The sequence below is a fragment of the Salvelinus alpinus genome, chromosome 4 (assembly GCF_045679555.1).
Source record: "Salvelinus alpinus chromosome 4, SLU_Salpinus.1, whole genome shotgun sequence".
Lineage (NCBI taxonomy): Eukaryota > Metazoa > Chordata > Actinopteri > Salmoniformes > Salmonidae > Salvelinus > Salvelinus alpinus.
The window spans coordinates 63,457,332-63,529,420 of record NC_092089.1 but is presented as its reverse complement, the minus strand read 5'-3'; the positions used below and the strand labels follow the sequence as shown (position 1 = coordinate 63,529,420).

The 72,089-nt window shown below is 42.1% G+C and overlaps 1 protein-coding gene across 1 annotated transcript; it reads left to right on the top strand.

Annotated features, from left to right (window-relative positions):
• Positions 1-18,160: 18,160 nt before the first annotated feature.
• On the top strand, positions 18,161-62,071 carry LOC139574109 (glutamine--fructose-6-phosphate aminotransferase [isomerizing] 2-like). Its single transcript, XM_071398293.1, has 18 exons — positions 18,161-18,314; positions 20,238-20,345; positions 27,873-27,983; positions 28,423-28,548; positions 30,477-30,535; positions 35,393-35,527; positions 37,325-37,386; positions 43,309-43,388; positions 47,228-47,345; positions 47,461-47,624; positions 48,056-48,151; positions 55,233-55,330; positions 55,429-55,549; positions 55,774-56,046; positions 56,267-56,394; positions 56,632-56,799; positions 58,663-58,824; positions 59,076-62,071. Exons 1-18 carry the CDS (start codon positions 18,308-18,310, stop codon positions 59,118-59,120), a joined length of 2,061 nt encoding a protein of 686 aa, XP_071254394.1. The 5' UTR covers positions 18,161-18,307; the 3' UTR covers positions 59,121-62,071.
• Positions 62,072-72,089: the final 10,018 nt, after the last annotated feature.

Below are 72,089 nucleotides of genomic sequence, written 5' to 3'. Positions count from 1 at the left end.
ATTAATTCTCCAATCAATAACCGGTGAAGTGTGCATGTTTTCCTGTGTTCCCATTTAATTAGCTAGTAAATAAATAATTAAACCAATTTGTGTAGTACTGAATCATAAGTAAGGCTTGGGTTTTTGCAGATGCAAGGAGGTTACAACTGTTCAGAATGATGATATGATACGAGGTTACGATTAATAAGTTGGCTGTTTATAGATGTGATAGGTAAAGAACTTTTACAGTTTTCTTCAGGAGATGGTAACTCTTTAAAGAACTGCTCTCGTGGTGCCCCAGATCCTAATGAGTTAATTGTTACATAATTAATTTAATCGGGTAACAATTAAACATAGTTTGTTAATAATTAGATACATAAGTCTTCAAATTAATGTTAAAGTCAAGTCACGACAATTACATTTATTTCAATATGATTGAAATAGCTATACGAGGCGGTGTCAGAGAAAGGCCCAGAGGAATGCCTTAAAATTGTCAAAGACTCCAGCCATCCAAGTTGTAGACTGTCCTAACTGCTACCTTATGGCAAGCGATACCGGAGTGCCACGTCTGGGTCCAAAAGGTTACTTAAAAGCTTCTACCCCCAAGCCATAAGTCTGCTAAAAAGTCACTCAAATGGCTACCCGGACTATTTGCATTTACTCCCTTTTTTACGCCGCTGCTACTCATTGTTTATTATCGACAGTGCATTCAGAAAATATTCAAACCCCTTGACTTTTTTCACATTTTGATACGTTACAGCCTTGTTCTAAAATGTATTAAATTGTTTTTTTCCTCATCAATCTATACACAATACCCCATAATGACAAAGCATAAAAAAGGTTTTTACTAATTTTAGCAAATTATTAAAAATAAAAAACGTAAATATCACATTTATATGAGCATTCAGACCTTTTACTCAGTCCTTTGTTGAAGCACCTTTGAGTCTTCCTGGGTATAACGCTACAAGCTTGGCACACCTGTATTTCCCATTCTTGTATGCAGATCCTCTAAAGCTCTGTCAGGTTGGATGGGGAGCGTCGCTGCACAGCTATTTTAATTTCTCTCCAGAGATGTACGATCGGGTTCAAGTCCAGGCTCAGGCTGGCCCACTCAAGGACATTCAGAGACTTGTCCCGAAGCTACCCCTGCGTTGTCTTGGCTGGTTGCTTAGGGTCATTGTCCTGTTGGAAGGTGAACTTTTGCCCCAGTCTGAGGTTCTGAGCGCTCTGGAGCAGGTTTTCATCAAGGTTCTCTCTGTACTTTCCTTTGTTAATCTTTCCCTAGATCCTAACTAGTCTTCCAGTCCTTGCCACTGAAAAACATCCCCACAGATGCTGCCACCACAATGCTTCACCGTAGGGATGGTGCCAGGTTTCCTCCAGGCGTGACGCTTGGAATTAAGGCCAAAGAGTTCAATCTTGGTTTCATCAGACCAAAGCATCTTGTTCCTCATGGTCAGAGAGTCGTTTAGGTGCCTTTTGGCAAACTCCAAATGGGCTGTCATGTGCCTTTTACTGTGGAGTGGTTTCCATCTGGCCACTCTACCATAAAGGCCTGATTGGTGGAGTGCTGCAGAGATGGTTGTCTTTCTGGAAGGTTCTCCCATCTCCACAAAGGAACTCTGGAGCTCTGTTAGAGTGTCCATTGGGTTCTTGGTCACCTCCCTGACCAAGGCCCTTCTCCCCCGATTTCTCAGTTTGGCCGGGCGGCCAGCTCTAGGAAGAGTCTTGGTGGTTCCAAACATCTTCCATTTAAGAATAATGGAGGCCACTGTGTTCTTGGGGACCTTCAATGCTGTAGACATTTTTTGGTAACCTTCCCCAGGTCTGTGCCTCGACACAGTCCTGTCTCAGAGCTCTACAATTCCTTCGACCTTGTGGCTTGGTTTTTGCTCTGACATGCACTGTCATTTGTGGAACCTGATATAGACAGGTGTGCTCCTTTCCAAATCATGTCCAATCAATTTAATGTATCATAGGTGGACTCCAATCAAATTATATAAACATCTCAAGGATGATCAATGGAAACAGGATGCACCTTTGCTCAATTTCGGGGTCTCACAGCAAAGGGTCTGAATACTTATGTAAATAAGGTATTTCAGTTTTTTTTTATACATTTGCAAAACTGTCTAAAAACCTGTTTTCGCTTTGTTATTATGGGGTACTGTGTGTAGATTGATGAGAAAAATTCAAGGGGTCTGAATAGTTTCCGATTGCACTGTATCAGTGGAGGCTGCAAAAGGGAGAACGGCTCATAATAATGGCTGGAACGGAGCAAATGGAATGGCATCAAACCATGTGTTTGATGTATTTGATGCCATTCCTCTATTCTGCTCCAGCCATTACCACTAGCCTGTCCTCCACAATTAAGGTGCCACCAACCTCATGTGCACTGTATGAATAGTCACTTTACCCCTACCTACATGTACATATTACCTCAATTACCTTGACTCACCTGTACCCTCACACATTGACTCGGTACTGGTACCCCCTGTATAATGCCTCGTTATTGTTATTTTACTGTGTTACTTAAACAAACAAAAAAAAGTTAATTATTACTATAAAAAATATACAATAATATTTTCTTACTAACATAGGCTAATGTGATTAGCATGAGGTTGTAAGTAACAAGAACATTTCCCAGGACATAGACATATCTGATATGGGCAGAAAGCTACAATTCTTGTTAATTTAACTGCACTGTCCAATTTACAGTAGATATTACAGTGAAAGAATACCATGCTAGAGTGTACAGTTATGAATTTGAAAAGGTTATGCTACATTGAGGGGAGCGCTGAGTAAGTTGTCCTCTTTAACTGTGAAATTAAAACCTTTTTGACACCAGAGACTCCAGTTCTTAAATCTGTTAAATATTTCAAGCGTGCATGTTTGTGAATGTGGGTTCACACATCTTACCTATCCACAAGTGTCTGGCTCAGGGCTCTAAATTAATGTTTTTGATTGGTAGCACTGGTGCTCCCAATTTTAAAAAGTTAGGAGCGCAACCTAAAATCTAGGAGCACCAGAAGATGTACAGTACCAGTCAAAAGTTTGGACACACCTACTCATTCAAGGGTTTTTCTTTATTTTTACTATTTCCTACATTGTAGAATAATAGTGAAGACATCAAAACTATGAAATAACACACATGGAATCATGTATTAACCAAAAAAGTGTTAAACAAATGAAAATATATTTTATATTTAAGATTTTTCAAAGTAGCCACCCTTTGCCTTGATGACAGCTTTGCACACTCTTGGCATTCTCTCAACCACCTTCAACTGGAATGCTTTTCCAACAGTCTGGTCAGATGTGGTCAGATGAAGCAGATGCTAAACTACAGGACTGTTTTTCTAGCACAGACTGGAATATGTTCAGGGATTCTTCCGATGGCATTGAGGAGTACACCACATCAGTCACTGGCTTCATCAATAAGTGCATCGATGATGTCGTCCCCACAGTGACTGTACGTACATACCCCAACCAGAAGCCATGGATTACCGGCAATATCCACACTGAGCTAAAGGGTAGAGCTGCCGCTTTCAAGGACGGCACTCTAACCCGGAAGCTAAAAATAAATCCCGCTATGCCCTCCGACAAACCATCAAACAGGCAAAGTGTCAATACAGGACTAAGATCGAGTCGTACTACACCGGCTCCAACGTTCGTCGGACATGGCAGGGCTTGCAAACTATTATAGACTACAAAGGGAAGCACAGCCGCGAGCTGCCCAGTGACACGAGCGTACCAGACGAGCTAAATTACTCCTATGCTTGCTTCGAGGCAAGTAACACTGAAACATGCATGAGAGCATCAGCTGTTCCGGACGACTGTGTGATCATGCTCTTCGTAGACAATGTGAGTAAGACCTTTAAACAGGTCAACCGACCAACTGGCAAGTGTCTTCACTGACATGTTCAACCTCTCCCTGTCTGAGTCTGTAATACCAACATGTTTCAAGCAGACCACCATAGTTCCTGTGCCCAAGAACACTAAGGTAACCTGCCTAAATGACTACCGACCCATAGCACTCACCTCTGTAACCATGAAGTGCAATGAAAGGCTGTCATGGCTCACATCACCACCATTATCCCAGAAACCCTAGACTCAATCCAATTTGCATTCCACCCCAACAGATCCACAGATGATGCAATCTCTATTGCACTCCACACTGCCCTTTCACACCTAGACAAAAGAAACACCTATGTGAGAATGCTATTCATTGATTACACCTCCCTCTGCAACTGGATCCTGGACTACCTGACGGGCCGCCTCCAGGTGGTAAGGGTAGTTTACAACATATCCGCCAGGCTGATCCTCAACACGGGGGCCCCTCATGGGTGCCTGCTCACTCCCCTCCTGTACTCCCTGTTCACTCATCACTGCATGGCCAGGCACGACTCCAACACCATCCTTAAGTTTACCGATGACACAACAGTGGTAGGCCTGGTCACCGAAAATGACGAGACAGCCTATAGGGAGGGGATCAGAGACCTAGCCGTGTGGTGCCAGGACAACAACCTCTCCCTCAATGTGATCAAGACAAAGGAGATGATTGTGGACTACAGGAAAAGGAGGACCGAGCACGCCCCCATTCTCATAGACGGTGCTGTAGTTGAGCAGGTTGAGAGTTTCAAGATCCTTGGTGTCCACATCATCAACATACTAACATGGTCCAAACACACCAAGACAGTCGTAAAAACGACAAAACCTATACCCCGCAGGAGACTGAAAAGATTTTGCATGGGTCCTCAGATTCTCAAAAGGTTCTACAGCTGCACCATCAAGAGCATCCTGACTGTTTGCATCACTGCCTGGTATGGCAACTGCTCGACCTGCGACCGCAAGGCATCCAGGCCCTCTATACCAGCCGGTGTCAGAGGAAGGCCCTAACAATTGTCAAAGACTCCAGCCACCCTAGTCATAGACTTTTCTCTCTGCTACCGCACGGCAAGCGGTACCGGAGCGCCAAGTCTAGGTCCAAGAGGCTTCTAAACAGCTTCTACCCCCAAGCCATAAGACTCCTGAACATCTCATCAAATGGCTACCCTGACTATTTGCATTGCCCCTCCCCCCTTTTATGCTGTTGCTCCTCTCTGTTTATTATCTATGCATAGTCACTTTAATAACTCTACCTACATGTACATATTACCTCAATTACCTCGACTAACCGGTACCCCCTGTATATTGCCTCGCTAATATTATTTTACTGCTGCTCTTTAATTATTTGTTACTTTTATTTCATTTTTTTGTAGGTATTTTTCTTAAAATTGCATTGTTGCTTAAGGGCTTGTAAGTATGCATTTCACTGTAAGGTCTACACTTGTTGTATTCGGCGCATGTGACAAATACAATTTGATTTGAACAACTGCAATTGGACAAAAGAACAAATAGGGCTGAGCTTGCTTTATGCAGGGTGCATTGTCTAGTATGCACCTGTAATTCAAAAGTTATTCACACAGTGTATGTCATCAATTTTTTGATAGGTTAATTTCAGTCAATAATTTAGAATGAAAATGTCTAGGTAGCCTAGCCAGGCAGGTTATTTGAGGCACACCTCGTATGTCAGTGGCGGACCGCTGGCTTGGTTCTCTGAGCTTTTCCTTTGTCTGTTTTCATCCACAATACCCTCTTGCAGGTACTACCTTCTTCATCTTCTTTTCGTCTCCCTCTCTCTCTCTCTCTGGCACTAAGAAGGTATCCTTTATCAACAGTATAATTTGTTGGCATTGAGAAATGATACAAAATGGCGATGGCCCCTGGTAAAGGATGCAGTCGACATGGGCTATAATCTATAGTGTAAGTGATGCCTTCCGGGTATGGCTCCTCGTGTTTAACTCTCTCTGTCACTCAAATAATGTTGTCTGATACTACTTTTGAACATCATATGCTCATATATAGTTATCTCATCTTCTTTCACCAAAGAACGCAGTTCTCCAAGCTTTAAAAAAAAAGTTCTCATTTGCAACTGCGACCTGGCCAAGATAAAGCAAAGCAGTGTGACACAGACAACAACACAGAGTTACACATGGAGTAAACAATAAACAAGCCAATAACACACTAAACAAGTCAATGACACAGTAGAAAAAAGAAAGTCTATATACAGTGTGTGCAAAAGGCATGAGGAGGTAGGCAATAAATAGGCAATAAATGTTGCTTTCTGAAACTCTCCCGAAAGGCAGGTTTTCATTTTGAGCTCTGACCCCTACAGATAGATACTGTTGTTGAGTGCTGACTGTGAAAAAAAGTAGGCTATAGATTCTCAATTCACACCCTCATTCAGAATAAATGTATAATTGGTAACAATATAAAGATATTGTAGCACATTTGATTACTATGCTAATGAATGAATGAATGACATTTTATTTTCGTGTCAAATCGCAAGTTGGCAACCCGTCCCTTACGGGATTAATTGACACATAAACAAACATTACAATAATTCACTGTGATAATTCAGTGATAATTCTTCTTCCGGTGTTCTCTGCAGTGCACATCGCATAAAGAGTGAAGAATATATACAAAACCAACAACAAAATAAAAAAATCTATACATAATAGTAAATAAGGTTATCCACAATAATTATATCCCTAGAGCAGTAAAAAATATACATACATACAGTCGTGGCCAAACGTTTTGAGAATGACACAAATATTAATTTACACAAAGTCTGCTGCTTCAGTGTCTTTAGATATTTTTGTCAGATGTTACTATGGAATACTGAAGTATAATTACAAGCATTTCATAAGTGTCAAAGGCTTTTATTGACTATTACATGAAGTTGATGCAAAGAGTCAATATTTGCAGTGTTGACCCTTCTTTTTCAAGACCTCTGCAATCCGCCCTAGCATGCTGTCAATTAACTTCTGGGCCACATCCTGACTCTTGCATAATCAATGCTTGGAGTTTGTCAGAATTTGTGGGGTTTTGTTTGTCCACCCGCCACTTGAGGATTGACCACAAGTTCTCAATGGGATTAAGATCTGGGGAGTTTCCTGGCCATGGACCCAAAATATCGATGTTTTGTTCCCCGAGCCACTTAGTTATCACTTTGCCTCATGGCAAGGTGCTCCATTATGCTGGAAAAGGCATTGCCCGTCACCAAACTGTTCCTGGATGGTTGGAAGAAGTTGCTCTCGGAGGATGTGTTGGTACCATTCTTTATTCATGGCTGTGTTCTTAGGCAAAATTGTGAGTGAGCCCACTCCCTTGGCTGAGAAGCAACCCCACACATGAATGGTCTCAGGATGCTTTACTGTTGGCATGACACATGGAAGCGCTGACCTTGTCTTCTCCAGACAAGCTTTTTTCCGGATGGCCCAAACAATCGGAAAGGGGATTCATCAGAGAAAATGACTTTACCACAGTCCTCAGCATTCCAATCCCTGTACCTTTTGCAGAATATCAGTCTGTCCCTGATGTTTTTCCTGGAGAGAAGTGGCTTCTTTGCTGCCCTTCTTGACACCAGGCCATCCTCCAAAAGTCTTCGCCTCACTGTGCGTGCAGATGCACTCACACCTGCCTGCTGCCATTCCTGAGCAAGCTCTGTACTGGTGGTGCCCCGATCGAAAGAATGAATCAACTTTAGGCGGCGGTCCTGGCGCTTGCTGGACTTTCTTGGGCGCCCTGAAGTCTTCTTCACAACAATTGAACCGCTCTCCTTGAAGTTCTTGATGATCCGTTAAATGGTTGATTTAGATGCAATCTTACTGGCAGCAATATCCTTGCCTGTGAAGCCCTTTTTGTGCAAAGCAATGATGACGGCACATTATTTCCTTGCAGGTAACCATGATTGACAGAGGAAGAACAATGATTCCAAGCACCACCTTTCTTTTGAAGCTTCCAGTCTGTTATTTGAACTCAATCAGCATGACAGAGTGATCTCCAGGATTGTCCTCGTCAACACTCACACCTGTGTTAACGAGAGAATCACTGACATGATGTCAGCTGGTCCTTTTGTGGCAGGGCTGAAATGCAGTGGAAATGTTTTGGGGGGATTCAGTTCCTTTGCATGGCAAAGAGGGACTTTGCAATTAATTGCAATTCATCTGATCACTCTTCATAACATTCTGGAGTATATGCAAATTGCCATCATACAAATTGAGGCAGCAGATTTGTGAAAATTAATATTTGTGTCATTCTCAAAACTTTTGGCCACAACTGTACATACATGTACAGACAAATAAATACAGAAATATGTAACAGAAGGCATTTGAACCCAGTCTGGCACAAAGAGAAGATTCAAGAAGGAGACAGGCCTACACACAATCTATATACATACGTGCCATTTGCTATATAGAAGCTAAATATTTGTATAATTTAATTATATTTAATTATAGGTATATTTTATTTTATTCCAGGCTTTATCGAAATATTCCATAAACGGAAATACGCAATGGACAGAAAAACATTTCAGTTTCTCCTCATCGCTAGTAGTTCTTACATAAGAAAATGTTATGTGGGGGGTTCATACAGTTTAATCCAATAAAAGTACTTTCTGTAGTACCTCATTCATTATGCTGCATTTCAATCACTTTAATTAGACTATTCCATGGCTAAAAGGCCTATCATGCAAACATTTCAGGCAAACAAACACTTCTTACTCATTACGTTTGTACAAATACAAAACTTTCAATCAATCATTCACTGGTGTTTCATCACTATCATTTCCATTCTGACATTACATGTATCCATCTCAGTGCCATTCTATACCATCTAAGTACAGTTGTAAGTCATTGTACATACTGTACCATTTGTAGGTCATGTGGACTTAATCAACAACAATTCTGACAATTTTGGAGGTGTATAGGACTGAGGCCAACACATCTCTCATGGTCTTCCCAAACCAGCTCTCCGGACTTCCGAAGACAAGGTTGCATGCACCCGCCCATATAGTGTTCTTGTCTTCCTCCACAACCATCACTCTGAGACCCAGGGCTGTTGCCTTGTGGATTTGGTCGTCCGTCCACCACAGCCTTTAGCGGGGACACGACTGTCAGAATTTGAGGCTGTTTTCCTAGCTTCTTAGAACTAGCTAGCTAACAGGTATATTAGGTTTTTCTCCAAAGCCCATTGGCAAGACCGCCAATACCCTCACACAAAGGCTTGAAAAGCTTCAAGTTGCTACTATTTAAATTTTATCCCTAAGTTGGTCGTTACTATGTGGCAGTGTTGTTGCTTTATCTCCTTTTCAGAGTTTTTCTCCCCACAGTTTTAGGCAGCTAACCTAACTTTAGCTTGGTTTGATGAGGAAGCGAGTGGGGCGTTGCGCATGCAAATAGCATGCATATAACAACGAATCAAAAAGTCGCTCAAAGTCGCTCAGAATTTACAAGCCGGAGTTTCCAGACCAGTGAGTCACAGCTTGCTGTGTAGTCATGTGGGTCGCGCATCATCCAGGCTAATTATACCCTCCCACCTATCTGTTTCATATTTCAGGTAGCCCGCAAAAGCCAGCATGGATAGAATGCAAGAATTGACAGATTTTGCCTACATTCTAATCATTATCATGTGCCAACGTATGGCCACGGTCCATGCCATGGTGAGACTTGCACTCCTGTAGATCTGAAATAATTGGATGGTGAAATTTGCATCCAGCCAACCAGAAAAGCGAGGCGAAGCAATTCAGGCATTCTTTAAATTCAAGACAATCCTTGTACTGCAATTAAACATTATTTTTATTTTTATTATTTTTTACCCCTTTTTCTCCCCAATTCGTGGTACCCAATTGGTAGTTACAGCCTTGTCCGATCGCTGCAAATCCCGTATGGACTCGGGAGAGGCGAAGGTCGAGAGCCGTGCGTCCTCCGAAACACAACCCAGCCAATCCGCACTGCTTCTTGACACACTGCTCGCTTAACCTGGAAGCCAGCCGCACCAATGTGTTGGAGAAAACACCGTACGCCTGGCGACCGTGTCAGCATGCATTGTGCCCGACCTGCCACAGGAGTCGCTAGTGCACGATGGGACAAGAACATCTCTGCCGGCTAAACTCTCCCCTAACCAGGACGACGCTGGGCCAATTGAGCGCCGCCCCATGGGTCTCCCGGTCGCAGCCGGCTGCGACAGAGACTGGACTAGAACCAGGATCTCTATGAAACACTTTCATAGTTGAAAAATATATTTAGTAAGCAGAAGGAATTTAGAATTAAATGTGGAGTGGTGCTATATAGTTATGTGATGACATCTCGTGCCCTGCGTAAATTATTCAGCAATCATTATTTATTGTAAAAAACTGTGTTTCCATTCTCATTTGTCACAATAAAGTTCGACAAAAGAAAAATCCACCAATGTCGAACGGATAAAAACATTGTCAATCTTTAGAAAATGTATCCTATTCAGTGGCTTGCGAAAGTATTCACCCCCCTTGGAATTTTTCCTATTTTGTTGCCTTAAAACATGGAATTAAAATGAATTTTTTGGGGGCTTGTATCATTTAATTTACACAATTTATTTTTGTGAAACGAACAAGAAATAAGACAAAAAACCGGAAAACTTGAGCGTGCATAACTATTCACCCCCCCAAAGTCAAAACTTTGTAGAGACACCTTTTGCCGTAATTACAGCTGCAAGTCTCTTGAGGTATGTCTCTATAAGCTTGGCACATCTAGCCACTGCGATTTTTGCCCATTCTTCAAGGCAAAACTGCTCCAGCTTCTTCAAGTTGGATTGTTTCCGCTGATATACAGCAATCTTTAAGTCATACCACAGATTCTCAATTGGATTGAGGTGTGGGCTTTGACTAGGCCATTCTAATACATTTAAATGATTCCCCTTAAACCACTCAAGTGTTGCTTTAGCAGTATACTTAGGGTCATTGTCCTGCTGGAAGGTGAACCTCCGTCCCAGTCTCAAATCTCTGGAAGACTGAAACAGGTTTCCCTAAAAAATGTCCCTGTATTTGGCGCCATCCATCGTTCCTTCAATTCTGACCAGTTTCCCAGTCCCTGCCGATTAAAAACATCCCCACAGCATGATGCTGCCTCCACCATGCTTCACTGTAGGGATGGTGTTCTCGGGGTGATGAGAGGTGTTGGGTTTGCGCCAGACATAGGGTTTTTCCTTGATGGCCAAAAAGCACAGTTTTAGTCTCATCTGACCAGAGTACCTTCTTCCATATGTTTGGGGAGTCTCCCACATGCCTTTTGGCGAACACCAAACATGTTTGCTTAACTTTTCTGGACACTCTTCTGTAAAGTCCAGCTCTGTGGAGTGTACGGCTTAAAGTGGTCCTATGGACAGATACTCCAATCTCCGCTGTGGAGCTTTGCATCCCCTTCAGGGTTATCTTTGGTCTCTGTGTTGCCTCTCTGATTAATGCCCTCCTTTCCTGGTCTGTGAGTTTTGGTGGGCGGCCCTCTCTTGGCAGGTTTGTTGTGGTGCCGTATTCTTTCCATTTTTCAATAATGGATTTAATGGTGCTCCGTGGGATGTTCAAAGTTTCTGATATTTTTTTTTATAACCCAAACCTGATCTGTACTTCTCTACAACTTTGTCCCTGACCTGTTTGGAGTGATCCTTCGTTTTTATAGTGCCGCTTGCTTGGTGGTGCCCATTGCTTAGTGGTGTTGCAGACTCTGGGGCCTTTCAGAACAGGTGTATATATACTGAGATCATGTGACAGATCATGTGACACTTAGATTGCACACAGGTAGACTTTTTTAAACTAATTATGTAACTTCTGAAGGTAATTGGTTGCACCAGATCTTATTTAGGGTCTTCATAGCAAAGGGGGTGAATACATATGCACGCACCGCTTTTCCGTTTTTTTCCTTCTTTTTTTTAACAAGTTATTTTTTTCATTTCACTTCACCAATTTGGACAATTTTGTGTATGTCCAATACATGAAATCCAAATAAAAATCTATTTTAATTACAGGTTGTAATGCAACAAAATAGGAAAAACGCCAAGGTGGGTGAATACTTTTCCAAGGCACTGTAGCTGCCGTTTCCATTACACATGACGCAATGTTTTTTTTGTTTTGTGTATTCTACTTTTCTAAGTCTCAACAATAAGTTTGCGAACCCGACTGAGTTCCTGGGGGTGTCAGGGGCCCTCTAGCGGCCGAGGGCCCTAAGCTACTGATTTTGTCACTTATGCCTGGAGCCGGCCCTGGTTTTATGGAAAGTCTTTAAAAATGACTGTTTCGCATCGCTAACTGGCTACACAAAGTGGTAGACTCATGAATTACCATGCAGTTACATCTTCAGAAAGTTGAAAGAAATACAAATCGCTGATGCATTCACTAATATTCTTTACATGTAGGCTTTGGATTGAACGAATCTGCGCTCACTTTTTTCACAAGGTCATTCGGAAACAACTGCACACTGAAGCCTATCAATACAATTATTTCTTTCCCTGGTCACACTGGTGCTCCCAAAATAAAATATCAGGTCCCACAGCAAAATATCTAGGAGCATATGTGACCAAAATTGTCACACTTTAGAGCCTTGGTCAGACTGCCCTGCCTGGACCTCTAATTATGTGGTCTGTCTTTAGGGGAGGAGTGCAGTTGAGTAGCTCTCCCACTGAGAAGCAGAGTCCACCAGGCCAGGTCCTCCAGCCCCCAGCCTCTAGGCCTAACACGAAGCAGATGGTGAGGGGAGATCTCCAGCAGTAAAGGACGGGCTGAGGCCTCTGCTGGAGGTACAACAAGAACTAGAACCTCATTTGGAAGTGGAATCATAACATAGGCACAATGGACCTGGAGCTATTGAAGTGTAGAGCTGTAGAAGTGGAGTTAAGATATGTCACTATCTATGGGACCTATGAGATAAGAGAGAGAGAGAGTTAGAAGAGGATGAGAGGAAAAGAACGATGGAAGAGTGAGGAACAAATTATGGTCAGAAAGACAAACCTACTTTGTCGAGGCGAGTTGAGTTTTGATTATAACTGACAATCTCATCCTGATTAATAATTTGTTCATCCATATTTACAATGCTAACATAGAGTTATCAATGTTTGAGGAACTACAAAATAGGTTCAGAGTTCAATTAATGGCTCATCCATGCACACACAAACAAACAAACAAACAAACAAACACACACACACAGACACACACCATCCTTAATAGAAAAGCTAAATATGTTCTCGACAAAAGGCTTCAAAATTAAGATGAAGAAGAATGTTTAAGCGAACCCTCCCAGTCTCATTGATATGGGTGAGTGCACAACGGACACCCATTATTTCATATCACCATAGCGATTAGGAAACCTTTGATCTTTGTGGTGAATGTGATAGGATGATGAGGTAACAAGCTCTCACAGTCTCAATGCAGAATTAGACGTTCATCCACGTTCTCCAAAGGTAACATTTCTAAGTTGCTCCAAATGTCAAATTTCGAAGTGATTTTGTTGCTCCTGCTGCTCTGTATCGTCCCATTTCTCCAAACATCACATTTCAAAGTTAAGGGTTAAGTTTAGGCACTCATTCCGAATAGTTCAGGTAAGGGTTAAGGTTTACGCTTAGGCACTCAGTCCAAATGGTTAAAGTTTGGGATAGTGTTAAAACCAAAAATAAAAAAACTGTGTCCACGAATGGAATTGAACACACAACCTCCAGAGTCATAGGATTACTTTAGAGCCCTGCCATGGACCTCTGATTCTGTGGTCTGTCTTTAGAGGAGGGTTGCAGTTGAGAGGCTCTCCCACTGAGAAGCAGAGTCCATCAGGTCTGGTCCTCCAGCCCCCAGCCTCCAGGCCTAACATGAAGCAGATGGTGAGGGGAGATCCCCAGCAGTAAAGGACGGGCTGAGGCCTCTGCTGGATGTACAACAAGAACTAGAACCTCATTTGGAAGTGGAATCATAACATAGGAACAATGGAACTGCACATTGATATGCATAAAATGTTTGTGTGAATTTCCGGCAGACTAGACGCTGTGCTGCGTATTGCTGCCTTTCGCAAGGTCAATTGCAAATTTGTCACAAAAAAAAGTGAAAATGAGAAGGTCATTTTTTAGATTGCACAACCATCTATAACCCTGCACCTTAAACACTATCCCCAAAATCCACCACCCTATCCCACAACTTTGTCCCTAAACAATCCTACACCATGCCGTCTGCCAACTTTCGTCTTCATCTTCCAACAACGATAACCCCTCTAAACTGGAGTGGGAGGGACCAGAGTCCAAATGCCCATTTGGGCACACTTATTGGCTGACAGGAAGGACCTTTTGTTACAGTCTCTCTCATTCTTACACTCTCTGCCCACTTTCTCTGTCTCTCTTTGTCTCTCTAAATCAGCGGTCCTCAAACTTTTCTGAGTCGAGATCACTTTCTGAGTCAAATTGAAGGCAGATACCACTCAGAGCTTTTTATAAACATGACTTAAAAGACGTAAGCCTATGCAACATTAACCTATTAAAAACATGTAGCAATGATGTTTGTAGTAGGCTATACGCCCAAAACATTATCACTGCATATTGGCTATGCTTGAATTGACCTGCCAATGTTATTCTTCTCAGGCCATTTTAAAATTATATTTAAAAACTTAAGGTATATGATCACACTGGTAATAGATCATCATTTGTTGTATTACTTGTGAGGCACAGCTGAGTGAGCATAAATTCAAATAATGTGCTTTCTTTATTTTACTGGACTGATTATGCTTGCAATCTGATGATCAGTCTCAGTGGAGGGAGAGAATCAGAGGGTATGCCTCTCACCATAGTACCATCTCTCAGCTATCCCCCCTCTGCCAAGACTGACCAAAAATATATATTACAACCTATGTGTTGTGATAATTACGTTGTTTGCTCTATAACCTTTTAGTTCATATCCCTTGAAACCGTGATATATAGACCGAAGGCAGAGACATTAAGAAGACAGAGTAGCAGAAATACATTTAACCACACCTTAGTATCATCACATAACCAGAGAGCAACAGCTGCCTCCACTAACCCAGCAACATTTCAACTTCAACGTTTCAACATCATCTAATCACCTATGCTTAGTCTAGTACAGTGACAACTAAAAGATACCAAAAACAATTTAGTCCAATCAACGTAAACTAAATATGATGTGGCTGTCCATGGTACTGATTTGTGTGTGTGTGTGTGTGTGTGTGTGTGTGTGTGTGTGTGTGTGTTTTGTTTTTATTTTATTTTATTTTTATTTTACCGTTATTTTACCAGGTAAGTTGACTGAGAACACGTTCTCATTTGCAGCAACGACCTGGGGAATAGTTACAGGGGAGAGGAGGGGGATGAATGAGCCAATTGTAAACTGGGGATTATTAGGTGACCGTGATGGTTGAGGGCCAGATTGGGAATTTAGCCAGGACACCGGGGTTAACACCCCTACTCTTACGATAAGTGCCATGGGATCTTTAATGAGGGACTGACCAGGACCAACCCTGCTTAGCTTCAGAAGCATGCATGTTAGCATGTTAGCATGTAGCATGTTGTCCTATGCTACCTGGTAAAATGCTTTCTCGCTAGCCTAACTACCTTTCATGGGCAACGATGCGCCAGGCCAGCTAGTTAACATTAGCATACTACTTATAGGTACATGTTTAACTTCCATCCTCTCAGGCCAGGGGCACAATGTATGAATTTATGGTTAGATCCATTATAATCATTGGCCAGTACTGAGAATTAAGTAAAACTACAAGTCCTAATCCCTATCTCCATCCATGGCTAATTTAGGACAGGGCTGATTTTAGCTAGCTATCTAGCCACCGGAGGACAACAACAACGAGATGCAACAATTCAAGTTTTTTTGTTGTCAATAATGACGTTTGTGATGCGATTGTTCGGAAGCCAAATCCAAACTGTCTTCCCTTGACACTTTTTTGGGGTGCGTCAGGACTGAGCTCAGTTTAGCACAATGCTAATTGGCAATTTTTATTTTTATGATCAAGGGAGGCCAAATGCTCGCTGGCTTCCCTTGCATTCACTGCTACAGGCGACAACAATGTCATACTCTTTCTGACCATCAGATAGATACACTACACATGCTGAGACAGAGGGGGCTGTTCGTTCGCTCAGATGCTTTCTCCGGTGAGATACATTCAGCCTCTTGGAAATTTATGAAACACATAGAGACAAAAGATAAATTATTTTGTATCTTTTTTTTCTTGGGCAATTTTTTGGGGGAAACCATGAATACATGCCACTGCCAAAAAAAGGCCTCCGTCTTCAAGCTGATGGCAAAACTCAAGCCAGACTGCATTATTTCTGCCCCATGCAAAATTCATGTTGTTACTCCTATGACCAGTGCTGGTTGCAGTGTGAGTGGAGAAGTGCATTTCATGGCTTATAAAAGTGTTGAATAAAAAGGTGTTGACAGTAATGAATAAAACTTAAATATGAACTCACTCGTAAAAACAGCAGCTCTTTGCTGTATTCGTTGACAGTCTCTCTTTAGTCATGGTTTTAGATGTTTTGAAATTACAGTATCGTCTTACTTTGCTGTGCGCTCAAGGAAGCTGCAGTCAGACACGGGGATCTGAGGCTGTGTCTATTCTTGAGAGTTCATGCAGCTTTAGTATTCTGATCATAGAGTTGTAATCATGGAATTCAGAGCGCACCATCCATCTACACCTACATTTAAATGTGTCTACCATGTCCACAGTGTTTCCCGGATTCCCATTTCCCACACTATATTCAAATGCCAGTATGCATTCCACAAACGATGTAATAGGCAAAATATGATAATAACACAACAACAACTGATGGCAGTAGCTAACTACTGTAGCTAACTAGCCAGCTAACCTCTGTAGCTAGCCAGCAAGCTAGCAAGCAACGCTAGAGGAATTGCAAATGGGTTAGCAGAACTCCAACCAAACAACTTATTCTTCTCCTAAATATTGCTAGCGGGCTAGCATTTTATGAGGCCAGTAAACACTTCCTCCAACATTATAATGAAAAGGTGCTTTTCAGTCCCAAAACACACGTTTTCTGGAGACTTGTGGGAGGAGTGTTGATGACGTCGCCCACTGTATGCGCTTTCGGTAGCCTGATTGCGTCCAGACTGAGGAAGAATCCGCACACAATGCATCCCTGACCACAGCCTGAAGTGGTCTGCCAGATCTGAACACAATTAGACCACAAAGCGACTTTTGTGAGTTTCAATGCAATCTTCATATTTTGATAGCAGAAGTCACAGGTAGGTGTCAAGTGTAGACACAACCTTGGAGATCAACCAGTCGATCACAATCGACCATTTGGTGACCATCAATGGTTTTGTGAGCATCAACTGTTTGGTGATCCACTATCATAGAATTAAGGTGGGTCTTGCCTAGGCAAACTCTACAAAGTTATATGCTGGCCATGTCAAGATTGTAAACTTACAGGAAATGGACGACATCAGTGCCCCATTGACAGTAATTTACAGTACTTGGATGATTTCAGTGCCCCATTGATACGGACTGAACTCTACTACAAACACGAGTCGCTAATGTTCATGTGATGAGGTAGCCTAGTCTGCAAACTTCAAGATTGGTGTCTGCCCTCACCCAACATAACATTTCCTCTTGGTCTAATGGTCTAAGATGTTGGTTTCTCCAGTGGGAGACTCGGGTTCATATCCTACGTGTTACATATAGACTCCATTGGCTAGGCAGATTGACATGCTTGGGCTAGTTGCTCATGCTATCTGTATCTCTGTGTACAAGTGGTTCAGTAAACTATGCTTGCATGGTGAGTGATCTGACCTGAGACCCGAGCCTTTAGCTCCATGGACTAACATGGTCTTGAGGTGTATTGACAACCCAGGTTTGACTCCCAGGTGGTCATCCAGACTGCTAGGGTTGCCAAGTAAAACAGGCAGTTGAGCTAAACCAGTCTATATGCAAGGACATTGAATAATGATAATGTTGCTGATGAAGATGAGGGTGATAAGGATGTTTAAAGACTTTCCATATAAAAGTCAGTTCATCACAGTTCATCACAAGTTACATTTCCTGATTCTTCATAACCATCACTGATGATGGAAAATATGCTTCCTGGAAACATGCCTTTGATAATTATTATTAGTTCCATACAATGCACATTAATGTCCTAATTATGGTGATGGAAGTCTCTGGAATATGTAAGGACAGGTTAACAGTAAAACTAGAGTTCAAGGAAGTAGCTTCACATCAACAATAGGCTATAAAGTTGGTGTAGGTTAAAGACAGTGAAGGGGTGGTTTCTTTAGTTGCCTTGGAGACGGGGGTGGGGCCGCCGCTCGCGGAAACTGCCTTTAAATATGTCGTTGGAGTGAGAGGTTTTACACAGTCTCATTTGGATTTTACACTGAACTAGGCTACATAGTATAGTACCAGGGAAAACAACCAGGTACCGACCGTCGCCCTGAACACTATCCAGTTAGGACAAGACAATCAGAACCATGTGTGGTAAGAACGGATAACCTAAATTACATCTATTCTAGGTAATCGGGAGACAAATTACGCATTACGCATAACAAGCAATAGCCTACAGTAGGCTCGTCTAGTAGAGACTATTGGAATAGTACAATAGTATTAGCTATGTTGTTATTGTAATTTAAAACCAGTCCGTTGGGAGCCGTACCAAGGCAAACAGTTTTTGTGTGTGTGTGTCTCTGACACTGTATCAATCAGTTTTTGTGTGTGTGTGTCTCTGACACTGTATCAATGAGGTGCCATCCTTGTAGGCAATTTACATGTCAGCTTAGGCCAGTTACTAAAATATAAACCTAGATTATATATAAATATAACTTGTATTACTTCTATTAATAACAAAATAGGTTATCAGTGTTCTGCAGCGGTCCATATCTTGGTTGGACGACAAACCTTCCGCTTTAGACAATTAACATGCCAGTTTCATGGCATGTTCTGAGCTGCTACGTGTCAATGTAGCTCCTTGTGGTTTTAATGACAGGTCTGGCAACGTTGTAGGCTATGACAGGTCGGGCAACATTGTATTATGATCAGATTATGATGATAGGCTACATCAATAGGATACCATCAGCCCTGTAACGTCATTCTCAAATATTCAATTTAACGAAACTTAGGCTATGCTTAAAGATATGTACTCTCATCCGAGTCGTTGGACTCTAGGCCTATGCACTATGCACATTTATGTTGCTTAAATATGATTTTGCATTATCAAAAAATATATGATTGTATGCTATTTAAATGCTTTAGGGTTTTAATAGTAACTATTTGCCCCGAAGTGAAGCAATCCAAGCAAAGTTTTACAGCCAACTGTAAATGTAAGTCGGCCAGTTTCTTCCTGGCATCTCCGACTGTAAATCTAGGTCTGTTCGTTTCCTCCCGGGATCTCCCCCGGGCCCCGGCCTAAAGTTAGCCTACCTGGTCGAGGCGAACACTGCGCGCAATGTGCTCCTCTCAATGGCCACCTGTGTTGCTCTGAATCCAAACGCCCTCCAGCGTCGTGCACATACTGGGACCTTTAATTGCAGACGTCACGACCATTTGAGGCGCTCTCCAGAGCATTATGTGTCATTAGCTTTTGATCAGAAACCTATGTAGGCTACACTGTAATGGATATTGAATTAACTCGTCGGTAAGGTTGCTCCTTGAGACAGGTCCTTTATATCCCAGTCAGACAGCCCCAAATGTTCTGTAAACAACAGGGGGAGATGCTGGTAGGAAATCAAAACAAAAAGGCAGTGACTTTGTCAGCTGCTACAGAGTCAGTGTTCACAGAATGTCCTTCATACAATACAACAGTGAATAATCAGTTTGTCCTTTGACTGGCATCAATCACTATCAATTGATGTGAGAATAATTAATTACAAGTTTATTGACCATCAACCCACACCTTGAGTGCCACAAAAACTTAAATATGCTAAACATTGTGTCGAACACACTAAATCTATTTTCAGCATTACACTCATGCATCGTCAACACTGATGATTAATTGCATCACTATGAGTCTCCCATGAAGTGGCTTTTTTATTTCCAAAGCTGTGATTATATGATTCCATTATTTCTCTAGTCCTCCATGTTCACACCACATTATAGAGGATCATATTCCCAAACACAGGAATAGAGAATTATGAACAACAAAAAACTGTTGGGATACTGACTGCAGTACAGTACTTGCCTCTTCAACTGTTTTCTATACCATAGTCTAGTACTGGATGGATAGTCTACATTACAACTACACACTGCCCAAGTCTTTCAGTGAAAGTACTCATAAAACAGCTTAAGTTGACTGTAAAGATAGACCGAAAGAGAGGGTGAAATAAGTAAATAGTCTTTCTCTCGTTCTCTCTCCCCTCCCTCCCCCTCCCTCACCCCTTTCCCTCCTCTTTTTTGACCTCATTGCAGGGATCTTTGCCTACCTCAATTACTGTGTGCCTCGCACCAGAAAGGAAATATTTGAGACATTGGTGAAGGGACTGCAGAGGTTGGAGTACAGAGGCTACGATTCAGCAGGTAAGGCCCTGGGTATCACCCTGAACACACACACAACAGATCTTTCACACTAAAGCCCACAGAGCACCACTCCCGCAACTGCATCTCACTATGTTTTATCCTGTCTTACTTTGGTACTGCACAGGCAGTATACGGCTTCAAGCACAGTTATGACAAACATTAGTAAAACCACTGTCATTACACTGTAAAACCCCCAAAACGAGTTATTCCTTCACTATGTGCTTCAGGGCGGTTAAGCAGTGAGAATATTGATACAGAGACCCTGTGTGGTGGTACTGAAGGTATGATATCTAATCACTTACAGTTGAGTGCTGCCGGTTACTGTCAGTTATCATGCCGATGAGTGCATTGCCCTGCTATGTTGACATGCAGGGTACTGTTGAAGCAGGTGTACACGTGTTATCACATGGTCCATTTGAAACTGGGTGTGGACATGTCATCTAGCTGGCGTACCAGTGGGTAAAAGGTAGCTTTAATACCTTATTACTTCCACCCATCTGATCCATTGGGTAGTAGGATCTCGGCTATAGCTACAGTGGTTCCTCCTTTAAAAGTTGCGAGCTTACACCGCGGGTCTCAGAGGTACCCAGCGTCATGGCTTCATTGCTCCGGACCAGCGCAAGGGGGAGTTACAGCACTCATTATGCATTTGGGTCCCAAGGTTTTTATATGACCAATCATATTGCGTGGTTCCAATGACGAATTTGACACGAGCCACCTGTCTCTGGTGACTTTCTTCAGCTGACAAAACATTACGGTGGAAGCCAATTTAAGTAATTATAACGTTATAACGAGTTAAGTAAAAACATGTACAATTGAGAGGAATATGTTAGTGAATGTAGAGACAAATGATTGTGCATATTCTTTTGTCATAAAGTTAATTTACGAAAATTGCTATTTAGCAAGTTTTTTTTCAGTCATATCCAATACCAGGTGTATCAAACTCCATTCTTTGAATGATGCTGTGTCTGCATGTGTGTATTACAATTATACACTTCAACAGTGTTTACCACTCCTGGGGTTAGGAGTGGTAAACTAGTGGTCAGTTAGGATCACCACTTTATTTTAAGAATGTGAAATGTCAGAATAATAGTAGAGAGAATTATTTTTTTCAGCTTTTATTTCTTTCATCACATTCCCAGTGGGTCAGAAGTTTACATACACTCAATTAGTATTTGGTAGTATTGCCTTTAAATTGTTTAACTTGGGTCAAAAGTTTTGGGTAGCCTTCCACAAGCTTCCCACAATAAGTTGGGTGAATTTTGGCCCATTCCTCCTGACAGAGCTGGTGTAACCGAGTCAGGTTTGTAAGCCTCCTTGCTCGCACACTCTTTTTCAGTTCTGCCCACACATTTTCTATAGGATTGAGTTCAGGGTTTGTGATGGCCACTCCAATACCTTGACTTTGTTGTCCTTAAGCCAGTTTGCCACAACTTTGGAAGTATGCTTGGGGTCATTGTCCATTTGGAAAACCCATTTGCGACGAAGCTTTAACTTCCTGACTGATGTCTTGAGATGTTGCTTCAATATATCCACATAATTTCCTTCCTCATGATGCCATCTATTTTGTGAAGTGCACCAGTCCCTCCTGCAGCAAAGCACCCCCACAACATGATGCTGCCATCCCCGTGCTTCACAGTTGGGATGGTGGTCTTTGGCTTGCAAGCCTCCCTCTTTTTCCTCCAAACATATTGATGGTCATTATGGTCAAACAGTTCTATTTTTGTTTCATCAGACCAGAGGACATTTCTCCAAAATTACGATCTTTGTTCCCATGTGCAGTTGCCAACCGTAGTCTGGCTTTTTTATGGCGGTTTTGGAGCAGTGGCTTCTTCCTTGCTGAGCGGCCTTTCAGGTTATGTCGATGTAGGACTCGTTTTACTGTGGATATAGATATTTTGTGTCCTCCAGCATCTTCACAAGGTCCTTTGCTGTTGTTCTGGTATTGATTTGCACTTTTCTCACTGAAATACATTAATCTCTAGGAGACAGAACGCGTCTCCTTCCTGAGCGGTATGACGGCTGCATGGTCCCATGGTGTTTATACTTGCGTACTATTGTTTGTACAGATGAACGTGGTACCTTCAGGCCTTTGGAAATTGCTCCCAAGGATGAACCAGACTTGTGGAGGTCTACAATTTTTTTCTGAGGTCTTGGCTGATTTATTTTGATTTTCACATGATGTCAAGCAAAGAGGCACTGAGTTTGAAGGTAGGCCTTGAAATACATCCACAGGTGCACCTCCAATTGACACAAATGATGTCAATTAGCCTATCAGAAGCTTCTAAAGCCAAGACATAATTTTCTGGAATTTTCCAAGCTGTTTAAAGGCACAGTCAACTTAGTGTATGTAAACTTCTGGCCCAATGGAATTGTGATACAGTGAATTGTAAGTGAAATAATCTGTCTGTAAACAATTGTTGGAAAATGACCTGGGTCATGCACAAAGTAGATGTCCTAACTGACTTGCAAAAACTATAGTTTGTTAACAAGAAATTTGTGGAGTGGTTGAAAAACGAGTTTGAATGATTCCAACCTAAGTCTGTGTATATATACAGTTGTGATATTTCAGTTTTTTATTTTGAATCATTTCCAAAAATGTCTAAAAATCTGTTTTTGCTTTTTCATTCTGGGGTATTGTGTGTCGATTGATGAGGGAAAAAAAGCAATTTAATCAATTTTAGAATAAGGCCACAACATGTGGAAACACTAAAGAGGTCTGAATACTTTCAGAATGAACTGTATACAGTTGAAGTCGGAAGTTTACATACACTTATGTTGGAGTCATTAAAACACGCACGTTTCTTCAACTGTCTTCTGACTGTAATTAGAGCGATGTTGATGTCGTGCAGTGATGCCAGCAGATTACAGATTGCCTCTGCCGATTGCTCATCATCTTCATGAATATAAGCAAGTTTCACCAGAAATAAATAATTCGAAATAACACACAGGCTTTGTTTACAAATTGGTGATAATGTCTCACCCCATGTTCAAGAATTGGCTTTTTCTCGCTCACTCTAGGTTATATGAAAATGAAATCTCCAAAATATTGTTACTTTTTAAACAAAGCGATTATTATTCTTATTCTTATCAATTCATTTAGAAGTATATATAGCCCCTTAGATATTCTCAGATATTCTCACAGATCCTAACGGAAAATTTAGAGTCCTCCAATCCTCTAAATGTAATTATTGGTGGAGAGTCACGTCATTGCAAAAAAATATGTTTTGATATACTGTAGGCCTGCCATAGGCGAAATGAGTCTCACTAGCGTTGAGTAATGTGTTGTTAAAAATGGTGTAGGTCTTATTTATTTAAAGAGCATATTGAAGTTAGAAGCAAAAGCCTACAACTATTTTAGCATCGTTTCTCGCTATTCTGAGGCAAGCATGGGGACTGGTCTTGATAAATCAATGATATTATTATTTTCACTGCATCTCCGTTTGGGTATTGGTTAGACAAGATTTAGAAAATTAGTGTGCTGAAATGTTATGATCTTAGTGTAACCTTTAAGTCAGTTAAGAACAAATTCTTATTCACAATGACAGCCTACTCCTTCCTCCCGTTGTACAGCGCCATATTTTCCATTCCATCCTAACGGAAACCCTGAGGGTTTCGTTTTTCTCTGAATAGAAACACCATAATATTAATCAAATTAATTAAGCCAAATTTCTTAAAATCAATCCATACACTATGTTATTACAAAAAGGGTTTAGATTCTCTGTTAATGCCAATACGGAAGACTATCAAATGCTTCTCAAAGATGCCCTCTGGTGGTCAAACTAGCAATAACTTGCACTAACAGAAAAAGTGGCTGACAAATAAACTCAGCAAAAAAAGAAACGTCCTCTCACTTTCAACTGTGTTTATTTTCAGCAAACTTAACAGACATGTGACTAACAAAAATGGAATAATGTGTCCCTGAACAAAGGGGGCAGCCAAAATTAAAAGTAACAGTCATTATCTGGTGTGGCCACCAGCTGCATTAAGTACTGCAGTGCATCTCCTCCTCATGGACTGCACCAGATTTGCCAGTTCTTGCTGTGAGATGTTACCCCACTCTTCCACCAAGGCACCTGCAAGTTCCCAGACATTTCTGGGGGGAATGACCCTAGCCCTCACCCTCCGATCCAACAGGTCCCAGACGTGCTCAATGGGATTGAGATCCGGGCTCTTCGCTGGCCATGGCAGAACACTGACATTCTTTTCTTGCAGGAAATCACACACAAAACGAGCAGTATGGCTGGTGGCATTGTCATGCTGTAGGGTCATGTCAGGATGAGCCTGCAGGAAGGGTACCACATGAGGGAGGAGTAGGTCTTCCCTGTAACGCACAGCGTTGAGATTGCCTGCAATGACAACAAACTCAGTCCGATGATGCTGTGACACACTGCCCCAGACCATGACGGACCATCCACCTCCAAATTGATCCTCGCTCCAGAGTACAGGCCTTGGTTTAACGCTCATTCCTTCGACGATAAACGTGAATCCGACCATCACCCCTGGTCAGACAAAACCGTGACTCGTCAGTGAAGAGCACTTTTTGCCAGTCCTGTCTGGTCCAGCGACGGTGGGTTTGTGCCCATAGGCGACGTTGTTGCCGGTGATGTTTGGTGAGGATCTGCCTTACAACAGGCCTACAAGCCCTCAGTCCAGCCTCTCTCAGCCTATTGCAGACAGTCTGAGCACTGATGAAGGGATTGTACGTTCCTGGTGTAACTTGGGCAGTTGCTGTTGCCATCCTGTACCTGTCCATACTGTGATGTTCGGATGTACCGATCCTGTGCAGGTGTTGTTTCACATGGTCTGCCACTGCGAGGATGATCAGCTGTCCATACCGTCTCCCTGTAGTGCTGTCTTAGGCGTCTCACAGTACAGACATTGCAATTTATTGCCCTGGCCACATCTGCAGTCCTCATGCCTCCTTGCAGCATAACTAAGGCATGTTCACGCAGATGAGCAGGGACCGTGGGCATCTTTCTTTTGGTGTTCTTCAGAGTCAGTAGAAAGGCCTCTTTAGTGTCCTAAGTTTTCAGAACTGTGACCTTAATTGCCTACCGTCTATAAGCTGTTAGTGTCTTAACGACTGTGCCACAGGTGTATGTTCATGAATTATTTATGGTTCATTGAACAAGCATGGGAAACAGTGTTTAAACCCTTTACAATGAAGATCTGTGAAGTTATTTGGATTTTTATGAAATATCTTTGAAAGACAGGGTCCTGAAAAAGGGAAGTTTTTTGTTGTTGCTGAGTTTAGATAACGTGCCACAGAATGCTGCAGCAGCCCGCAAGGTGTGCCGCAGTATGACGCAACTTTTAAAGCAGGAACCACTGTAGGGGTTGATTTTGGAACAGGGCATCGGTTCAGATGTTCAGATAAATGAGATGAGGTGAACCCAGAAAGCAAAGAATGCAGTGGTAGACAGTGGCGGTTCTAGACCGTTTCAACTGGGGGGGGCCAAGCTGGGGCTAGTTGTACTGTTAGAGGGGCCAGTTACATCAACAATTACATTATTGTTGTCATATCGTTTTCACCACTGCATTGCAGGCATTAGCAGGCAAAAGACCATGTTCATAATCATTAGTGTTCCGCGTTGCCACTGTCTAATAACGGATGTAAAAAAAAAAGAACGATAGCAAAAATGAGTTATGTAAAAATTATTTAATACTCCACATTTAGGGGGGCCACAAGGGGGTTCAAAATTGTTGTCACAGGGGCACTGGCCCCCCCTGCCCCCCCTCCCCCAGAACCGCTCCTGGTGGTAGAGAGTCCTGAACATGTGAGGAGAGAATCTGTTGCCCCTATTCCTGTTCTGAGCCTCACCATACACCAATGATATCTGCCTCACTGATATTTACTATTGCTTTGGCACATGTTTAACATTATTTTTAAATGACTACCGCATCTCTGTACCCCACACAAACAATTTTCTGTAAGGTCCCTAAGTCGAGCATTGAATTTCAAGCACAGATCCAACCACAAAGACCAGGGAGGTTTTCTTATGTTAATGGAACCTATTGGTAGAAGGGTAACAAAAAAAAGCTGACATTTAATATCCTTTGAGCATTGTGCAGTTATACATTTTACACTGTGGATGGTGTATCAATACACCCAGTCATGACAAAGGTACAGGTGCCCTTCCTGAATCAGTTGCCGGCGAGGAAGGAAACCGCACAGGGATTTCAGCATGAGGCCAATGGGGATTTTAAAACAGTTACAGAGTTTAAAGGCTGTGATACGAGATAACTGAGAATGGTTCAACAACATTGTAGCTCCTCCACAATACTAACATAAATTACAGAATGAAAAGAAGGAAGCCTCAACATAATAAAAATAAGGTACTAAAGGAATATTTGGCAAAGAAAGTCACTTTTTGTCCTGAATACAAAGCTTTATGTTTGGTGCAAATCCAACACAACACATCACTGAGTACCAGTCTTCATATCTTCATAGTTTGTCATCTGCAAGGACTAGGGACTTTTCTTTAGGATAAAAAGAAACGGACTAGAGCTAAGCACAGGCAAAATCCTAGAGGATAACCCGGTTCTGTCTGCTTTCCAACACTGGGAGACAAATTCACCTTTCAGCAGGACAATAACCTAAAACACAAGGTCATATATACACTGGAGTTGCTTACCAGTACGACATTGAATGTTCCTCGTTACAGTTGTCCTAGTTACAGTTTTGACTTAAATCGGCTTGGAAAATGTATGGCAAAACTTGTAAATGGCTGTCTAGCAATGATCAACAACCAACTTGACAGAGCTTGACATTTTTTTAAAGAATGGGCAAATATTGTACAGCCCAGGTGTGCAAAGCTCTTAGAGACTTACCGAGAAAGACTCACAACTGTAATCGCTGCCAAAGGTGATTCTAACATGTGTTGACTCAGGGGATTGAATACTTATCTAATCAAGATACACTACTGTTTTTTTTCCATTAATAAAAAATTAAAATAAATATAGATCGTTGACACACACACACACACACACACACACACACACACACACACACACACACACACACACACACACACACACACACACACACACGTGACCTATGTGAGCTGGTTGATATTCACAAGAGATTCCACAGTAATCAGCTCTTTCCTCAGAAAGGTCCGTTAAGGTTCTGTATTATTTCAGGCAGTAGTTTTGAAAGTAGTGCTAACGAGCCACAACAGGTCCCCGGAAATGGTGTACTATGACATCCATTTTGTATGATATGTGACGTCCTGCAAAAAAAAAATATATATATATATATTTGTACAATATGTTATGAATTTGTTGTTCTTCAGATCTTGTTCAATCTCTTTAATTGAGTGTTTCATATGAAGTAGGATGGATTTGGAGTCTTTCAAACAAGTTCTCAAATTGGACATTAACACTGCCTCAGTTGACGTTGAACTGATTCATTGACTAGCCTTGCAGCCTGCTAGCCAGCAAGTTTAGCCTTCATTGACCATGATTGGTTTAGGGTTGGTATTGCTATACATTTGCCTCAGTAGTTTTTCTCCCTGGTCTCAGGCATCGCTGTGGATGGTGACAAAAACACGACGACAGGTGGCGTCAACAACAACAACATCGTTCTCATTAAGAAGAAAGGCAAAGTCAAGGCCCTGGATGAAGAGCTCTACAGTAGGTCTTATGGACACATTTCTCTCGTTCCCTCCATCACATTCCTCTCCTCCAGCGTCCGATATATGATTCCAAAGACTCCTATGGCCTGTACTTCTTTCTTCTTGGTAACTCCTTTTTTTTCTGCCTCAAGACCCTTCTAGTGCACTTCTCTCCCTCTTCTATCTCTCCTCAAGCTTTCTCTTTCTGCTCTGTCCTAACCAAATACCTCTTTAATGAAAGAGGGTACAGTGTAGGGTTATGGTACGGGTGTAAGGGTTACGGTAAGACATTGACCTCGGCTGAGTTACCAGACTAATGTAGTCAGTCCTCTGTCAACTTTACCCTATCACTGTAGGCATTATTGAATGATGTTAAGTCGTATCATGGTACTGTTCAATCATTGATAGAATACCTTTGTTCGTATTGTTGATCAGTGCTTGATGTGGTTTGTGATCAGAGAAAGACTGCATGGATCTGGAGGTGGAGTTGGACACACACTTTGGCATGGCTCACACACGCTGGGCCACACACGGAGAACCCAGCGCCCTCAACAGCCATCCCCACCGCTCCGACAAGAACAATGGTAACACACTCACCTGTGTACACACTCACTCACACGCACACACACACACTCACCTGTGTACACACACACACACACACACACACACACACACACACACACAGTTCATACCTACACACAACATACAGTGCAGACATACACACCAACCAACTGCTCTGTCATGGCTTTGACAAAGTTCTCTGGAATGGCGGTGTCAGTCAGTCAGGTGAGCTAATTTTGTTCTGGTTACTGATTGGCCAGAGATATCAATGTGTAAAACACACCTAACATTCAGCCCTTGCCTCCCCGCAGCTCTCTCTTATAGGGAGAGTTCCAGGGGAGTGTGGGAGGCCTCAGTGAAAGGAGTATTTACACACGTCCAAACGTAGAACATGAGATGGACAGAGAGAATCAGCCTTTCACAGAGGCCAGCCAGACAGACAGACCCGGGTCTTGTTCAGTTGACTTTAAAACATAGCCATGTCCTTCCTCAGGCACACCTTTTCATATGTGTTCTTTGTGCTAAATATAACTATGTTCAGAGTCATTTTCACATGCATAAATTCCTAGTTCTGACCGCCACATGCAAAGGTGTGTGCATGTCTCAGCACTCAGGATACACCCCTTAACTATGCAGTCAGGCAGGACTTACAGGAATTGCTGTTATGATACACTACATGACCAAAGGTATGTGGACACCTGCTCGTCGAACATCTCATTCCAAAATCATGGGCATTAATATGGAGTTGGTCCCCCATTTGCTTCTATAACAGCTTCCACTCTTCTGGGAAGGCTTTCCACTAGATGTTGGTACATTGCTGCGGGGACTTGCTTCCATTCAGCCACAAGAGCATTAGTGATGTCAGGCGCTGATGTTGGGCGATTTGGCCTGGCTTTCAGTCGGCGTTCCAATTCATCCCAAAGGTGTCCGATGGGGTTGAGGTCAGGGCTCTGTGCAGGCCAGTCAAGTCCTTCCTCGCCGATCTCGTCAAACCATTTGTGTACGGACCTCTCTTTGTGCACAGGAGCATTGTCATGCTGAAACAGGAAAGGGCCTTCCCCAAACTGTTGCCACAAAGTTGGAACCACAGAATCATCTAGAATGTCATTGTATGCTGTAGCGTTAATATTCCCCTTTACTGGAAATAAGGGGCCTAGCCCGAACCATGAAAAACATGCCCAGAACATTATTCCTCCTTCACCAAACTTTACAGTTGACACTATGCATTTGGGCAGGTAGGGTACTCCTAGGATCCGCCAAACCCGGATTCATCTGTTGGACTGCCAGATAGTGAGGCATGATTCATCACTCCAGAGAAGGCATTTCCACTGCTGCAGAGTCCAATGGCGGCGAGCTTTACACCACTCCAGCCGACGCCTGGCATTGTGCATGGTGATCTTAGGCTTGTGTGCGGCTGCTCGGCCATGAAAACCCATTTCATGAAGCTCCCGACTAACAGTTCTTGTGCTGACGTTGCTTCCAGAGGCAGTTTGGAAATCGGTAGTGAGTGTTTCAACCGTGGACAGGCGATTTTTACACGCTAAGTGCTTCAGCTGGGCCGTTGTTGCTCTTAAACATTTTGCTTTTAAACATTTCCACTTCACAATATCAGCACTTACAGTTGACCGGGGCAGCTCTAGCAGGGCAGAAATTTGACTAACTGACTTGTTGTAAAGGTGGCATCCTATGACGGTCCCACTTTGAAAGTCACTGAGCTCTTCAGTAAGGCCATTCTACTGCCAATGTTCCTATGGAGATTGCATGGCTGTGTGCTCGGTTTTATACACCTATCAGCAATGGGTGTGGCTGAAATCGCTGATTCCACTAATTTGAAGGGGTGTCCACATGCATACATGCACATGTCCATGTAGTGTATGTTAAGAGGTCCCTAACCGATTTCTCACTGTCTCTATTTCCTGACTGATTTCTTGCTGTCTCTATTTTCCCTCAGAGTTTGTTGTCGTCCACAATGGCATCATTACCAACTACAAAGAGTTAAAGAAGTACCTGGTAAGAACAAGTCCTACTCTACCCCTCCACTCCACTGTCTGTATTTCTATAGTTCTACTCTATTTCAGTATAGATTACTCCACCGTAAAGTTAATCTTGTTTTGGGTCACACCCTTGGTAATGGACCGAGATATGATCAGAAGGGTTATAGGATTTCAAGTCCTCTGTCATCCATTGCCTTTGACGATCTTAGTCCTGGGTCCTTTGTTTTGGACTTTTTGACCGATGACTCTTGCACTGCTCTACACAAATGCAAGTGAATTGAAATGGCATTGACAAAGTAGCAATGGGCAATGTTTGCTTAGGCCAACGTGGAAACCATACAGCGTATCTTTTATCTTCTGAGTCAGCTTGCCTTTTGTCTGTCTTGGTTTGTCAGTCCAGTTTTGCTGGTTCTGCCCAGCTAGCACATATTGAATAATGTTCTGAGAACCATATGTTTCTTAGAGCTTGGTGAGAGCGTGGTTGTCCTATGGTTATTTTGCATACAACCTTCCCACAACTTTCTGTGAATGGTGCATGATAGTTGCTTGGCTTTGGAACATTCTATTTTCTTGGTATTTCATTACTTTAATAGAAGATTCTCTAAAAGTTCAAACATGGTTGCATTTAATTTCAATTTCGGTAATGTTTTAGGAATGTTCACCAACTGGTTTGACAGTAGGAATGATCTCAAATATTTCAGAGAATGTTAAGAAACAACATTATTCTGTGGGAATTTCAGTACTTCAGCATGTTTCCTACATTTCCTCATGTGCTATTTAAAATCATGTTCTCAAATTCTCCGAGAACGTTAAGAAACAACGTTTACAGCAAGATGGCGCCGACAGACATGGCAGCTCTGCTTCAAGCTCCTAAGCAACTTTGCATTATTTTGTTTTTTTGTGTGTTATTTCTAACACTATTAGCCCAGAACGTTTTTTAGTGTTATTGCATTCAGCCATAAATAACTTTTGGATATCAGAGCAGCGTTAACTCACCAGCACTATGACCAGGAATACGACTTTCCCGAATTGGATCCTTTGTTCGCACCCCCCAAGGCAATTGAACTTATCCCAGAGGCTGCTTCAAGATGCCGCCGACGGAGAAAAGGTATTCGGAGTGGATTTCTAGTCCGACTCAGGAGGCGGGCACACCATCCACCACTTCCGAGTATATTACTCGCTAATGTTCAGTCTCTGGACAATAAAGTAGACGAGCTCAAGGCGAGGATCTCCTTCCAGAGAGAAATCGGGGGCTGTAACATACTCTGTTTCACGGAATCATGGCTCTCTCCGGATATACTGTCCCCATCCATACAGCCAGTTGGGTTCCCAGTACATCGCGCAGACAGGAATAAAGAACTCTCCGTGAAGAAGAAGGGCAGTGGGGTTGGTTTCATGGTTAACCACTCATGGTGTGATTGTGATAACGTACAGAAACTCAAGTCCTTTTGTTCACCTGACCTAGAATACCTCACAATCAAATGCCGACCATATTACCTCCCAAGAGAATTCTCTTCAGATATAGTCACAGCCGTGTATATTCCCCCTCAAGCCAATACCACGACGGCCCTCAAGGAACTACCCCAGCCTTTATGCAAACTAGAAACATATCCTGAGGCCGCATTTATTGTAGCTGGGGATTTTAACAAAGCAAATTTGAGGAAAATGCTACCGAAGTTTGATCAACACAGTGATGACTGTAGTACTCGTGCAGGGAAAACACTCGACTACTGCTATTCTCTCTTCCGTGATACCTATAAGGCCCTCCCCCGCCATCCCTTTGGCAAATCAGATCACGACTGCATTTTGCTCCTCCCTTTCTACAGGCAGAAACTCAAACAGGAAGTAACCATGCTAAGGTCTATTAAACGCTGGTCTGACCAATCGGAATCCATGCTTCAAGATTGTTTTGATCATGCGGACTGGGATATGTTCCAGGTAGTCTCGCATAATAGCATTGATGTATACACGGACACGGTGACTGAGTTCATCAGGAAGTGTATAGGGGATGTTGTTCCCAAGGTGAATACTAAAATCTACCCAAACCAGAAACCATGGATAGATGGCAGCATTCGTGCTAAGCTGAAATCGCGAACCACCGCATTTAACCATGGAAAGGTGACTGGAAATATGGTTGAATACAAACAGTGAAAACGTCAGTACAGAGACAAAGTGGAGTCCCAGGCAGGGTCTACAGACAATCACGGATTACAAAGGGAAAACCAGCATTGTCGCGGACACCTACGTCTTGCACCCAGACAAGCTGAACACCTTCTTCGCCCGCTTTGAGGATAACACAGTGCCATCGACACGGCCCGCTCCCAAGGACTGTGGGCTCTTCTTCTCTGTGGCTGATGTGAGTAAGACATTTAAGCGTGTTAACACTCGCAAGGCTGCCGGCCCAGACGGCATCCCTAGCCACGTCCACAGAACATGCGCACACCAGCTGGCTGGTATGTTTACGGACATATTCAATCTCTCCCTATCCCACTCTGCCTCCACATACTTCAAGATGGCCACCATTGTTCCTGTACCCAAGAAAGCAAAGGTAAGTGAACTAAATGACTATCGCCCCGTAGCACTCACTTCTGTCATCATGAAGTGCTTTGAGACGCTCGTTAAGGATCATATCACCTCTCCCTTACCTGACACTCTAGACCCATTTAAATTTGCTTACCGCCCCAATAGATCCACAGACGATGCAATCGCCATTGCACTGCACACTGCCCTATCCCACCTGGACAAGAGGAATACCTACAGTTGAACTCAGAAGTTTACATACACCTTAGCCAAATACTTTTAAACTCAGTTGTTCACAATTCCTGACATTTAATCCAAGTAAAAATTCCCTGTCTTAGGGCAGTTAGGATCACCACTTTATTTTAAGAATGTGAAATGTCAGATTTATAGTTGAGAGAAGTATTTATTTCAGCTTTTATTTCTTTCATCACATTCCCAGTGGGTCAGAAGTTTACATACACTCAATTAGTATTTGGTAGCATTGCCTTTAAATTGTTTAACTTGGGTCAAACGTTTTGGGTAGCCTTCCACAAGCTTCCCACAATAATTTGGGTGAATTTTGGCCCATTCCTCCTGACAGAGCTGGTGTAACTGAGTCAGGTTTGTAGGCCTCCTTGCTCGCACACACTTTTTCAGTTCTGCCCACATATTTTCTATAGGCTTGAGGTCAGGGCTTTGTGATGGCCACTCCAATACCTATACCTTTGTTGTCCTTAAACCACTTTGTTTCTGGCATTTTGAGCCTGTAATCGAACCCACAAATGCTGATGCTCCAGATACTCAACTAGTCTAAAGAAGGCCAGTTTTATTGCTTCTTTAATCAGAACAACAGTTCAGCTGTGCTAACATAATTGCAAAAGGGTTTTCTAATAATCAATTAGCCTTTTAAAATGATAAACTAGGATAATCTAACATTTTGTGCCATTGGAACACAGGAGTGATGGTTGCTGATAATGGGCCTCTGTATGCCTATGCAGATATTCCATAAAAAAATCTGCCGTTTCCAGCTACAATAGTCATTTACAACATTAACAATGTCTTCACTGTATTTCTGATCAATTTGATGTTATTTTACTGGACAATAAAATAGCTTTTCTTTCAAAAACAAGGACATTTCTAAGTGACCCAAAACTTTTGAATGGTAGTGTATATACTGTATTCTATTCTACTGTATTTTAGTCAATGCTATTCTGACATTGCTCATCCTAATATTTATATATTTCTTAATTAATTCAATTTTTTTACTTTTAGATTTGTGTGTATTGTTGTGAATTGTTAGATATTACTGCACTGTTGGAGCTAGGAACACAAGCTTTTAACTGCACCCGCAATAACATCTGCTAAATGTGTGTATGTGACCAATACAATTTGATTTGATTTGATTTCTGTGTGAATTTCAGTACTTTCACAGAACATTTCACACAAGTTCCCGTGTGGTTCTATTTCATGTCATATTTTACTATATTTACTATAAAAATGGTGTGACTTTAGCGATGTTCTTAGAACGTTCAGATAACGTATGGTTCTCTTTTGGCAATATTCTGGGAATGTAAAACAAAAAGAAGGAAATTGTACACATTAACATCAATAAACTCTGCATTATTTTCTCAGAACATTAAGAAGACTTTCCATAAAAAACACAAGAAAAATGTTGTAACATTCAGAGAACGTTCTAAAAATGTTATTTAAAAACATATACATTTGGTTCTCAGCATCAAACAAAATCTCTCTATCCTCAATCATCTTAAGTGTGTTTAGGTGTGTCGGCGCACCAACTATTTGGTCACATCTGATCTTAATGAGTTCTTGTTTCCTTTGAAAAGGGGTCTGTTTGAGTAGACAAAAATAAACAGCTTCCTATGCGTAAAAGAACATGGCATGCTATCTCTATCCTTGTGGTGCAGTGGACTTCCATGGGTAGAGAACAGAAGATCATAGGTTTGAATCTTACTGATGCCGTGTCACAATAAAAAATAAATGTGTTCACATGATTAATGCCTAAGGAAATGAATGTATCCTATCTGTGCTTGGTACAAAAAGTTTACCCCAAATAAGCTAGCAGTGTTAGTAAAAGACTTAAGTTTTTCAAAACCTTCCAAATAACCTATAATTTCCATTCTCAAAGCTGCCTGCAACTTGCAACTTAAAAACTTAAAAATAAACTTTCCCAGAACCGGCAAAATGTTCACTTCTGTTCTTAGAACGTTTAAAAAACGTTCTGTTTTACTGGTCAGGAAACTTATGGCTTCGATCCCACAACCAATGTGAAACCAAAAACATTAGTTCGCACAACTTCCAAGGAACCAAATGTGCTAAGCTTGTGACATTCATTCTGATCCCCACCCTCTTTCAGAACTCCAAGGGCTATGAGTTTGAGTCAGAGACGGATACAGAGGTCATCCCTAAACTGATCAAATACATTTACGACAACCGAGAGAGAGAAGACCTGTCCTTCTCTACCCTGGTGGAGAGGGTCATTCAACAGCTGGTGAGTACCGGGACACCTCAATCAGTCAATACAATTTATTTATAAAGCCCTTTTTACATCAGCAGATGTCACAAAGTGATTATTCAGAAACCAAGCCTAAAACTCCAAACAGCAAGCAATGCAGGTCAGGATTCCATTGCCACAGGCAAAACAGCAAAAACTGGATCAGCAGCACGACCAGGTGGACTAGGGACGGGGAGAGCGTGAGTCATCAGGCCAGGTAGTCCTGAGGCATTGTCCTAGGGCTCAGGTTCTCCGGGAGTAGAGAGATAGAGAAAGAGATACGAGAATTAGAGGGAGCATACTTAAGTTCACAAAGGACACCAGATAAGACACGAGAAATACACCAGATAGGACAGTCTGACCCTAGCCCCCCGGCACATAGACTATTGCAGCATAGATACTGGAAGCTGAGACGGGGGGGTAGAGGCTCACTGCGGCCCCGCCCAATGATACCCCTGGACAGGGCCAACCAGGCAGGATATAACCCCACCCACTTTGCCAACACCTACTGTTGTACTATGTTATTACTATAGTACTACTGCTGCTACTACTACTTGATTTTAGTTATTTAGCAGAAACTCTTATCCAGAGCGACTTACAATTAGTGCATTAATCTTAAGATAGCTGGGCGAGACAACATATCACAATCGTTTCAAGTACATTTTCCCTCAACAAGGTATTTATCAGCAAAGTCAGTGCTTGTGGGAAAATAAGTGTTTATGTTTTTTATTTTATGTTTGGGGGAGGGGTGTCGGAGGCGCCGTGAGATTTATTTAAAGTACTCTTCAAGAACTACTATGACGACGGCGACTACTACTGCGGCTGCTTCTGCTACTACTACGAAACAAGAAGGAATTGCTTCACAAAAATGACAAAACATCCCCTCAGATCCCATCTGGCCCTATGATGAATTCCATCTCTGAAACAGCATTGTAAGGGAGTGTTTTCAACAACAGAGCAACAATCTCCCCCAGTTCCCCTTGATGATGTCATCATCGCACTGTCCAGTCTGGCCTCAAATTTGGCCATCCCATTAATAGTGTTACGTCATCACCGAAACTGTCACCATGGCAACCACCCCAACACCATCTTTAGTGACATCGCAATTTTTATCTGGTGAACAGGAGCGAGACACTTTTTCAATCCCTTTTGCACCAACTAGATTGCTCAGTCATTTTCTCTCTCTTTTGCTCTGTCTCGCTCAGTTCTTCACACACTCTTGTTGTTGAGTTTGGTCTTATTGGAGCCAGTCCTGTCTCAGCCACATCTCCCCTCTCCTTGGCTCACTGTAAAAGGTCTGAGAAGAACACAGAGGATAAAATGTACAGCTTCAGGTTTGGGCTAATAGGAACCAGACCAGAACAGACCCCTTACATCCTAATGACCACTGCTCCTCCCCCTCCTCTCCCCCATCTCTCTCCCACCCTTGGTGAGAGTGCTGGCAGTGTGTTGGAAACAGAGCTGGTTTTATACAATAGAGGTCTTATTCCTCCTAACTTCCCTGAACATTGACCCCCCCCATCCCTTCCACACATTCCCACTACTACGCCCCACGAGGGGAAACAGATGGAAAGACTGTCTTCAAAAAGAAATAGGAAATTTGAATGTTGTAAGGTCACTGTCGGTCTGTTCGACTGAAACTGTCCTCTACATTTTCCTTCGCTGTATTTTTTTCTTTTTACAATTCCTTCTCATTTTCAACCTTCTCCTCTTCCTCGTCATCTTCGTCATCATCATCATCATGGACCCTAACAGACATGTTTGTATTCTCTCCTCTTTGTCATCCTGTCTTAGGAGGGGGCCTTCGCTCTGATGTTTAAAAGCAGTTATTTCCCCGGAGAGGCGGTAGCCACCAGGTCAGTATCCATGTCCGCTCACATGTCTCTGTCTGTCTGGCCTATGCCATGACCTCACATAAGTCTGTCTATATATACATACATACAGTATATATTTATATTGCCCATTCTAATATTTCTAAATTTCTTAATTCATTTATTTGTATTGGTTTTGCGTGTATCGTTTTGTATTGTGCGGTATTAATGCACTGTTGGGAACATAAGCATTTGCTATACCCGCGATAACATCTGCGAAGTTTGTGTGCAAAATTTGATTTGAAAGGATCAACACCCATTGGCATTGACTCGTCGTCTCAGCTATTGCCACAATAAAGCAATAACAGCGTGACTCTATATAGCCCTATATTGATCTTCAGACTGTGTCTCTGCCAAGCTTCTATTCCATCTCATTAATGTGTCATGTATGATGACATCACTCTTCCCTAGCTACAGCTCCCTGCGCAATGTAAATAACTGTCAGAGAAGAGAAGGATACAGTAAACAGAGGGAAAGAAAAGAGCGTAAATGAGAAACGTGCCTGTTTTCTTTAAGCCTCGGGTGGGAATTACCCCAGCCAGGTGTAAGCTGTCAAGCACAGTGACTTAGAGATTTATGATTGTCATTTTTTTTGATGGGAGTGTTATGTATGTCTGAGTATTTTTATCAGGTGCTTTGTGTACACACCCGTCATAGGTCCTATTTGACACTATAGGAATAAAGGCTTGAGCTATATTCAGGTTATTTTTGCCACACCCTCTCCCCTCACCTGTTGCTGTCACACCCATCTGCACCTGCATCAGCCAATCAGAGAAGCACACATAGCGTAATGGAGATGAGAAGGCTAGAAACATGAGCAGGAACTGAACTCATCCAACTGTAGGGGAGAGGGTGGAAAAGGAGCAAGAAAGTGCTAGAAAAGAAGAGACAGCAAAGCTGTGTTCGAATACCCATACTAACATATTATTAGGTCATTTTAGTATACTGTAAACGAACGGTATAATTTCAGTTGAGCATACTAGAGCTACGCTTGTCTACCGGAAATTGATGCTCTTGGCTCCTTCGGCTCAGCTCACCAAAAAGAGACTGCTCTTTTGGCTCCCAAACGGCTCTTTTGAAAAAATACAATACATATTTTTTTTGTCAAACAGTTTGCGATAGTTTGACTATGATTGGTGTTAAATCAAATCTAATTAAATTATTAAATAAAATCATACTCTACCTTAACCACAATGTATTTAAAAATGCATTGGTTTGTTATGAAAAATAATCCTATTAAACATTTCCATTTAAAGTATAACTTTTTAATGTATATAAACAAAGTGCTTTGAATTAGTTAATTCTATTCATTTAAATCTTTTGATTATTCATATCTTATTTCAAAAATATTTTTATAAATAGATTCGGCTCTTCTGATATGCGAGCCGGGTCTTAGAGCCGACTCTGTAAGGAATGACGCTGGAGAATAGAAGCTGGTACGGGGAGTTGACATTTAATTAGGAACGGACATGCGTCCGACAGGAACAGCGTCAGACTGGGAAACACAAAAACAGACGACAAACAATGCAGCAGCAGGGAACAGAGCTGGGGAACTGATAAATATAGGGGCGGTAATAAACAGGTGATTGAGTGAGTCCAGGTGAGTCCAATATCGCTGAAGTGCGTGACGAGGGAAGGCAGGTGCGTAAATTATGTGCGTAAATGATGGTGGCAGGAGTGCGTAATGCAGGGCAGCCCGGGGAAGAGTGGAAGCAGGCGTGAGAGACTCGTTCGCGAACGACCCATCACTACTTAATTAGCCAAAATACGAAGTATACATGCAGTGGACACTATTTCCCTACTTTCAATGCCCATAATGCAATTCTTCAGAAAGTGTGCGTGGCTTCACAACGTTTTCAGAGTTTAAGAAAATGGCGGAAATATAAGTCCAACGAGAGCGGATACAAATTAATTTCATAAACTAATTTTGACAAATGTTAAGAAAATGTTGAGCAATGTAATAAAGTAATGAATTTTCAAATAAGTTACACGTTATGTTGGCTGACAATTTGTTAGCTACGCTATCCTTACGAACAGCATAGCATTACAGCAGTATGTACCGGTATTTTAGCTAGTTACCTAACTTAACGTAGTCGGCTACTAATACATCGAACTTTCCAGGCAGTATATATTAACTATCAGCTATCTAACTAACTACCCAACGTATATTGACTTGATTATTCATATCATCCTTAGCTAAGTGGCGTAGTCGTGTGCGTTTCGATGGAGTTAATAGCACTCATCTGAGTGGCAGAGCGCCGAATAACTGATGAATTTACTAACGCTCAACACCCGTTGAATATGGCCAGTGTCGGTAAACGTCGGCACAAAAAGCGTAATTCAATTGTTGCCAGCAGCACAGTTACATTCACCAATACTCTGGATCACATTAAAACAGCCTAACCAGCTATGCTAGGGCGAGAGAAATGGTCAGAGTGTTTGTCCGGGGTAGGCCGTCATTGTACATAAGAATTTGTTCTTGACTGACTTGCCTAGTAAAATAAAATAAGCAGTGAAGCTTGACCGGACCGGGTTATGTGTTGTGAAGCTAGCCACAATAGTGGAAATTCCGTTCAAAATAAAAGTCCCTCTTTGAAAGACGCAATATTTAGACTAGATAATGTTAAAACAAGGTTGGAGTGTTGTAATTTGGAGCAATGAAATGGGGTATCAGTGACACCCACAGAACACAACTGTGAAGAGTTTATGCAAATATTAGCATCATAGCTCTTATCAGGGACTTTGATTGAGGGAAATCACCTCCCAAGTCAGCCTGTGTTTACGGACATATTCAATCAATCCTTATCCCAGTCTGCTGTTCCCACATGCTTCAAGAGGGCCACCATTGTTCCTCTTCCCAAGAAAGCTAAGGTAACTGAGCTAAACGACTACCGCCGTGTAGCACTCACTTCCGTCATCATGAAGTGCTTTGAGAGACTAGTCAAGGATCATATCACCTCCACCCTACCTGACACCCTAGACCCACTCCAATTTGCTTACCGCCCCATTAGGTCCACAGACGACGCAATCGCAACCACACTGCACACTGCCCTAACCCATCTGGACAAGAGGAATACCTATGTGAGAATGCTGTTCGACTACAGCTCAGCATTTAACACCATAGTACCCTCCAAACTCGTCACCAAGCTCGAGACCCTGGGTCTCGACCCCGCCCTGTGCAACTGGGTACTGGACTTCCTGACGGACCGCCCCTAGGTGGTGAGGGTAGGTAACAACATCTCCACCCCGCTGATCCTCAACACAGGGGCCCCACAAGGGTGCGTTCTGAGCCCCCTCCTGTACTCCCTGTTCACCCACGACTGCATGGCCATGCACGCCTCCAATTCAATCATCAAGTTTGCGGACGACACTACAGTGGTAGGCTTGATTACCAACAACGACGAGACGGCCTACAGGGAGGAGGTGAGGGCCCTCGGAGTGTGGTGTCAGGAAAATAACCTCACACTCAACGTCAACAAAACAAAGGAGATGATTGTTGACTTCAGGAAACAGCAGAGGGAGCACCCCCCTATCCACATCGACGGGACAGTAGTGGAGAGGGTAGTAAGTTTTAAGTTCCTCGGCGTACACATCACGGACAAACTGAATTGGTCCACCCACACAGACAGCGTTGTGAAGAAGGCGCAGCAGTGCCTCTTCAACCTCAGGAGGCTGAAGAAATTCGGCTTGTCACCAAAAGCACTCACAAACTTCTACAGATGCACAATCGAGAGCATCCTGTCGGGCTGTATCACCGCCTGGTACGGCAACTGCTCCGCCCACAACCGTAAGGCTCTCCAGAGGGTAGTGAGGTCTGCACAACGCATCACTGGAGGCAAACTACCTGCCCTCCAGGACACCTACACCACCCGATGTCACAGGAAGGCCATAAAGATCATCAAGGACAACAACCACCCGAGCCACTGCATGTTCACCCCGCTATCATCCAGAAGGCGAGGTCAGTACAGGTGCATCAAAGCAGGGACCGAGAGACTGAAAAACAGCTTATCTCAAGGCCATCAGACTGTTAAACAGCCACCACTAACATTGAGTGGCTGCTGCCAACATACTGACTCAACTCCAGCCACTTTAATAATGGAAATGGATGGAAATTGATCAAAAATGTATCACTAGCCACTTTAAACAATGCCACTTAATATAATGTATATGTATATACCGTACTCTATCATCTACTGCATCTTGCCATCTTTATGTAATACATGTATCACTAGCCACTTTAAACTATGCACTTTTATGTTTACATACCCTACATTACTCATCTCATATGTATATACTGTACTCGATACCCATCTCATATGTATATACTGTACTCGATACCATCTACTGCATCTTGCCTATGCCGTTCTGTACCATCACTCATTCATATATCTTTATGTACATATTCTTTATCTCTTTACACTTGTGTGTATAAGGTAGTAGTTGTGGAATTGTTAGGTTAGATTACTCGTTGGTTATTACTGCATTGTTGGAACTAGAAGCACAAGCATTTCGCTACACTCGCATTAACATCTGCTAACCATGTGTATGTGACAAATAAAATTTGATATTGTGTGTACAGACATATTCCACTGTACAGCCTTACTTAAGGATTGGGGATTAATTAAATGGTCTATCAGTCTACTCAGTACCCTAGTGCTTTTTTCCCAACATCCTCAGAGTTCTCAGACTCCAAATCATCCACGTTGTATTGTTTTTCCTCTGGAGTAGTGTTCAATACACATAGTAGGTTGACTGGTACTATAAATGTGGCTCAATTCAGTGGTTTCAGAGTCCCGCAATAAGAGCTATGACGCTAATGTTCTCTGGGTGTCACTGAGTGGACTGATACCCCAAGTCATTGATCCACAATCCATATGCAATTCTAAAGTCTAATACATCTATTGTGATTACAACAGATTTTTGTCAAATTGTCTTTTGTTGAATTTCTTTAACATTCCAACCTAGTTTGGCATGATCTATTCAATTATGGCATAATTCCAGTATGCGTATTCATTTGCATCACTGTCAATGACAGACTTTTATTTTGATGGGGAACCGCACGTTCCACTATTGTGGCTACTCCTTATTGTGGCCAGCTTCACATAGGTGGGTCCGACCATTAATCAAATAAGATCTGTCTTATAAATTAGAGGTATTTTAGATGATGACACCTAGCTAGATAGTTAGCTAGCTAACTGTAGCTACTGAAACAGATTATGTCGTTTTGCTATATTTTTGGCGAAGAACATTGTTTGCATCCATCAGCTAGCTAGCTTTTTTTATGACCAGCACTGTCCAGAGCTTGGGGAAGTGTCTGCGTTCGTACGGCTGGGGCAAGTGCGCGAGACAAAACTTTACCAGCATCATAGCATACCAATCGGTGAATCGTTGTGTCAAATGAAATACGAGTGATAGTGTAATCAATGTGTAATAACTACGTAAAAAATGTATGAACGTGTTAAATTATTATGTGACGTGCAGTCATATTCAGGTCCTGCTTGGTCAACAAGCTTATTTCACGAGTCAAATAGTGTTATTTTTTAGAAATGTAACTAGGCAAGTCAGTTAAGAACAAATTCTTATTTACAATGATGGCCTACTCAATCACACCCGAATGTGATACAGCCTGGATTCGAATCAGGTACTGTAGTGACGTCTCTTGCACTGAGATGCAGTGCCTTAGACCACTGCGCCACTCGGGAGCATGTATTTAACATGTATTTTTTTTGACACATAAAGACCTAAACTGTGTTCCACAGTGTGTGTGTGTGTGTGCACGTGCATTTGTGTTTGTTCTCTCACACAAATCTAACTATTTATCTCCGAACCCCTCTATCTTTCTCATGCTCGCCCTCTCTTTCCCCCTTTCTCTCTATCCATCCCCCTTTCTCTGTCAATATCCTTCAGGAGAGGAAGTCCTCTGCTCATTGGTGTGCGGAGCAAGTATGAGCTGTCTGCAGAGCACATTCCAATCCAGTACAACACTGGTGAGCTCTGTTCCCCTCTATGATCACTTCACAGTGTTCTTAAACCTCTCAGTCACTGTTCCCACAGACATTTGACTGTGTTATCAACCTTAAACACATCGTATTTCACTCAAACAACATCTCAACACATTCGGTTACATTATCTTCACGCACCGATCTCTTAATTTGAGATACGAGGGCGCAACTCGAACTGACGCATAAATATTGCACATGAGATTTGCATGAAAAGTTCAGTTATATGTCTGTAGTTCAATTCCCGATTCAGGTCAATATGAAACACCCATAAATTAACTAATTAACTAACCAACTCATAAGCTAACCAACCAACCAGTCAGCTAATGTAATGCCCGTCAGAGCTATCTGTGTTTGTGAGCAGTATCTGTATCTGTGTCCTAACACTAACAGTTGCAGTACTTACCATCTGATCCAGACTAATGGTTATGAACGCCTGTTCTCCTGTGTGTGATAACATGTCATAATCTAAACCTAATCCCGTCTTGTCTGTAGCTCCGTACTACTCTGTCCCGTGGGACTGTGCAGTTAATCCAGTGGTCCCAGAGGGACAGAGGGCCACTGAGCCCATATGTGCGCCAACTACCCAATAAACACTTGGGTGTTGTGGCTTGATCTCTGATTTGGTGTTCAGATTACTGCACTGTTGGAGCTCAAAACATCTGCAAAATATGTGTACTTTACTAATAACATTTGATTGAACCACCTATTAAGAATTGCATGACTCATAACAATCAGATATCCTTAAATCAGACTAATGTCTCCAATGAATCAACTGTTGCATGAATGCATGAAACTACTCTCCAAAGAGTCCAGTGAAAAAATGACAAGATTCATATTTAAAAAATATATACAATACCAGTCAAAGGTTTGGACACACGTACTCATTCGGGTTTTTTTTCTTTGTTTTTACTATTTTCTACATTGTAGATTAATTGTGAAGACATCAAACTATTACATAACACATATGGAATCATGTAGTAACCAAAAAAGTGTTAAACATATATTTTAGATTCTTCAAAGTAGCCACCCTTTGCGTTGATGATATAACATATATTTTGCTTTGTTTAACACTTTTTTGGTTACTACATTATTCCATATGTGTTACAGTCGTATGAAAAAGTTTGGGCACCCCTCTGAGGCTGCATAATAATTTACTCTGTCGTCACAGAAAATGATCACAGTGGCATGCCATTCATTTTCTAATAAAAGCTGAGTACTGGGGTATTGTCCAGACAAAGATTTTTAGTGTAGCAATATTAAGTTGTATGAAATTAAATCAGATGTGAAAAATAGGCTATGCAAAAATGTGGGCACCCTTGTCATTCTGTTGATTTGAATACCTGTAACTACTTAGAACTGATTAATTGGAACACACAATTGGTTTGGTGAGCTCATTAAGCCTTGAACTTCATAGACAAGTGCATCCAATCATGAGAAAAGGTATTTAAGGTGGCCAATTGCAAGTTGTTGTTCTCTTTGACTCTCCTCTGAAGAGTGGCAACATGGGGGCCTCAAAACAACTCTCAAATGACCTGAAAACAAAGATTGTTCAACATTATGGTTTAGAGGAAGGCTACAAAAAGCTGTCGCAGAGATTTAAGCTGTCAGTGTCCACTGTGAGTAACATAGTGAGGAAATGGAAGACCACAGGCACAGTTCTTGTTAAGGCCAGAAGTGGCAGGCCAAGTAAAATATTGGAGAGGCAAAGGCGAAGGATGGTGAGAACGGTCAAAACCAGCTCACAGACCACCTCCAAAGACCTACAACATCATCTTGCTGCAGATGGTGTCATTGTGCATCGTTCAACAATTCAGCGCACTTTGCACAGGGAGAAGCTGTATGGGAGAGTGATGCGGAAGAAGCCTTTTCTGCACACACGCCACAAACAGAGTCGCTTGAGGTATGCAAACGCACATTTGGACAAGCCAGCTTCATTTTGGAATAAGGTGCTGTGGACTGATGAAACAAAGATTGAGTTATTTGGTCACAACAAGGGACGTTATGCATGGCGGCAAAAGAACACAGCGTTCCAAGAAAAACACTTGCTACCCACAGTAAGATTTGGTGGGGGTTCCATCATGCTGTGGGGCTGTGTGGCCAGTGCCGGTACTGGGAATCTTGTTAAAGTTGAGGGTCGCATGGATTCCACTGAATATCAGCAGATTCTTGGGAATAAGTTTGAAGAATCAGTCACAAAGTTGAAGTTATGCCGGCGCTGGATATTTCAACAAGACAACGACCCAAAACACTGCTCAAAATCTACCCGGGCATTTATGCAGAGGAACAAGTACAATGTTCTGGAATGGCCATCCCAGTCCCCAGACCTGAATACCATTGAGAATCTGTGGGATGATTTGAAGCGGGCTGTCCATGCTCGGCAACCATCAAACCTAACTGAAGTGGAGATGTTTTGTAAGGAGGAATGGTCCAAAATACCTTCATCCACAATCCAGACACTCATTAGAGGCTATGGCAAGCGTCTAGAGGCTGTTATTTTAGCAAAAGGAGGCTCTACTAAATATTGATGTGATTTTTCTATTGGGGTGCCCAAATTTATGCACCTGTCTAATTTTGTTTTGATGCATATTGCACATTTTCTGTTAATCCAATAAACCTAATTTCACTACTGAAATATTACTGTGGCCATCAGTTATTTGATAGATCAAAATGAAATTGCTGATCCAAACACCCAATTATTTCTAAATGGAAATCATGGAAATTGTCAGGGGTGCCCAAACTTTTTCATACGACTGTATTTCATAGTTTTGATGTCTTCACTATTATTCTACAATGTAGAAAATAGTAAAAAATAAACGAAAAACCCTGGAATGAGTAGGTGTGTCCAAACCTTTGACTGGTACTGTATGTGTTTGAGAAATCACTCTTGCTCCTTGTGGAAATGCCAATACTATGTTGAACCTCTGTGGGATATCATAGCCTTTTCCAAATTGTGACGTGTGTCACAATAAATCTGCCCCTTACCTAGCCATTCCGTTAATAACAGTCATGGGTTTGGTGTGTTATGTTCTCTTTGTGTGTATCAACAATCTGGAGACAGAACACCCTGTAGGTATGTTGACTGGGTCTTCATCTGTTTACTTAACTACGCTCAGATTTATTATTGCAGTTTCTAGATGGAGACTGGGGTCAGGTCGAAAGTCCAATGAGAAAGGAATGAGGAAGAGAAGTAGATAATGGATTGCTTTTCTCAATACTATAAAGTGGCTTCCTTCTATCTGTTCCTTTCCCTCATCTCTTTTAAAACACAGGATAGGTGAAAGCAACATAGTGGATGCCTACTGTAAATTCACCTGTGGAGTACAGATGAAGGGAAAGAGACGAGGAGAGAACAAGGTCATTTATCGCTATTGGGGACTAATAGTGGCCCCATCATGACTGCAGTGCTCTACTGTAACTGTGCAAAAGGGCAAACGTCCCTCGACTGCGTACAGTCACCTTATAAATAATATGTGTCAAATTAATACGGATGGCAGTTTGAACCTCCACCTGATTATTAATTCCAGAATCTTCTGAAGCAATGTAACCAGATGATTAGCATGTTAACCTATGGTCAAAGGACCATTGGCTCAGATGGCTCCTCTCCTCTGTTGTTTGTCAATCACAATCATGAACTTGTTTTGGTTTGCAATCATTGGGTCAAAACAGCTGTTACCAGTTTATGAAAAATTACAAAATATTTTAGGTGGAGAGTTCAAGTAAAGCAGAAGTGTTGATTTCAGTGATCCATCTCTGGTTGTTCCAGTGCTCAGTTTGAACCATGAACCCTAACCCCTGCCCTATACCCGTTGCCCTTTGTCGAGTAGCTATGTTCAAAGAGGGGGTCCAGGAAAAGAACAGCCATAACCGGCCAGATATCTCCAATGCTGTGAATTCCGCTGAAGACGGCCAGGCTGTGGAGTACTACTTTGCTTCTGACGCTAGGTGAGCTGAAAGCCCTAGGTGTGTGTGTGAATACGTGCACGGTGTGTGTGTGGCGCATGCATTTGTGCTTGTCTCGTGATCCTTTTTTCTTCCTCCTCTCGCTTTCCCTGCCCAGTGCCATCATAGAGCACACCAACAAGGTGATCTACCTGGAGGATGATGATATAGCAGCGGTTGTAGGGGGGAAGTTGTCCCTCCATAGGCTGAACCGCCAGGCAGGGGAGGTTCCTGTCCGGGCCATCCAGACCCTCCAGATGGAATTGCAGGAGATCATGAAAGGTCAGAGGTTAGCGGTCATAGGGCTCGTCACCATGGAAACCTAAATGTTAATTAGGAGTAGGTTAGAGGGTCCCAGGCCCTAAACACTGACCTAGGGTCAGTTCTGTGCAAGGTTAAGGTGCAATATTTAGGATTTGAGGAGGGAAAGCTGATTCTCGGTATGTACCTAAGGGAACCTTAAACCTAGAGCCGGTCAGTATCGATACCTTCCCATTCACAAACGCATGTCAAAGATAAGGTCTAATGTCATACTAGTGAAATGTAGTCTGATTTTACACAGAGAACACATACTCATTTGGCCACAGATACTGTATTGAAGCTGCTATAACTCTAAGAACACTAGAATAAGATCTCCCTCTGCTGACGTTAGTGAGTAACTACACCTGTGACTCAACCACTGTCCCTATTGTGTCCTTATCTTTTGTGTGCAGGTAACTTTGAGGCGTTCATGCAAAAGGAGATCTTTGAACAGCCAGAGTCCGTGTTCAACACCATGAGGGGGCGGATCTGCTTCGACACCAACAAAGGTAGCTTACCATGACAATGTTACATCCTGATCCGGTCTCTCTATTCTTCCAGGATGTTGATGGCACAGTGCCCTAGGCTCAATCAATATTAGCACAGCAATTCACGGAGGCATACGTTATTTAAAACAACAACTATGTTCTATGTGAGAAGTAGGCATTGGTCTGAAGCCAAAAAAGAAAGGAAATTCACATGAGCACCACAATGCCTACTTCAACGTCTACCAAGGTTTTCCAGCACATAGCTTTGACCTACTACAGTAGCTATGTTGGTCTATTGTACTTCAAACAATGTGTAGGCAGGTTGCTTAGGATTCAAACCTTCTCAAACAGCCTAATTCACAGTCTTAAGATGAGGTGCACCCACAATAATGTGACTTGTACTGCATACAAGGTAAATGATTGGATTCTTCACACACCACACTAAGACATTATCCCATTTCACTACCTTTTCAAGGTTTATTTGTTTATATGGCAGCAAGCTTTTATACTTACAAGATCATCAGGCTTGATAGAGTGAGCTGTTTTGTCTTGTAGTAATGTGTTATACTGGGATTTCATGAAATATTTTTTTGGGCAAAATATTTCATGTGTTTTTGATCAGTAGGTGTCCTACATAACAACATGTCACTCATATACTGTAGATATAGAGGTCTATAGAGCCTGTCTGCATTCTTGATTTCTGTAACCGTTTACCTGTGTAATATTGTCATATGCTCACAACCACTTGTTTTGCATACATGGTCCTGTTTTACCAATTGCTGTGCTGATCAATGGGCAGTGAATATGTAGTCCAAAGTTATGTTTGTATTTGTATTTATTTTTGCAATAAAGATGGTGACACTACAATAATAGACATTTACAATAGGCCTATATTAAAAAATACATTCAGCCTAATGATAAATATATATACAGTGGGGAGAACAAGTATTTGATACACTGCCGATTTTGCAGGTTTTCCTACTTACAAAGCATGTAGAGGTCTGTAATTTTTATCATAGGTACACTTCAACTATGAGAGACGGAATCTAAAACAAAAATCCAGAAAATCACATTGTATGATTTTTAAGTAATTAATTTGCATTTTATTGCATGACATAAGTATTTGATACATCAGAAAAGCAGAACTTAATATTTGGTACAGAAACCTTTGTTTGCAATTACAGAGATCATACGTTTCCTGTAGTTCTTGACTAGGTTTGCACACACTGCAGCAGGGATTTTGGCCCACTCCTCCCTACAGATCTTCTCCAGATCCTTCAGGTTTCGGGGCTGTCGCTGGGCAATACGGACTTTCAGCTCCCTCCAAAGATTTTCTATTGGGTTCAGGTCTGGAGACTGGCTAGGCCACTCCAGGATCTTGAGATGCTTCTTACGGAGCCACTCCTTAGTTGCCATGGCTGTGTGCTTCGTGTCGTTGTCATGCTGGAAGACCCAGCCACGACCCATCTTCAATGCTCTTACTGAGGGAAGGAGGTTGTTGGCCAAGATCTCGCGATACATGGCCCCATCCATCCTCCCCTCAATACGGTGCAGTCGTCCTGTCCCCTTTGCAGAAAAGCATCCCCAAAGAATGATGTTTCCACCTCCATGCTTCACGGTTGGGATGGTGTTCTTGGGGTTGTACTCATACTTCTTCTTCCTCCAAACACGGCGAGTGGAGTTAGACCAAAAAGCTCTATTTTTGTCTCATCAGACCACATGACCTTCTCCCATTCCTCCTCTGGATCATTCAGATGGTCATTGGCAAACTTCAGACAGGCCTGGACATGCACTGGCTTAAGCAGGGGGACCTTGCGTGCGCTGCAGGATTTTAATCCATGACGGCGTAGTGTGTTACTAATGGTTTTCTTTGAGACTGTGGTCCCAGCTCTCTTCAGGTCATTGACCAGGTCCTGCCGTGTAGTTCTGGGCTGATCCCTCACCTTCCTCATGATCATTGATGCCCCACGAGGTGAAATCTTGCATGGAGCCCCAGACCGAGGGTGATTGACCGTCATCTTGAACTTCTTCCATTTTCTAATAATTGCGCCAACAGTTGTTTCCTTCTCACCAAGCTGCTTGCTTATTGTCCTGTAGCCCATCCCAGCCTTGTGCAGGTCTACAATTTTATCCCTGATGTCCTTACACAGCTCTCTGGTCTTGGCCATTGTGGAGAGGTTGGAATCTGTTTGATTGTGTGTGGACAGGTGTCTTTTATACAGGTAACGAGTTCAAACAGGTGCAGTTAATACAGGTAATGAGTGGAGAACAGGAGGGCTTCTTAAAGAAAAACTAACAGGTCTGTGAGAGCCGGAATTCTTACTGGTTGGTAGGTGATCAAATACTTATGTCATGCAATAAAATGCAAATTAATTATTTAAAAATCATACAATGTGATTTTCTGGATTTTTGTTTTAGATTCCGTCTCTCACAGTTGAAGTGTACCTATGATAAAAATTACAGACCTCTACATGCTTTGTAAGTAGGAAAACCTGCAAAATCGGCAGTGTATCAAATACTTGTTCTCCCCACTGTATATATACAGTACATGCAGTACCAGTCAACAGTTTGGACACACCTATTCATTCAACCCCCTCATTCAACAACTTTTGAATGGTACTGTGTACAGTGTCTTCGGAAAGTACTCAGACCCCTTGACTTTTCCACATTTTGTTACATTACAGCCTTATTCTAAAATTGATTCATAGTTTTTTTCTGACATCTGCACACAATATGACAAAGCAAAAACTAGTTTTTAGATATGTTTCCAAATTTATTACAAATAATAATCGGAAATATGACATTTACAAAAGTATTCAGACCCTTTACTCAGTACTTTGTTGAAACACATTTTGCAGCGATTACAGCATTGAGTCTTCTTGGGTATGACGCTACAAGCTTGGCACACCTGTATTTGGGGAATATTTCCCATTCTTCTCTGCAGATCCTCTCAAGCTCTGTCTGGTTGGATGGGGAGGGTTGCTGCACAGCTATTTTCAGGTCTCCAGAGATGTTTGATCGGGTTCAAGTCTGGGCCACTCAAGTACATTCAGAGACTTGGCATGAAGCCACTCCTGCGTTGTCTTGGCTGTGTGCTTAGGGTCGTTGTCCTGTTGGAAGGTGAACCTTCGCCCCAATCTGAGATCCTGAGCGCTCTGGAGCAGGTTTTCATCAAGGATCTCTCCGTTCATCTTTGCCTCGATCCTGACTAGTCTTCCAGTCCCTGCCGCTGAAAAACATCCCACAGCATGATGCTGCCACCACCGTGCTTCACTGTAGGGATGGTGCCAGGTTTCCTCCAGACGTGATGCTTGGCATTCAGGCCAAAGAGGTCAATCTTGGTTTCATCAGACCAGAGAATCTTGTTTCTCATGGTCGGAGAGTCTTTAGGCTCCTTTTGGAAAACTACAAGCGGGCTGTCATGTGCCTTTTACTGAGGAGTGGCTTCCGTCTGGCCACTCTTCCATAAAGGCCTGATTGGTGGAGTGCTGCAGAGATGGTTGTCCTTTTGGAAGGTTCTCCCATCTCCACAGAGGAACTCTGTTGCTCTGTCAGAGTGACCATCGGGGTTTGGTCACCTCCCTGACCAAGGCCCTTCTCCACCGATTGTTCAGTTTGGCCGGGCGGCCAGCTCTACAAAGAGTATTGGTGGTTCAAAACTTCTTCCATGTAAGAATGATGAAGGCCACTGTGTTCTTGTGGACCTTCAATGATGCAGACATTTTTTGGTACCCTTCCCCACATCTGTGCCTTGACCAAATCTTGTCTCGGAGGTCTACTGACAATTCTTTCGACCTCATGGCTTGGTTTTTGCTCTGACACGGCATTCTCAACTGTGGGACCTTATATAGATTAGGCTGTTTGAGAAGGTTTGAATCCCAAGCAACATGCCTACACATTGTTTTAAGTACAATAACCAGAATAGTTACTGTAGTAGGTCAAAGCTGTGTGCTGGAAAATCTTAGTAGAGCATGGTTTAAGTAGGTATTGTGGTGCTCCGACATTTCCACTATTTTTCGGCTTCAGACCAATGTCAACTTCTCACTTAAAACATTGTTTTTTTACACTAGAAGGTGATTTTATGGGGAAATATACAACATTTCCACACACAAATGCAGATTTTTTTAGCAACCAAAAGGCTGTCATTGGCAATGCTGTTCTAACCTGTAATGCGGCCCCTGACAAAACGTCTGGACCTTAGTGGCATAGGTGGTGTGCTTCCATAACTGCAAGGGTTGCTGGTTTAAACGCTGGTCCGCTGGTTGCCCTCTAAAATCAGTTTTGAACTAACTAGATTGGGACAGTCTTACATTGTAAAATGACTTCCCATTCAAAGCAATGTTTTAACTCCGATTGACTTTTACATTTACATTTAAGTCATTTAGCAGACGCTCTTATCCAGAGCGACTTACAAGTTGGTGCATTCACCTTATGATATCCAGTGGAACAACCACTTTACAATAGTGCATCTAACTCTTTTAAGGGGGGGTTAGAAGGATTACTTTATCCTATCCTAGGTATTCCTTAAAGAGGTGGGGTTTCAGGTGTCTTTTGAAGGTCTTAGCTCAGCCAAAAAGGTAGCACCTCGTTGGTTCTCTTTTGGCACATGGGAGCGATAACTTATAAATGTAATCAAAACTGTTGCCCGTACAAACTTATTCAGTCAGAAAGGTAGCAAGTGTAATGGTCATGTTATGGACCTGTGGTCTTGTTCTTATCCGACGCCTAGACATTGAGCTAGGTCGGGGCAGCAAATCATATTTTTTCCCTAATGCCCTGTTCAAAATCCGGTATGCGGTTCTCGGTAACGGCCTGACGGTTCATGACGAGAGGCAGGGAATGTGTTGTGTGCCTCCAATCAAGGTGATTTGCACTAGAGGTCGACCGATTATGACTTTTCAATGCCGATACCGATTATAGGAGGACAAAAAAAGCCGATACCGTTTAATCGGCCGATTTATTTAAAAAAGAAAATTGGGGGGAAATATAGAATATATATATATATATATATATATCATACACACACACACACATTGTTGTAATAATGACAATTGCAACAATACTGAATGAACAATGAACACTTATTTTAACTTACATAAATACACACACGCACACAGCTCTGGAGTGACAATGATACTGAAGAGTCTGCTTAGGAGACAAATACTCTCAACTGTTTGAATAAAAATAGAGTTTAAGTTACCTGTGATGAATGTTGAAAACAAAAACTTTAATTTCAATATGCAGGAAATCCTATTTTAATAATGGGCATGGTAAGAATTGACAACCAAAGTGCGAGTCATAATTCCCATGACACCTAGCAAAATCTGAAAAGCGGTTCCTTCATTTATTCCATAGAATATTTTTTAGATTCACTTAAAATAAGGTCTGTGTTTCGTGTAGGCTTACATCACCATGCCAATTTTATAACTGTGTAGATATCCATAGGACACGGCAACTCTGATCAATATTGGCTAAATATAAGCGAAGATTTAAAAAAAAATGTAGAGTGGATTTATGAAAATATGTTGACAAACGTTACCTTATCCTAGTGAGATTTACACGGGTATCAAAACGTCGAGGCGGTTTAAGCCTGCACGAAACACAGACCTTATTTGAAGTAGATCAAGACATTCTCTATGGAAGATATGAACGGTAAAATAACGAAGGAACCCCTTTAAAATTCAGCCGCAAGTTATTACAGGAATTATGACGCGTCGACTATTTCTCTCTAAACCATATACCTTTGACTAATCCAGAAACTATCACCTCGAAAACAAAACGTTTATTCCATTCCGTATTTTATCTAACGGGTGGCATCCATGAGTCTAAATATTCCTGTTACATTGCACAACCTTCAATGTTGTCATAATTACGTAAAGTTCTGGCAAATTAGCTCGCAAAGAGCCAGGCGGCCCAAACTGTTGCATATACTCTGACTCTGCGTGCAATGAACGCAAGAGAAATGACACAATTTCACCTGGTTAATATTGCCTGCTAACCTGGATTTATTTTAGTTAAATATGCAGGTCTAAAAATCTATACTTGTGTATTGATTTTAAGAAAGGCATTGATGTTTATGGTTAAGTACACATTGGAGCAATGATAGTCATTGATTGATAAGATAAGTTTAATGCTAGCTAGCAACTTACCTTAGCTTACTGCATTCGCTAACAGGCAGGCTCCTCGTGGAGTGCAATGTAATCAATGCAAGATTGGATCCCCCGAGCTGACAAGGTTAAAAATCTGTCGTTCTGCCCCTAAACGAGGCAGAACGTTCCTAGGCCGTCATTGAAAATAAGAATGTGTTCTTAACTGACTTGCCTAGTTAAATAAAGATTAAATAAAGGTGTAAAAAAAAAAATCGGCAAATCGGCGCCCAAAAATACCGATTTCCGATTGTTATGAAAAATTGAAATCGGCCCGATTAATCGGCCATTCCGATTAATCGGTCGACCTCTAATTTGCACATTCAAGGTGATTTGCACTCTCCCCTTCACCATTTTCATCGACATTGGTATCATATTGGATTAGATATGATGATGACAGGGAATTTAACATTGAGCTTCAACCAAAGCCTACGCGACAATAATTAACAGTTACTATGTGGAAGTATAGGCCTACTGTGCTGTAAGACTGGAGACGTGCCACAACTGCAAAACATTTATTTATAAACCAATACCAACACCCACTTACTATGTGACCCCCTGTTAGAGCCAATTTGGACATATTTGTATAAAAGACTGAACATACCGAACTCCATGTACATTTGTGTAAATATATTAAATATTAATGTAAATGATGAAATATTAGGTACGTACCTTTGTGATTTATATTTACCTGATTGAGATTAATTCATTTGTTGTTAGTGTAACTTATTCCCAAGCCTCAGATATTTATTTTTTATAATCTTTTTAAAATTATTATTATTATATGTTAAAGCAAAAAGGTGGAATAAACAGCTTTGGACAAATAAAAACATTGTCAACGCAATTCCAACATATTCACATAAAACCCCTAAATATCTGAACAATTTCCCTCTCACCTCTTGGCTCTATATGCTAATGCTGATGGTCTCCTCTCTTCTGTCCTGTCTTGTCCTCAGTGATCCTGGGGGGATTGAAGGACCACCTGAAGGAGATCAAACGCTGCAGGCGCCTCATCATGATTGGCTGTGGAACCAGCTTCCATGCTGCCGTGGCTGTAAGTGAACCAACCAGAAGTGCGATTGAGAAGGAGAAAGGAAAGATGATGATGATGGTGATGACTTCTTTTCTTCCCCTCTCCCCTTCACCTCTCAGACCAGACAAGTTCTGGAGGAGCTGACAGAGCTTCCTGTCATGGTGGAGCTGGCTAGCGACTTCCTAGATCGCAACACGCCCGTCTTCAGAGACGACGTCTGCTTCTACATCAGCCAATCAGGTAATGCCATACTGCGTTGGTGGGTAGACTGCTATTTATATTTTATTGCTAGTGTTTCATAAAACGCTAGTGTTTTTGTTATTTCACTCTCTACGGTGGAGACTGTGGATACTCTGATAAAAGAGAATGCTAGTACAGAGACTATAATCTGTTGGACAGGGGAGAATTCTAGTGTTTGTATGAATGCTAAGTTGTCTCTGTCCTCTGCTCCTTCCTCCTCTCAGGTGAGACGGCAGACACCCTGATGGCTCTGAGGTACTGTAAGGATAGAGGTGCTCTGACGGTGGGGGTCACCAACACAGTGGGCTCCTCCATCTCCAGAGACACAGACTGCGGGGTGCACATCAATGCTGGGCCAGAGATAGGGGTTGCCAGCACCAAGGCCTACACCAGCCAGTTTGTGGCTCTCATCATGTTTGCTCTGATGATGAGTGAGGACAGGATCTCCCTGCAGACAAGGAGGCTGGAGATCATCAATGGACTCAGGATACTCCCAGGTGAGTCTATAAACCACAACACCCACTATGATAATGTTTAACCTATTATAACCTTCTCACTGTAACCAACATGATATCACTATGACTAACACACTTTAACCAATATACTGCCTGATCTCACCAGCAAAAACACCACTTTGTTGTTTTTACTAAACCTTACTAAACTTTACTTTACTAAACTTTTTCACCCCCTATCGCTCTCCTCCCCTCCCCCTCTCAGAGTTGATCAAGAAGGTGTTGTCTCTGGATAAGAACATCAAGTCCATAGCAGATGAGCTATATGAACAGAGGTCTTTGCTGGTCATGGGCCGAGGCTTCAACTACGCTACCTGTCTAGAGGGGGCACTGGTGAGAACAGATCTAGCATTAGCTTACCCACCCCAAATACTAACCCACAACCTTTATAGGAACCATGAAAAACTGACCTTAGGTCAGCGTCCATCTAGGGGCAATGTTTGGCATTTTCTCCTCTTTTCCACTTCTTTATATACCATTAAACCTCTATATATACACACAATATATGCACACTTTGACATGATAATACTGATTATTATGTCATTTAACTGATTGATTCTTCCCGTACAGAAAATCAAGGAAATCACCTACATGCATTCAGAGGGCATCCTGGCTGGGGAGCTGAAGCACGGTCCTCTGGCTCTGATTGACAAGCACATGCCGGTCATCATGATCATCATGAGAGACGCCTGCTACACCAAGTGTCAGAACGCACTGCAGCAAGTCACAGCCAGATCGGTACGTCACATTACTCACTCACGTAGGCTGCATTTAGAAAGGCAGCCAAATGAATTGGTCTTTTGACCAATCACATCAGATCTTTTTGACATCAGATTTTTTTCAGCGCTGGAGACCAATTATCCGAATTTGGCTGCCTGTCTATCAACGCAACCTTATTCACATATACACACAACTTAACACACACACCCACAACTGAAACTTGCTCAGTAGGGGCATTTCGATGTAAAAAGTCACATGAGTACTAACATGTAAAGTTCATAGGAGCACATCACATTTGGTGTCAAATTTAAGCTAAGGGTCTATTTTTTTTATTCATGATTTTTTTTATTTAACTAGGCAAGTCAGGTAAGAACAAATTCTTATTTTCAATGACGGCCTAAGAACAGTGGGTTAACTGCCTTGTTCAGGGGCAGAACGACAGATTTTTACCCTTGTCAGCTCGGGGATTTGATCTAGCAACCTTTCAGTTACTGGCCCAACTGTCTAACCACTAGGCTACCTGCCACCCCCATTAATTAAGGCATATGTACATTTGTTTTCAACCATTTTCCATCATAAAAATGTGGGAAAGGCTTTGATTTCTGGTCAAACAGATGGAAAAGGGGCCTTAGAAAACGTCTTAAAAAGGTATCAGAAATACATCAAAACACAATAATGTTGAAGTAAAGACCCCAGCCAACTAATATCAACATTTATATTTAGTTTTGTTGAAATTATTTGCCTTCTGTAAGTTTAAGAAATATTGCCTAGTGTCTTATCATTCATTTTTAAAAACCCCACATATCTTGAAGATATTTTCAAATTTCTCTCATGAGGGAGGATAATGAAAGTTCACAGAAGTAACAAGTGAAGGTTAACCTGCCAATTAGTTATAGTGTTTTTACTGATAACAATTTGTTTAGGATTTATTAAGTGATTAAAACGCTTCATTCTGTTACCAAATCGGTAAAGAAAAGTAGATTAGATTGTAGGTCAGTACAATACAGTACTCTACTGTAGATTATAGTAAAGTTTAGTACAGTAAAGTACAGCAAAGTACAGCACACTAGCGTAGACGACAATATAATTGACTATATTGCACTGTATTTTACTGTACTGTATTGAACTATACTCTACTGTACTGTACTGTACTAAACTCTACTGTACTCTACTGTATTGAACTATACTGTACAGTACTGTACTCAACTTTGTTGTGCTTTGCTCTACTGTGATGTCCAAACTTGTGAAACATAGACATCTATGATTGGTACAGATTTGTTCCGGTCTGGACCAACCAAATGTGGTCTTGTTTGAGGATGGAGCTCATTCGAATAATTGCCAGTGTGTAGAAAAATACCCAAACATGCAAAGGAGGATAGGAAATGTTCTACCTTTCTAGAAAAACATTGGGACATTCATTATTATGCATTTCTGTATAGAACAGATCAGGGACCCATGATGTCATTCTGTTACCATCATTCTGTTACCGGGTGTTAATCTTCTTCACTAACTGTAGTTCAACCACCAAAATATATTTTTTTACAACACAAGGTTTTTGGAAAATGTGGTCACATAAAGAACTGAGGGAGATTTGACCTTCATTCTGTTACCAAATGTTACATCTGCACTGTTCTACGAGTAAATGTGTTTTTGTCAAATTTTCTGTGGAAATTGTTAAAAGTAGTCATTGTGCATAGAGTTGTATGGTTTGTTGAACTTTGCAATTAATGTTTTTTTGTTTATCGTACTTTTAAAGTGAAACATCTGAGTCTCAGCATCATTCTGTTACCATGGAATTGCATCAAGACAAACATACATACAACCACAGGCACACACACAGCCTGACTATCAAAATCCTTGAATAATCTCTTTCACCCTCAGGGGCGGCCGATTATCCTGTGTTGCCAGGATGACCCAGAGGTGTCTAAGAATGCGTATAGGACCATTGAGCTGCCTCAGACAGTGGACTGTCTCCAGGGCATCCTCAGTGTCATCCCTCTGCAACTCTTGTCCTTTCACCTGGCCGTGCTGCGAGGATACGACGTGAGTCTACCACTACAACTTACCGTGTCTTACTGCAATCTTTTCCTTTGCTCACAGACACCCATTACTGTACCTTTTCATTCCCAGTATTTACTCTCAGTTTTATTTCGATTTCATTACAACAAGCATTAAAATCGACAGTTACTCACAAAATCAACTATGCTGTATGTTTATCTAGTCTTGTGTTGTTTCCTTTACTCCTCAGTTTTGAGCTGGTTTAATGGCTGTCTCTCTCTTTCCTCTGGTTGTAGGTGGACTGTCCCAGGAACCTGGCCAAGTCTGTCACAGTGGAGTAGAACCAGACAGACAGGCAGAAGGCAGTAGATGCCACATCACTGCTCTGCTGAGGAGAGAGACAGAGGCGAAGCCATCAAAGTGCAATTATGTGTGTAGAAGGTGTTTGTGTGTGTTTTTGGTTTGACCATCCTTGTGGGGGCTAGAAGTAAAACAAGGATAGTTAATAGTAAAACAAGGCAAATTGGGATAAGGGGGGACATTTCGCCGATCAACACAAGGGAAAAGGCTATTTTAGGCTTAGGGGTTAGGTTTAGGTTTAAGAGGGTTTATTTTTATATTGGTATCAAACCTTGGGTCCACGGGCCTATTGCAACTTTCTACCCTGTTTCTGTGTTGCACCTTTTACCGGTCTGGAGAAAGTGGGAGGACATGAGATATAATTTTGAATGGAAATCAATTTTATGGTACCCACAAGGATATTAAAACAAACGTGTGTGTGTGCGTGCGTGCGTGCATGTGTGTGAATAGAGGGACGTGACATTTTTAAAGCATAGAAATGTGAAGTCCTATTGACACACTGTTGAGGCGGTGCCATTGACCTTTTGGGCCTTGTCGAGAGAGAGAGCAAATCTCACACAACTTTGACCATCTGTCAAATCAGCATTATCTCCAATAATGCCTCCAAAGCAAGATCCTTTCACTATACAGTACTGTGCACACTGTGCCTTATACCAAATGTGTGCCTTGTCCACAAACAGTTGAGCCAAAAATACATATTGTAGGAGTAATGCATTTAGTTGGTGTATTGAAGTGCTCACAATTGTGCAATATGGGAGGCATTGTGAATGTTTTTGATAATATTATCGTTGTTAAATGGGTTCTCTGTCCCGTGGGAGTTTATTAGCTTTGCATCTTGGGGAGTGTAGGCTATTCCATAGCATTCTGTTATCCAGCAGAGCCAATAGCTAGCATATTGTAGGGAACTATTCTGAAAAGCTCTATGTAGGCTATTGGGACATAACACTTGTGATGTAGGGCCTACACACATTGCTTTGGTGTACTGTACACAAAAATGCATTCCTTGTGGTCCCATAATCAAGGGGCACTTTATTTATCACTCCTTTGTCAGAGTGAATCTAATATGATTTTACTCATGAGGGGATTACTGTTCATCATCTACACTCCAATCTGTTGAAAAGGGCCGGATGACACTGCTACAGGCTTGTGAGATACTATAAGAATTATACTTCCTTTCATTTACTACCCTTTCATGAATCATTATTCTCTGTTTAGTCATTGTATGGCGTTCATCATTGCAATCATATTATGTTCTCTGTCATGCAGCGCTGTGAGAGACATCTCTGTCCTATTATATGAAGACTGTTTGGGGGTCCATTGGCTTATTTATGTATGAAGACCAATTGGTTGCACTTACTTTTATAGTGGATTTAATCTCCCAGAGTGTTATCCACAATGGCAATATTGACATGCCCTAACTCTTGTTCTCGAAAATGTGAGGCACTTCCCTTGACATCTCAAAATAAGACTGATATGCATAAAGTGATATGAATTGTAGTTTTGTACTGTATAGGGTAAAACATGTTATATTGAGATGTACTGTAGTTAATGTATTTATCTGTTTTTTTTTATGGGGGTTAAAGAAAGTTGGGCTGGTTTATCACAAACTATGATTGTATTTTATAATATACACTAATCAAATCAAATGTATTTATATAGCCCTTCTTACATCAGCTGATATATCAAATTGCTGTACAGAAACCCAGCTTAAAACCACAAACAGCAAGCAATGCAGGTGTAGAAGCACGGTGGCTAGGAAAAACTCCCTAGAAAGGCCCTAACCTAGGAAGAAACCTAGAGAGGAACCAGGCTATGAGGGGTTGCCAGGCCTCTTCTGGCAGTGCCGGGTGGAGATTATAACAGAACATGGCCAAGATGTTCAAATGTTCATAAATGACCAGCATGATCAAATAATAGTAATCACAGTGAACAAGTCAGGGTTCCATAGCCGCAGGCAGAACAGTTGAAACTGGAGCAGCAGCACGGCCAGGTGGACTGGGGACAGCAAGGAGTCATCATGCCAGGTAGTCCTGAGGTATGGTCCTGCGAGAGAGAGAAAGAAAGAAAGAGAGAATTAGAGAGAGCATACTTAAATTCACACAGGACACTGGATAAGACAGGGGGAATACTCCAGATATAACAGACTGACCCTAGCCCCCCGACACATAAACTACTGCAGCATAAATACTGGAGGCTGAGACAGGAGGGGTCAGGAGACACTGGCACCATCCGATGATACCCCCGGACAGGGCCAAACAGGCAGGATATAACCCCACCCACTTTGCCAAAGCACAACCCCCACACCACTAGAGGGATATCTTCAACCACCAACTTACCATCCTGAGACAAGGCCGAGTATAGCCCATAAAGATCTCCTTCACGGCAGAACCCAAGGGGGGGCGCCAACCCAGACAGGAAGACCACGTCAGTGACTCAACCCACTCAAGTGACGCACCCCTCCTAGGGACGGCATGGAAGAGTACCAGTAAGCCAGTGACTCAGCCCCTGTAATAGGGTTAGAGGCAGAGAATCCCAGTGGAAAGAGGGGAACCGGCCAGGCAGAGACAGCAAGGGCGCTACAGTTCAAAGGTTTGGGGTCACTTAGAAATGTCCTTGTTTTTATAAGAAAAGCACATTTATGTCCATTAAAATAACATCAAATTGATCAGAAATACAGTGTAGACATTGTTAATGTTGTAAATGACTAATGTAGCTGGAAAAGGCAGATTTTTTATGGAATATCGACATAGGCGTACAGAGGCCCATTATCAGCAACCATCACTCCTCTGTCCCAATGGCACATAGTGTTAGCTAATCCAAGTTAATCATTTTAAAAGTCTAATTGATCATTAGAAAACCCTTTTGCAATTATGTTAGCACAGCTGAAAACTGTTTCCTGATTAAAAAAGCAATAAAACTGTCCCTTAGACTAGTTGAGTATCTGGAGCATCAGCATTTATGAGTTCGATTACAGGCTCAAAATGGCCAGAAACAAAGACCTTTCTTCTTCTGAAACTTGTCAGACTATTCTTGTTCTGAGAAATGAATGCTATTCCATGCGCGAAAATTGCCAAGAAACTGAAGATCTCGTACAACGCTGTGTACTACTCCCTTCACAGAACAGCGCAAGTTGGCTCTATAACCAGAGTAGAAAGAGGAGTGGGAGGCCCCGGTGCACAACTGAACAAGAGGACAAGTACATTAGAGTGTCTAGTTTGAGAAACAGACGCTTCACAAGTCCTCAACTGGCAGCTTCATTAAATAGTACCCGCAAAACATCAGTCTCAACGTCAATAGAGAAGAGGTGACTATGGGATGCTGGCTTTTGAGGCAGAGTCCCTCTGTCCAGTGTCTGTGCTCTTTTGACCATCTTAATCTTTTATTTTTATTAGTCAGTCTAAGATATGGCTTTTTCTTTGCGACTGCCTAGAAGGCCAGCATTTCTCAGCCAGTTGAAATCATGAATCAGCTGGCATCATTTTTATGGATACAGTGGCTTGCGAAAGTATTCACCCCCTTGGCATTTTTCCTATTTTGTTGCCTTACAACCTGGAATTAAAATTGATTTTTGGTTTACACAATATGCCTACCGCTTTGTAGATGCAAAATATTTTTTATTATGAAACAAACAAGAAATAAGACAAAAAAACTGAAAACTTGAGCGTGCATAACTATTCACCCCCCCAAAGTCAATACTTTGTAGAGACACCTTTTACAGCAATTACAGCTGCAAGTCTCTTGGGGTATGTCTCTCGAAGCTTGGCACATCTAGCCACTGGGATTTTTGCCCATTCTTCAAGGCAAAACTGCTCCAGCTCCTTCAAGTTGGATGGGCTCTGCTGGTGTACAGCAATCTTTAAGTCATACCACAGATTCTCAATTGGATTGAGGTCTGGGCTTTGACTAGGCCATTCCAAGACATTTAAATGTTTCCCCTTAAACCACTCAAGTGTTGCTTTAGCAGTATGCTTAGGGTCATTGTCCTGCTGGAAGGTGAACCTCCGTCCCAGTCTCAAATCTCTGAAGACTGAAACAGGTTTCCCTCAAGAATTTCCCTGTATTTAGCGCCATCCATCATTCCTTCAATTCTGACTAGTTTCCCAGTCCCTGCCGATTAAAAACATCCCCACAGCATGATGCTGCCACCACCATGCTTCACTGTGGGGATGGTATTCTCGAGGTGATGAGAGGTGTTAGGTTTGCGCCAGACATAGTGTTTTCCTTGATGGCCAAAAAGCTAAAAAAATGTCTCTTCTGACCAGAGTACCTTCTTCCATATGTTTGGGGAGTCTCCCACGTGCCTTTTGGCGAACACCAAACGTGTTTGCTTATTTTTTCTTTTAGCAATGGCTTTTTTTCTGGCAACTCTTCCTTAAAGCCCAGCTCTGTGGAGTGTACGGCTTAAAGTGGTCCTATGATACTCCAATCTCCGCTGTGGAGCTTTGCAGCTCCTTCAGGGTTATCTTTGGTCTCTTTGTTGCCTCTCTCATTAACGTCCTCATTGCCGGGCCCGTGAGTTTTGGTGGGCGGCCCTCTCTTGGCAGGTTTGTTGTGGTGCCATATTCTTTCCAATTTTTAATAATTGATTTAATGGTGCTCCGTGGGATGTTCAAAGTTTCAGATATTTTTTTCATAATCCAACCCTGATCTGTACTTCTCCACAACTATGTCCCTGACCTGTTTGGAGCGCTCCTTGGTTTCATGGTGTCGCTTGCTTGGTGGTGCCCCTTGCTTAGTGGTGTTGCAGACTCTGGGGCCTTTCAGAACAGGTGTATATATACTGAGATCATGTGACAAATCATGTGACACTTAGATTGCACACAGGTGGACATTATTTAATGAATTATGTGACTTCTGAAGGTAATTGGTTGCACCAGGTCTTATTTAGGGGCTTCATAGCAAAAAATACATATTTGAAACAAGTAATATTTTCATTTCACTTCACCAATTTGGACTATTTTGAGTATGTCCATTACATGAAATCCAAATAAAAATCAATTTACAGGTTGTAATGCAACAAAATAGAAAAACGCCAAAGGGGCTGAATACTTTTGCAAGGCGCTGTACATATTAGACAATACATTTAGACAGAATCATAGGTCAACATGTTATAGATAGGGCACATTTTTTTCAAAGCAATGCTCCCATAACTTGTGCAAAGGCAATACAATATGGATAAAAATAAATCAAGACAAGGCCATGATACAAAAAAAAATGTTTGAGATCGAGTGCCTCATTAAAATCCCCCACGGGAAGACAGTGTCTAGGTAGTGGATACAGAAGCATTTAAGTTTAAGTAGGAGGTTATCAATGTCCCCACCACTAAGGAGCATGTGAACCTTCTCTATCGCAATGAACTCTAGTGTTGTAATGTCCTGATTGAATTCTGTGAAGTGCTTGGCGACAGGAGACTGCTGATCGTTTCTACGAATGGATGACTTTTAGGAATGAGGACTCAACTCTATTTGCCAGTTCACTCCACCTATTTTGTGGTCCGACTCCTCTTTGCATTCACATTGCTATGTTGGGTTTTTACAATGTTTTTACAATGTGCAGGAAAAGCCATTCCATCAGAATGTGAATCAGACAGGTACAGTATATATACCTACTTACATTTTGGAAGCTAATAGATTGCATTTAGTTAAAAGATTTTATTTGAATGCTTCAATCAGTAATGATGGCCTACCCCAGGCAAACCGTCTCAATTGTGCACCGCCCTATAGGACTCCCGATCACAGCCGGTTGTGATACAGCCCGGGATCGAACCAGGGTCTGTAGTGACGACTCTAGCACTGAGATGCAGGGCCTTAGACCGCAGCACCACTCGGGTGCCCTCAAAATGGTGAGACATAATAATAAATCAGAAGATACCATTAATATTATTGGTAACAACAAATAGCAGAAGAATAACTACATTAAATAATGCTTTAATTAAAAATTTTACACCAATGTAGGCTACCGCCCCTTTAAGAGCTAGAATCGATTTTGTACCCTATATCGTGATTCTCACCAAATATGTTGTCTTTTCATACTATTCAAACCACACAGGCAAATAAACAGCTTATGAAGCTCTCTTTGGGTGTTTTCACATAAAATAACAGATCCCAGTACTTATTAAAGTGAACTCGGGGGTAAAAAACAAGCAAAATAACTTTGTTCTCTTTGTATTCACACTGCCCTTGCCATTGAATAAGGACTCAACTCTTTTGCCAGTTCACTTCACCTATTTTGTGGTTCGAGTCCTCTTTGCATTCACATTGCTCTATTTAAAAAGGAACCAAGATCTTTTTCCAACACTCACTCAATGAACTCAGAATGTGTATTCAGACAGCATGGCCGGTCCGCCTATTAGGCAGCCAGCCACCCGGACAGCTGATGAAACTGTGGGTTTGCACAACCGAATAATTTCCACACAAACTGTCAGAAACAGTCTCAGGGAAGCTCATCTGCATGCTAGTCATCTTCACCAGGGTCTTGACCTAACTGCAGTTCGGCGTCGTAACTGACTTCAAACCAAATCCAAATAAAATGGTATTTGTCACATACACATGTTTAGCAGATGTTATTGCGGGTGTAGTGAAATGCTTGTATTTCTAGCTCCAACGGTGCAGTAATATCTGACAAGTAATATCTAACAATTTCACAACAATACACGCAATACATACAGTATATGAGTAATGCAAAATATGGAAACATTATTAAAGTAATTAGTGTTCCATTATTAAAGTGGCCAGGGATTTCAAGTCTATGTATATAAGGCAGCAGCCTCTAATGTGCTGGTGATGGCTATTTAGCAGTCTGATGGCCTTGAGATAGAAGCTGTTTTTCAGTCTCTCGGTCCCAGCTTTGATGCACCTGTACTGACCTCACCTTCTGGATGACAGCGGGGTGAACAGGCAGTGGCTCGGGTGGTTGTTGTCCTTGATGATCTTTTTGGCCTTCCTGTGACATCAGGTGCTGTTGGTGGTAGTTTGCCCCCAGTGATGCGTTGGGCAGACCACACCACCCTCTGGAGAGCCCGGCGGTTGCGGGCGGTGCAGTTGCCGTACCAGGTGGTGATACAGCCCGACAGGATGCTCTTAATTGTGCATCTGTAAAAGTTTGTGAGGGTTTTAGGTGCCAAGACAAATTTCTTCAGCCTCCTGAGGTTGAAGTTGTGCTGTTGCGCCTTCTTCACCACACTGTCTGTGTGGGTGGACCATTTCAGTTTGTCAGTGAAGTGTACGCCGAGGAACTTGAAGCTTTCCACCTTCTCCACTGCGGCCCGACAATGTGGATGGGGGGTGCTCCCTCTACTGTTTCCTGAAGTCCACGATCATCTCCTTTGTTTTGTTGACGTTGAGTGAGAGGTTATTTTCCTGGCACCACACTCCCAGGGCACTCACCTCCTCCCTGTAGGCTGTCTCATCATTGTTGGTAATCAGACCTACTACTGCTGTGTCATCTGCAAACTTGATGATTGGTTTGGAGATGTGCGTGGCCACGCAGTCATGGGTGAACAGGGAGTACAGGACGGGGCGGAACACGCATCTTTGTGGGGCCCCTGTGTGGAGGATCAGCAAAGTGGAGGTGTTGTTTCCTACCTTCACCACCTGGGGGGCGGCCCGTCAGGAAGTCCAGGACCCAGTTGCACAGTGCGGGGTTCAGACCCAAGGCCTCAAGCTTAATGATGAGCTTGGAGGGTACTATGGTGTTGAATGCTGAGCTATAGTCAATGAACAGCATTATTACATAGGTATTCCTCTTGTTCAGATGCGATAGGGCAGTGTGCAGTGCAATGGCGATTGCATCATCTGTGGATCTATTGGGGCGGTAAGCAAATTTAAATGGGTCTAGGGTGTCAGGTAAGGTAGAGGTGATATAATCCTTGACGAGTCTCTCAAAGCACTTCATGATGACAGAAGTGAGTGCTCTGGGGCAATAGTCATTTAGTTCAGTTACCTTTGTTTTCTTGGGTACAGAAACAATGGTGGACATCTTGAAGCATGTGTGGACAGCAGACTGGGATAGGGAGAGATTGAATATGTCCGTAAACACTCCAACCAGCTGGTCTGCGCATGCTCTGAGCACGCGGCTAGGGATGCCGTCTGGGCCGGTAGCCTTGTGAGGGTTAACGCTTAAATGTCTTACTCATGTCGTTCACAGAGAAGGAGAGCCCACAGTCCTTGGTAGCGGGCCTCGTCGATGGCACTGTGTTATCCTCAAAGCGGGCGAAGAAGGTGTTCAGCTTGCCCGGAAGCAAGACGATGTGGCTGGTTTTCCCTTTGTAGTCCGTGATTGTCTGTAGACCCTGCCAGATACGTCTTGTGTCTGAGCTGTTGAATTGCGACTCCACTTTGTCTCTATACTGACGGTTTGCCTGTTTGATTGCCTTACGGAGGGAATAACTACACTGTTTGTATTCGGCCATATTCCCAGTCACCTTTCCATGGTTAAATGCGATGGGTCGCGCTTTCAGTTTAGCACGAATGCTGCCATCTATCCACGGTTTCTGGTTAGGGTAGGTTGTATTAGTCACAGTGAGTACAACATCTCCTATACACTTCCTGATAAACTCAGTCACCATATCAGTGTATTCGTTTATGTTGCTCTCGGAGGCTAACCGGAACATATCCCATTCCACGTGATCCAAACAATCTTGAAGCATGGATTCCGATTGGTCAGATCAGCTTTGAATAGTCCTTAGCACGGGTACTTCCTGTTTCAGTTTCTGCCTATAGGAAGGGAAGAGCAAAATATAGTCATGATCAGATTTGCCGAAGGGAGGGCAGGCGAGGGCCTTGTAGACATCCCGGATGTTGGAGTAGCAGTGGTCGAGTGTTTTAGCAGCGCGAGTACTACAGTCAATGTGTTGATAGAACTTCAGTAGCATTTTTCTCAAATTTGCTTTGTTAAAATCCCCAGCTACAATACATGTGGCCTTAGGAAATGTGGTTTCCAGTTTGCATAATGTCCAGTGAAGTTCTTTGAAGGCTGTCATGGTATGGGCTTGAGAAGGAATATACACGGCTGTGACTATAACCGAAGATAATTTTCTTGGGAGGTAATATGGTCGGCATTTGATTGTGAGGTATTCTAGGTGAACAAAAGGACTTGAGTTCCTGTATGTTATCACAATCACACCATGAGTAGTTAATCATGAAACATGCACCCCCGCCCTTCTTCTTCCCAGAGAGATTTATTCCTGTCTGCGAGATGAACTGAGAACCCAACTGGCTGTACGTACTCAGGCAGTATATCAAGAGGGAGCCATGTTTCCATGAAACAGAGTATGTTACATTCCCCGATGTCAACTTTATTATCCAGATACTGAACATTAGCAAGTAATATACTCTGAAGCGGTGGGTAGTGTGTGCGCCTCCTGAGCCGGACAAGAAGTCTACTCCGAGTACCTCTTCTCTGCAGGCGGTGTTTTGGATCAGCCTCTGGAATCAGTTAAATTGCCCTGGGGGGTATGAACAAAGAATCCGATTCGGAAAAGGCGTATTCCTGGTCTTAATGCTGGTGAGTTACCGCTTCTCTAATATCCAAGAGTTCTTCCCGGCTGTATGAAATAACACGAAAAAAAATCTTGTGCTAATAATCTAAGAAATAACACAGAATAAAACAAAATACTGCAAAGTTTCCGAAGAGCTAGAAGCACGGCAACCCTATCTTTCGGTACCATTTTCATACAGTGGGAAAATGCTCACTTTCGATGGCCACGGTTATGGTATGGGCAGACATAAGCTACGGACAACGAACACAATTGCATTTTATCGATGGCAATTTGAATGCACAGAGATACCGTGATGTGATCCTTAGGCATATTGCCGTGCCATTCATCCCTCACCATCACCTCATGTTTCAGCATGATAATGCACAGCCCCATGTCGCAAGGATCTATACACAATTCCTAGAAGCTGAAAATGTCCCAGTTCCTCCATGGTCTGCATAATCACCAGACCTGTCACCCATTGGGATGCTCTGGATCTACATGTAAGACAGCGTGTTTCAGTTATATCCAGCAACTTCGCACAGCCATTGAAGAGGAGGGGGACAGCATTCCACAGGCCACAATCAACAGTGTGACTTTATGTGAACGAGATGTGTCGCACTGCATGAGGCAAATGGTGGTCACACCCGATACCAGTGGTGGAAAGAGTACCCAATTGTCATGCTTGAGTAAAAGTGAAGATACCTTTTAATAGAAAATGACACAAGTAAAATTGAAAGTCACACAGTAAAATCCTACTTGAGTAAAAGTAAAAAAGTATTTGGTTTTACAGATACTTAAGTATCAAATGTAAATGTCATTGCTATAATATACTTAAGTGTCAAAAGTAAAAGTACAAGTATAAATCATTTCAAATTCCTTATATTAAGCAAACCAGACGGCACAATTTTCTTGTTTTTTAAATTTACGGATAGCCAGAGGCACACTACAACACACACAAAATGTACAAACAAAGCATTTGTGTTTGATGAGTCCACCAGATCAGATGCAATAGGGATGACCAGGGATTTTCTCTTTAAGTGTGTGAATTAGACAATTTTCTTGTCCTGCTAAGCATTCAAAATGTAATGAGTACTTTTGGGTGTCAGGGAAAATATATGGAGTAAAAAGTGCATTATTACCTTTAAGGAATGTAGTGAAGTAAAAGTAAAAGTCATCAAAAATATAAATAGTACAGTAAAGTACAGATACCCCCAAAAAACTCCTTAAGTAGTACTTTGAAGTATTTTTACTTTAAAGTACTTTACACCACTGCCAGATACTGACTGGTTTTCTGATCCACGCCCCTACCTTTTTTAAAGGTAACTGTGACCAACAGATGCATATCTGTATTTCCAGTCATGTGAAATCCTTAGATTAGGGCCTAGTTAATGAATTTCAATTGACTGATTTCCTTATTTGAACTGAAACTCAGTAAAATCTTGCATTTTACCTTCATATTTTTGTTCAGTATATATTATGTGTATCGCCATGTGTATAGTGCAAAGTGCAAAGTGAGTGTTGTCATGGCTCTCTGTCCTTGGTGAGGATCAAAGGCGCCAGATCAGCTCTGCACAGGGCTGCCAGATAGCTAGACCTCCCCCCTCTCTCTTTCTCCCACCAGAGAGGAAGGGGGGAGTTGGGCCGGTTTTCTGACATAACGCCGACATTTCTCTCGCTTGCCCTGCAGTATTGAACAAAGAAATGTGCTGTGTCTAGAGAGAGACTCTTGCCAAAACTTCAACATCAAACAACAGACATTGGGACAATATATTTCAACATTTAAATGTTGGGGATGATGAGGGATGGAATATAGAAAATGTATGTCTATTTTGTTATGTCATTAAAATGATCAGAAAGACTGTATAACGGAAATACTGTAACTTAGGAAGGAACACATTCTAGCTGTAAAGTTTCCACCCTATAGGATGTTCATACAATATGAAGAACAATGAAACTATGTTTGAAAAGATAGAAATGTGAGTTTAGTCTTCTAATGAGATAATGGTTGTTCATGTCTGTTGCACACTATCTAAGCCACGCTCCTAATGAGGCCAGAGTGCTTAAAAGGACCTGAGAATTTAAATACAGACCAGAGAACGTGAGGACGTGGTCCACACGTTGAAATGGTTAAAAATACAAGATCAGAAAATGGTAAGACCCTCTGAAACTCTCAACCGAGTGAAGAAGGTGAAGACTAGACCAAAACATGCACAGTCTGCAGCTCTGCATGTAAAGTAGTCTAGGACAATTAACCCAAGACAGGAGGGAAGAACAGTTCTCTCTCACCACCGTGTGGTACATCTGATGTATCCATTCCAGAACAAAAGAAGCCTACGGCTAAGAAGGACATTGTGACCTCTGGTGGACAACCTGAGACTTGGATCAAACTACTTCCCATAGACGGTTCGAGTGGTTTCAACAGAGAGATGACAGAGAAGGACATCTACGCATAAATATATGTTGCATTTCTAATCCGAATGAACGGTTGTTATGGTGCTAAATATTCATATTTACGGTGAGCGTAGTTTCCAAATGTATGTATGATAAGTCCACTCTCTTTGTCTCTCCCACTCTTTCCCCACCCCCTTTCCATTGTGTAACAAGCCATCATATCGGGTTAGTCCACTAGGGACTTTTCATTGCATTATGTTAGTAATCAATAACCTATACCATGTGTGTGTGTGTTTATGTATTTCTGTATGATTATTTAGTTAGTTAGTAAATAAATAATTAAGCCAATTTGTGTATTGCTGATTCATCACTTAGGTTTGGGTTCGTGCAGATTTACAAAGTCAACGACGTTCAGAATGAGACTGATATGAGGAAATGATTAATTGATGACTGGTATGATATCGATATATTCTTGAGTTAATTCGGGAATCGGTAACTCATTAAATAAACTTTTCCTGTGGTGCCCCAAATTCCGAATGAGTTAATTGTTACATGATTCATTTAATTGAGTAATAATTAAACATAGTAGATATATATTCAATGAATAGCAGTCATCACATTAATGATAGTCACGTCACGACAGTGTTAACGTGCATAAAATGAAAAGGATATTTGTTAGGCAGGAGTTTTTACTGTGCTGCCCACAGTGCGGCAGTCCCACACACCCCTCCTCTGGTTTCCAGCTGGCGGGCCAGTGGGAAAAGGAGTCAGCTGTGGCATTGTACTTGCCCGGGACATAGCTGATGGTGAACCTGTAGGGCTGCATGGAAAGGTACCAGTGGGTGATGCAGGCATTGGAGTCTTTCACCCTGTCCATTCACTGCAGAGCCGGTGGCCCATCTCCATTAAGAACTCTCTGCCAAGGAGATAGTACCTGAATGAATCCAGAGCCCACTTGACTGCCAGGCACTCCTTCTCAACTGTCGAATTCCGAGCCTCTCTTGGGAATAGCTTCTGGCTAATGTAGGCAATAGGATGGTAGTCCCCTGGCTCACCCTGCAGAAGAACAGCTCTTACACAA

What these genes read in the sequence shown, in the direction of transcription:
- LOC139574109 (XM_071398293.1), top strand. An exon ending in TACTTTGCTTCTGACGCTAG is followed by an intron (nt 47,346 to 47,460) that starts GTGAGCTGAAAG and finishes TTCCCTGCCCAG; the next exon opens with TGCCATCATAGAGCACACCA. An exon ending in AGCAAGTCACAGCCAGATCG is followed by an intron (nt 56,800 to 58,662) that starts GTACGTCACATT and finishes TTTCACCCTCAG; the next exon opens with GGGCGGCCGATTATCCTGTG.